Raw genomic sequence first — 72,089 nt, forward strand, 5'->3', positions numbered from 1 at the left:
CCTCCGTCGAGATTGTGGAGTTGAACCAAGGAGTTTGTACAGGCAAGGAGATCACCTACTTCATGAAGATCTACCCTAGTGAGGCAAGTCCTTTGTGGGCGATGGCCATGGTGGGATAGACAAGGTTGCTTCTTCGTGCACCCTTCGTGGGTGGAGCCCTCCGTGGACTCGCGCATCCGTTACCCTTCGTGGGTTGAAGTCTCCATCAACGTGGAAGTATGATAGCACCACCTATCGGAACCACACCAAAAATCTCCGTGTCTACATTGTGTTTGCTCCCTCCAAACTCCTCCCTTTACCTTCATATGCAAATGATTTACATTCCGCTGCTATACTCTTAGACTTGCATGTGTACGTCGATTGCTTGACTTGTGCTAAGTTGCTAAAATCTGCCAAGACTTAAAATTGGGAAAAGGATAGATTTTTATTTGGTCAATTAGTCTAATCACCACCCCCCCTCTAGACATACTTTCGATCCTACAGTCACATTACTTGCAAGGCTTATTATGATGAGCATTACCGAGAGGGCCCAGAGATACCTCTCCGATACTCGGAGTGACAAATCCTAATCTCGATCTATGCCAACCCAACAAACACCTTCGGAAACACATGTAGAGCATCTTTATAATCACCCAGTTACATTGTGACATTTGATAGCACACAAGGTTTTCCTCCGGTATTCGGGAGTTGCATAATCTCATAGTCAAAGGAATATGTATAAGTCATGAAGAAAGCAATAGCAATAAAACTTAACGATCATTATGCTAAGCTAACGGATGGGTCTTGTCTATCACATCATTCTCCTAATGATGTGATCCCGTTTATCAAATGACAACACATGTCTATGGTTAGGAAACCTAACCATCTTTGATTAACGAGCTAGTCTAGTAGAGACTTACTAGGGACACGGTGTTTTGTCTATGTATCCACACATGTATCAAGTTTCAGGTTAATACAATTCTAGCATGGATAATAAAAATTTATCATGATATAAGGAAATATAGAATAACAACTTTATTATTGCCTCTAGGGCATATTTCCTTGAGTCTCCCACTTGCACTAGAGACAATAATATAGTTCACATCGCCATGTGATTTAACACCAATAGTTCACATCACCATGTGGTTAACACCCATAGTTCACATCGCCATGTGACCAACACCCAAGTGGTTTACTATAGTCAGTAATCTAGTTCACATCGCCATGTGATTAACACCCAAAGAATACTAAGGTGTGATCATGTTTTGCTTGTGAGAGAAGTTTAGTCAACGGGTCTGACACATTCAGATCCGTATGTATTTTGCAAATTTCTATGTCTACAATGCTCTGCATGGAGCTACTCTAGCTAATTGCTCCCACTTTCAATATGTATCTAGATTGAGACTTAGAGTCATCTGGATCGGTGTAAAAGCTTGCATCGATGTAACTCTTTACGATGAACTCTTTATCACCTCCATAACCGAGAAATATTTCCTTAGTCCTCTTAGGTAACTAAGGATAACTTTGACCGCTGTCGAGTGATCCACTCCTGGATCACTATCGTACCTGTTGAGGATATAACTACTAGAGTCACCCGCCCAGGAGGGGCCGGGTTACGTCATAATGATCATCACGTGAAGCCCAGTATCAAGCTTGAGGATGGGGGTTCAGTAATGGGCTTAAGGCCCGGAGGCGGCTTAAGGCCTGTAGTGATAAACCGCCGTTATGGCATGACTTGTAGTGTAAGGCAAGAATAGATAAAGAGTCCGAGCCGGACATTGTTATAAGCCGGTCGGGACTCTTAGAGCCGCTGGGCGTTAACCTCTCTATATAAAGGGACGACCCGGCGGCTGTTCAGGACAAGCAACATCAGATCGATAACCAGGCAGGGCGGTTTTAGCTCCTGGTCGTCGAAACCTTAAGCAATACAACCTCAACTGGACGTAGGCTTTTACCTTCAACGTAAGGGGCCGAACCAGTATAATCTCTGTGTCCTTTGTCCCGTTTAACCCCTTTAAGCTTCCTAGCGGCGATGGCTCCACGACTAAGTCCTTGCTCGAGGACATCTGCCGTGACAATTCCACGACAGTTGGCGCCCACCGTGGGGCTAGCGCACGGTGGATTTGAGTTCTTGAAGGGCAGCTTCGAAGGGCTCAAGGGATACGCTGTGGGCCGGATGACCAAGAGTCGTCGCGGCAAGCTCTACATCGACGATGCAAGCTGGGGCCCCGACGCCGGCTCAATCGAGTACGGGTACCGGGTCCCCTTCGGCAGAATCCACGTTTTCATTGGCAAGATTGGCGAGCCAGGCCCTGAGCCGGACCTCTGCACCGACCCCATCGAGACGGCTCAGCGTGCAAGACCCGCCCGGACTCTGCCTGCCTTGAAGCGTGCTTTCGTGGGATGCGTCCATGGAGGACTATCTGAAGTATCTGGATCTGGCGATGAGACGGCCGCTCGCTCTGACGGCGGGTCATCCACAGATGAGACTGACTCGTTATATCAACTTCAAGATGGCAGGCTCAGGGGTTGTTCCGATGGTGACAGTATTCCGGACCCCTTTGAGCCGCCCAGCCGGGTTGGGATCTTCATGGCCGGCGCACAACCTGTTCAAAACCCCGCTGCTAGGGCAGGGGGGCCTGCGCACTCGCCGGCTCAGACGCTGCTGGATCTTACAGATAAGATGACAGCCCTGTTAACTGCTACGGTCGTCCCAGCGGATCAAGCCCAGCATGATGCGGAGGTGGCACAGTTAAAGCTGGATATAGAGAGAGCCAAGGAAGATCTAGCAGTGGAAGGGATCAGGATGGCTGCAGAGCGGGCGGCTCTCGACGCCCAGACTCAGCTGATTCAGGCGCAGTCTTTCCGGCTCACGATGGATCAGAACGCATCCAATGAGATCATGAGAAGGAGGCATCAGAAGGTTCAATCTCGACTCCCTCCGGTTTATGATCCTCGAAACCTTTTCAACACGCCGGGTGCAGGGCCCAGTAACCCGCCGGAGATCACGGCACCCGGGGCTGGAACGCCGGTTCAGCCACAAGTGATGGGGCCTCCCCGCGTGAACACCACCCCGCCTCAGTACGTGCCAATACCACCGGGTCATTATGCCAACCCGTTGGAAAACATGGTCGCCGCAGCGGCGCGACTGGCGGCTCTCCCAATCGAGGGCGACTCTCCAACAGCGGTCGAAACCCGCCGGGTCAGAGAACTTCTTCAGACGGCTCTGGCGCAACAGGAGGCATATTCTTATAGCCGGGACAGGATTCATTCAACCCCTCGTCCAGGCCGAAGCCCAAGTTATAGCAGACACATGGTCTCAGCGACCGACTCAAGTAACGTCCGGCGCCGTGACTTGCCAGCGGGCCACGGCCCGGCTCATAATGGAGCCTTTAATGCGGTAGACCAAGACAGAGCACGGCAAGAGGCGGAGCAGGCGCCTCAGTTAACGGCTTACCAGCCCCTCCCGGTTTATCCGACTGTTTCTATAGAGGCGGGTGTACCTGCAAGGACCGGGGGTGTCCCTTGTCTGGTGCCGGCTCTCCGTAATGAACGTCTGCCCAAGGATTTCAAAGGACCTAGGAAGGTACCTAACTATACGGCTGATTTACAGCCCGGAGCATGGATCGAGAGCTACGAGATGGCCATAGAGTTGCTAGAGGTCAGCAAAGCGTCAATGGCCAAATACTTCACCATGATGTTGGATGGAACTGCCCGCACTTGGTTGAAAGGACTGCCGCCTAATTCTATCGGGTCATGGGCAGAGCTAAAAGCCCGGTTCATCCAAAACTTCAAAGATACATGTAGGCAATCTATGTCAATTGTGGATTTGACTAACTGCAAGCAGCAGGAGGGCGAGTCTACAACCCATTGGGTTCGCCGGGTCAAAGAGATAATACATTCGTCTGATAAGATGGATGCCAGCTCTGCAGTTTTAATGTTGGAGCAAAATTGTCGTTTTGCACCCCTGAAGATGAAGCTCGGGCGGCTCAAGCGCGATTGCAATGATATGGGTACGCTGATGGCGGCTCTGGTCAAGTACGCCGACTCTGATAGTACCAAGGATCCCGCGTCGGATGCTGAAAGGACAGGGAAGGGAAAGAAGAACGGCAATGGCAAGGCCCTCAGCATAACCCGGCGAACCAGGGAGGTAACAAGCGTAAGGCTGATGGCAGTATGGAGTTTGTGGCCAACGCCAATTCACAAGGTAACAACCACCGACGTAAGGGGAGACCACCTCCCCGAGCCGGCGGGTCAGGTCCGACGCTTGAGCAGTTGTTGAATGAGCCTTGTCCAAGGCATGGCTCTAGGGAGAAGCCGGCCACTCATCTATGGAAGGACTGCGCAATCATGAAGGCCTTCAAAAATTCCAATGCTTTTAATGGCAACAATGGGCCGGGCGGTGGCTCAGGCGCCGGCGGTTTTCATGGCCCGGGCGGCGGCTCAAATCCCAATTCTCAGAATTTCCAAGGGGGTTTTAATCCGCAATCTGGCCAGAGTAATCAGCAGCAGCAGGGGGGTACCAGACCAATCCAAAGCAGCTCAATGGTGGACAGTATCATGTGTTCACTACCAGCCTGTGCAAGCGAGATCAGAAGCTTCATAAGAGGGTTGTAAATGCTGTTGAGCCGGCGGTTCCCCGCTATTTAAGATGGTTTGAGCAGCCTATCATATGGAGTAGGGAAGATCACCCTCCCCGGGTCGATAATCCGGGTCACCTGGCCTTGGTGGTGGCCCCTCAGGTTGGGGGATATAAATTCACTAAAGTGCTCATGGACGGAGGCAACAGCATCAACATCCTCTATTATGAGACCTTCCGTCGTATGGGATTAACTGATAAAAACCTCAGCCAGTCCAATACTATTTTCCATGGGGTGGTGCCCGGTAAGTCGGCGCATCCAGTCGGTAAGATCAAGCTGGAAGTAGCCTTTGGAGATGAGTACAACTACAGGGCGGAAAAATTAACCTTTGAGGTGGTTAAGATAAGAAGTCCGTATCATGCTTTATTTGGGCGGCCGGCTTACGCCAAGTTCATGGCACGGCCGTGTTACGTGTATTTGTAGCTCAAGATGTCGGGTCATAATGGGACCATTACGGTTCATGGCAGCCGAAAGATAGCCTTGGAGTGTGAGGAAGGTGACGCGGCTTACGTGGAATCTGTTTGTGCAACAGAGGAGTTGAAGTTTTACAAGGACAATGTTGACCCGGCAGATATGACGTCTTTGAAAAAGCAAACCACGGAGCATGAGCCGGTAATGAAATTTAAGTCAGCTGATGAGACTAAACTTGTTGACTTTGTTCCAGGTGACTCATCTCAGCAGTTCAGCATCAGTGCCAATCTGGATCCGAAATAGGAAGGCGCGCTCATCGAGTTCATCCGTTAGAACAGGGACATCTTTGCATGGAAACCTTCTGACATGCCGGGTGTACCTAGAGAACTCGCTGAGCACACTCTCAATATTGATCCGAAATTTAAGCCGGTCAGGCAATTCCTCTGGCGGTTTAATGAGGAGAGGCGGAAAGCCATTGGTGAGGAAGTAGCTCGGCTCTTGGCGGCCGTGTTTATCGTTGAAGTCTTTCATCCTGAATGGTTAGCTAACCCGGTGCTCGTGCTCAAGAATAACGGCACCTGGCGTATGTGCGTGGATTATACGAATTTAAACAAAGCTTGTCCGGCTGATCCTTTTGCTCTCCCTCGTATTGATCAAATTATTGATGCTACGGCGGGTTGTGAGAGTTTGAGTTTTTTGGATGCATATTCTGGTTACCACCAGATCAAAATGGCGGTTAAGGACCAAGAGAAGACGGTGTTCATTACTCCTTTTGGAGCCTTCTGCTATGTGTCTATGCCTTTTGGGCTCAAGAGTGCACAGGCAACTTACCAGCGTTGCGTGCAGAACTGTCTTCATAATCAGATTGGGCGCAACGTTCATGCCTATGTGGATGATATCGTGGTCAAATCCAGAAAGGAGGAGACCTTGATAGATGATTTGAGAGAGACCTTTGATAATCTTCGGGTCTACAAGATGATGCTTAACCCGGCTAAATGTGTCTTTGGTGTTCCTGCAGGCAAGCTCTTGGGTTTTCTGGTTTCTCACAAAGGCATTGAGGCTAACCCGGAGAAGATCAAGGCAATCACCTCTCTGGCTAAGCCGGCGTGCATAAATGACGTCCAGCGTCTGGCGGGTCGCATCGCTGCGTTGAGCCGGTTTATAAGCCGGTTGGGTGAAAAGGCCATGCCACTGTGTCAGATGATGAAGAAAACAGATGACTTTGTCTGGAATGATGCTGCTTTTGAGGATTTGAAAAAAACAACTAGCTGAGCCACCAGTCCTTGCTGCTCCTGTCGACAAGGAGCCTTTATTGCTGTATGTCGCCGCTAACACACGAGCCGTCAGTGTAGCTGTGGTGGTGGAGCGTAAGGAAGCAGGCAAGGAGCATCCGGTTCAGCGGCCAGTTTACTACGTAAGCGAAGTACTCATTGAGTCCAAACAACGGTATCCACATTGGAAGAAGCTTGTTTATGGGGTGTTCATGGCAAGCCGGAAGCTTAAGCATTATTTCCAGGGCCACCCTATCACTGTGGTCAGTTCTGCTCCCCTTGGAGATATCATTCAGAATAGGGAAGCCACATGAAGAGTTGCTAAGTGGGCTATAGAGCTTGGGCCTCATGGTCTAAAATATGTGCCACACACTGCTATCAAATCTCAAGCATTGGTGGATTTCATCAACGATTGGACAGAGCTGCAGGTGCCTGAGGAAAGGCCGGATAATACATACTGGACTATTCACTTTGACGGGTCCAGACAGTTGGAGGGCTCGGGGGCTGGAGTGGTGTTAGCTTCCCCTCGAGGTGACAAATTTTGTTATGTACTACGGTTGATGTTTCCCTGTACTAACAATGCAGCTGAGTACGAGGCCTTGCTCCATGGTCTTCGGATGGCTAAAGAGATGAGCTTAAGCAGGGTAAGGTGCTTCGGTGACTCAGATTTAGTGGCCCAGCAAGTATCAGGCAAGTGGGATTCCAAGGATCCCCTCATGGCGGCTTATCGCCGTGAAGTTGATGCCATTGCTGGACACTTTCAGGGTTACCAAGTAGAGCACATCGATCGCAGAAAGAACGAGGTGGCTGATGCGTTAAGCCGACTGGGCTCTCAGCGAAAGCCGGTGCCGCCTAATACTTTCTTGGATATTCTACATAATCCTTCTGTCAAATTGCCTACAGAAGAAGGCTTAGCTGTTCCTGACCCAGAAGCACAGCTAGTGGCAGCTCTCCATGTTATCCCAGATTGGACAGTGCCATACCTCGCTTACATGACCCGGGGAGAATTGCCTGAGGATGAAACTCTGGCCAGACAAATAACCCGGCGGTCTAAGTCAATGATAATTGTCAATGGCGAGTTGCATCATCGCAGTGTCACAGGAATTTTTCAGTGTTGTGTTTCCTCTGAGGAAGGTCAAGCAATTTTACGTGAGATTCACGAGGGGGATTGTGGCCATCATGCCGGCTCAAAATCCCTTGTGGCCAAGGCTTTTCGTCATGGTTTTTATTGGCTGACGGCTCATGCTGATGCAGAGGACTTGGTCAGTAAATGTGACGGTTGTCAGAAGTTTTCAAGACGGGCTCACGTGCCGGCTCAAGAGTTGAGAATGATTCCAATCACTTGGCCGTTTGCAGTCTGGGGGCTTGATATGGTTGGGCCTTTCAAACGGTCCAAGGATAAGAAGACCCACCTCTTGGTGGCGGTTGACAAGTTCACAAAGTGGGTTGAGGCAGAGCCCGTTAGTAAGTGTGACGCAGCCACGGCGGTTCAGTTCATGAAAAAGGTGATATTTCGCTTTGGTTTTCCACACAGCATTATAACTGACAATGGTACCAATCTGTCTAAAGGCGCCATGGAGGAGTTTTGTCAACGAGAGCATATTCGGCTTGATGTTTCATCAGTGGCTCACCCTCAATCCAATGGTCAAGCTGAGAGAGCCAATCAGGAAATCTTGAAGGGCATCAAGCCCCGGCTTTTGGTCCCTTTGCAACGGACGCCGGGTTGTTGGGTGGAGGAGTTACCTTCCGTGTTATGGAGCATCAATACTACTCCTAACAGGTCTACGGGTTACACGCCTTTCTTCATGGTTTATGGAGCGGAGGCGGTCCTCCCTAGCGACATCCGTCATGACTCGCCTCGAGTGGCGGCTTATGTTGAGGCGGATAATGAGCAGGCGCGTCAAGATGCTCTTGACTTGTTGGACGAACAGCGTGATGTAGCAGCAGCTCGCTCGGCGATTTACCAACAAGACCTGCGCCGCTATCACAGCCGCCGGGTTAAGTCCCGGGTCTTTCAGGAAGGTGATCTGGTGCTCCGGCTCATCCAGGATCAAACAGACGCACACAAGTTATCCCCGCCTTGGGAAGGGCCCTTTGTGGTCAGCAAGAACTTGCACAACGGGTCATACTACCTTATCGATGTTCGGGAGCACAAAGATTCACGTAAGTCGGAGGAAGAGACCCGTCGGCCGTGGAACATAGCTCAGCTTCGGCCTTATTACACTTGAGCCACCGGCTCTCATAATGTACATATTTCTATAGCCATGTATATATTGTGATAAATAATAAAGCAGGACCTCTGTCCTTTTTTCCTCCAAAGGTAAATGTATTATTGTTATTTCCATTACAACTTTACATGGTCACTTGGAGGTTGATCCGGCTTATGATCGTATTCGAATCTAGCCGTTAACAAAATGATCACTTGGGGGCTTCCTGTTCAAACATAGGTCGTATTCGAACCAAAGAGAACATAGCTGTCGATACCCACTTGATTGGCAAATTGCCGAGCTCATTGGGGAGTTTTTCTTGATCATATTTGAATCATAGCTCAACCCCCTTTGGGAACCGACGTGGATCGTATTTGAATCAGCGTCGTTAAACAACTCTCAAGGTCATTGGGGGCTTCCTGTTCAAACATAGGTCGTATTCGAACCAAAGAGAACATAGCTGTCGGTACCCTCTTGATCGGCAACGCCAAAGCCACTGGGGGCTATATGATCGCATTCGAATCTTAGCTTAACCCCTTTGGGACGGTTCTCTGGTCGTATTCGAATCAGAAGCCCCTAAGTTTTTGATCTTTTGGTTTGCAACAAGTTCTTTTGATCATATCAAAAGTGTGCAAGGGTGGTTCTTATTCCACCGGCTTAAACTTTGATTAATAATGTTGATAGCACACGATAAACATTATAGGTGCTGGTGAACCGGAGTTGAGTTCTCAACCTCATTATTTAGGTTACATAGACCGGAAGCGTACTTGAAGGCTTGCAGGTATGCTATTATGGTTGTCTCGAAGATATAATTGAGAGCCGGTTTTTTGTGACCTTGGTTCATATTCCGGGTTATATGTAAAATATATGACTCTCCATGCGGTAAGCCGCCTAGAGACTTGTGATTTGTTTTCTATGCAGGACAATTAAAGACAGCTCTTTAAGCTTAAGGAAAGCAAATGATCAAACATAACCCGGAGGAATATAAAAGAGCAGCTTCAACAGAGTTAAGCGCTGCACACGTGCACGATGTCACGACAAAATTAAGTGATTATCCTACTCTATTACAGGACTCCCCGAGTCCAAAAGGTGAGGCATTGTTTTTAAGGCATAACCATGAGCCGCCTAAGAAATTAAAGTGCCTGTTGGGTTGTAGCTTCCGGCTCATCCCTCTCCGCTCCTCCGGCTGTTTCCATGACCTGGAAGGTTGATGATTTCCAGTCAATGCCGTTCAAAGCTTCAAATTGAGCCTCATCATCAATTAACCCGGCCGGGTCAACTTCAGGGGCGAAGGTATGCTTACGCGTTGGAGGAATCAGGCTGACTGCCTCATAGCGTGGTGTTGGGATCCTCTAATTCTCCGTGTCATAGCCCGGTTGATACTTGGTAAGGTCTGTGTCATTCCCAATCAAGGTGGCCACTGGGTGCATGCTCTTCACGCAGGCGGCGAAGTCTTTCTGATTAAAGGGGGTGCCGTCTTCCTTCAGGCTGGGGTATCCAAGAGCGATATCGGCCGGGTCTAGCTCCGGTAGAAACGCCTTGGCCCGGCTCAGAGCAGCTATAGCTCCGGCTCTTGCAGAAGCCCGTCTCAGCTCTTGGAAGCGTTGAGGAAGTACGGCAAGCCGCCTGAGTACGTCTGCCAGGTGAGTGGGAACCTCATTTGACAGAGCCACAACGGCTAAGGCACGCTGTGACCCGGTGTAAAGTTGCTCTACTAAGGTATAAACCGCCTTCAGCTTGGTCAGCATGTTTTGATTGAGATTGGAACTTCTGGGACCTGCATGACAAAGTCAGGTGAGCTGACGGCAATGGTGAGGTTCATGAGAAATGAATGGTGTAAATTAGTTAGAAACTTACAGAGTAACTTACCGAAGATTGCAGAGACCATCTGAGACACATGGCGTTTTAAGCCGGAAAGTTCGGCGGTCCTTTCAGTAAGAGCGGCCTCCGCTTGTTCGGCCTGGCTAAGCAAGGCAGTCTTCTCATCCGCCCAGGCTTTTCTTTCTGCTTCAAATTTTTTCTTCAGTTTCTCTTGTGCAGAAACACTGAATTCAAATTTGGCATTGGCCTTTTGGGTCTCACTTTCCTGAGTCTTCAGGCGGTTCTTCAGATCAGAGATTTCCGATTCAAATTTCTTGCAGGCAGCCTGTACAGTTTCCGGGTTACAGTTTGGGTAATTATCATGCAACATTAAAGTCCCAAGCACTTTGCAAGCAAAGACATTTGGCACTTGGGGGCTAATGTATGCTGAGAAGCTCTATTTACAGTGCCGGTTCATGAAAATAAGTCCCAAGCACTTTGCAGGCAAAGATACTTGGCACTTGGGGGCTAATGTGTAAAGTTGCTCAACTACTTGGTTAAAGTAAGGAAAGAACCGGGTGAACTATGCTGTTTAAGCCGGCCCTTGAGTGGTACCAGGTAAGCCGGTTTTCTTGCAGTAGTTATTAAGCCGGTATTAAGTCTACAACATATTTTATCATAAGTCATAGACTTGGGGGCTGGCATGGTAAGGGTAACTATGGAGTAAGCAAGAGAATCATACCTCAGATTTTTGCTGGATTTGCTTCACCATGTCAATTTCCAGATCCCGGCTGTTGTGCACTTGATTAACATAGCCGGTGACAATATCTCCAATGCTCAAATTAGCATAGTCAGTGATGTCCAGCCTGGCCCTGCGGCGTTCCAGCAGTTCTTCCTTGGCAGAGCATCTAGCTAACACAGTGGGTCTCCCCGGCTCGACAAACTCTGTCCGGGTGATTACAACGTCTGGGTCATCGGCCGGTTGAGCTGGGCTGGGGATCTCCGGGTTATCAGAACCCTCCATGACTTGTTCTTCAGATGGAGCAGTGGTGGTTTCAGGAGCTGAGGAAGACGGCGGCTCATGAGCAGAAGCCTCGGGTTCAGTTAAGACCGGCTCTTCGACCGGCTTATTTTTCTTCGCCCTCTTGCTGGGCTTTACTTGTACACTGAAAGTTAGAGAGTTAGTGCAAAAACATGAGTAAGATAAGCACAAAGTAAGCTGATCATCATTACCTGAGGGCGGTCTTGAAGGCCGGCAAGCTAGACTGCATAGAGTCGCCGGAGGAAGGTGAAGTTCCCTGATAGTTTGAATCAGAAGAATTGAGTGGTTGACGAGTGACGCCCGCCAAAGGATGAAAAGGATATAAGTCGGAGATAACCTCGGTCCGGCGCTTCCTTGATGCTTCGGGTAAGCCGGAGGAGAGATCTGCATCCTTGCTGGTCCGGGTCTGCCTCCGACTCTCATGAATCTGTCGCTTCAAAAGAAATTGAGGATCTTGATAAGCTAAAGGATGTGAAAATCTTACTTTCCGGGTTACTCTTCGGATTTTCAGTCTTGGCAAGGGCTCCGAGTCGGAGGAAAGTATAGTTACCTCTTCAATCACCGGGTTACTCGCTCCGGTATCCTCCTGCTGATGATCAGTGTCAATAAGATGGTTAAAAAAGGATCCTAAAGAATCAAGGGCTACCTCTGACTCGGAGGTGTCTTCCAGGTGAAGCAGGTCCGAGGCGCTAGGCTTACTCCCCTTCTTGCGGGGAGCGGCTCTCCTGGCGGCTTTTTTAACCTTCCTGGCTTTCTTGGCAGCTTCATGATCATATTTGACCTTCCAGAATTTATCATTAGCCTGTAAAGTACAACAAAGATTAGTGAGCTAAGACAAAATCGTTAAAATGAAAGGAGAAGCATTCAGGTCAATGGTTTACCGCAGGAGCCGGGTTAGTCTTGCAGAAAGGGCTTAAGCCCACTCTCCCGCAATCTGCCAGGCTCTCGTTCAGAAGCGACTTGGTTGTATCATCAATAACGTCTTCGGGTAAGTCGTCTGGACTGTGCCGTAGAGGGTCATCTTTTCGGCCTGTGTACTCACACATCAAGCTGGGGCGGCGGCTTAAAGGAATCACCCGCCAGGCAACCCAGACCCGGACCAGGTCAATACCATTTAAGCCGTTCCCCAGTAGAGCTTTGATTTTGTTGATGGTGGGTGTAAGTGGTTGACGTTTAGCTTGAGATAACTTGTCTGGCAAGGGGTGATTTGATTCCAGACGCAGGGCGCGAAAGCCGGGCAGAGGGTTCTCGTCAGCTGGAGAAGTGTCCTGGCAGTAGAACCATGTCTGGTTCCAATCTTTTGGGTGGCTTGGCGGCTCAGCATAAGGAAAGAGGCAATCTCTCTGTCGTTGGATTGAAATTCCGCCAAGTTCCAAGCTAGGCCCGTTGGCACACTCATTCTGGTGGTTCGGATAAAACAGCTCCCTAAAGAGCAGTAGGCTGGGCTCTTCTCCAAGGTACACCTCACAGAACACTTGGAAGTTACAAATGTTCGACATGGAATTGGGTCCAATGTCTTGAGGTCGCAGATCGAAAAAGTGCAGAACATCTCTGAAGAATTTTGAGCCAGGAGGTGCAAAACCCCGGCTCATGTGATCAACAAATATAACAACCTCTCCGTCTTTTGGTTGAGGTCTCTCTTCGGACGGGTCAGGAGCATGATAGGACATGACCTCCTTCTTAGGCAGGTAACCCGTTTTCACGAAGTCATCTAAGGTGTTATCAGTAACGTTGGATCTCACCCAGTTGCACGTAATGGGCGCCTTGGGAGCCTTGGGCGGCATTGTGAAAGATGGAATCCTATGACAAAAGAAAATTTCCGGTTCAAATTTAAGCCGGAGGAAGATTTCGGTACAGTATTCAAGATGGCGGTTTATGAAGGGGCCTAATGATATATGGCTAATTGTGTCAGGTTATTTAAGCCGCTGTGGATATCATGAGAAGGTTAAGTTATTTAAGTATGTTATGAATGATCCGGAAATTTCACAAAACATGGCCTCTTTTAAGCCGGCGTTATGAGCCGCCATGGCTAACAGATGCAGTTTTCTGCCTAAGTGTTGCACAAACAAGTTCCACAGATCGCAGTTATTATTTTGGATCAAACGATTGTCCAGAAAAGAAAAATTTCTAGACCTAAAAACTGGTACAGAGAAGTTCATAAGTTCTAAATGAGGTCTTTTTGCAAGCAAAGGGATCTGCTAACATTGGAAATGGGTGAGAAACTACTACCGCAGGAATTCTGTGTCATTTTCGGATCAGAAGGGGACCATATTGGAAGAACTGTGAAGGAATCGCGATGAACTATGAAGAACACGGGGAAGAAACACGGAATCCTAATGCGAATCTACTGTACGGGGTAGCAAAGACTTACTGGTGCCGATGAGCAGCAGAGGTCGCCGCCGTTTCACTGGACCGGCTTAGGGTGATGCAGCGGCCGAGGCTGAGGAAGGCGCACGGCGGCGGTGGCGGCGGTGGCGGAGCTCGGGCTCTAGGGCATCAGAGGAGAAAGACGATGGATCAAGAAGAGTGACGAAGGCTTATGGGCCGGGCCTATTTATAAGGGACGGCTGATAAATGGGCGCGAGAAACGAGGAGGCTGAAGACATGATTATCCAGCCGCAGAAATGCCTCGATTCTCGGGACGGTCATTAAGATAAGATCCGTTGGGATATGATGGAATAAAAAATGAATTTAATGGAAGATGATGTCATGGCGGGTTACCAAGAATCCAGAAGATGACGTCATGGCGGGTTATAACCTTCGCACAAGCAGAAGCCGGAAGATTTTCTCTTAAAGGTATCGAAGATTGACATGAACCGGTTCAAATCAATCTGGGGCCTAATGTTGAGGATATAACTACTAGAGTCACCCGCCCAGGAGGGGCCGGGTTACGTCATAATGATCATCACGTGAAGCCCAGTATCAAGCTTGAGGATGGGGGTTCAGTAATGGGCTTAAGGCCCGGAGGCGGCTTAAGGCCTGTAGTGATAAACCGCCGTTATGGCATGACTTGTATTGTAAGGCAATAATAGATAAAGAGTCCGAGCCGGACACTGTTATAAGCCGGCCGGGACTCTGAGAGCCGCTAGGCGTTAACCTCTCTATATAAAGGGATGACCCGGCGGCTGTTCAGGACAAGCAACATCAGATCGATAACCAGGCAGGGCGGTTTTAGCTCCTGGTCGTCGAAACCTTAAGCAATACAACCTCAACTGGACGTAGGCTTTTACCTTCAACGTAAGGGGCCGAACCAGTATAATCTCCGTGTCCTTTGTCCCGTTTAACCCCTTTAAGCTTCCTAGCGGCAATGGCTCCACGACTAAGTCCTTGCTCGAGGACATCTGCCGTGACAATTCCACGACAGTACCCCCTTGCCAAACTCATGGCAAGGTACACAATAGGTCTGGTACACAACATAGCATACTTTATAGAACTATGACTGAGGCATTCGGAATGACTTTCATTCTCTTTCTATTTTCTGCCGTGGTCGGGTTTTGAGTCTTACTCAACTTCACACCTTGCAACACAGGCAAGAACTCCTTATTTGACTGTTCCATTTTAAACTACGTCAAAATCTTGTCAAGGTATGTATTTATTGAAAAAATCGTATTAAGCGTCTTGATCTATCTCTATAGATCTTGATCCTCAATATGTAAGCAGCTTCACCGAGGTCTTTCTTTGAAAAACTCCTTTCAAACATTCCTTTATGCTTTCTATAAAATTCTACATCATTTCCGATCAACAATATGTCATTCACATATACTTATCAGAAAGGCTGTAGTGCTCCCACTCACTTTCTTGTAAATACAGGCTTCACCGCAAGTCTGTATAAAACTATATGCTTTGATCAACTCATCAAAGCATATATTCCAACTCCGAGATGCTTGCACCAGTCCATAGATGGATCGCTGGAGCTTGCACATTTTGTTAGCACCTTTAGGATTGACAAAACCTTTTGGTTGCATCATATAAAACTCTTATTTAATAAATCCATTAAGAATGCAGTTTTGATATCCATTTGCCAGATTTCATAAAATGCGGCAATTGCTAACATGATTCAGACAGACTTAAGCATCGATACGAGTGAGAGAAATCTCATCGTAGTCAACACCTTGAACTTGTCAAAAAACTTTTGCGACAATTCGAGCTTTGTAGATAGTAACACTACCATCAGCGTCCGTCTTCCTCTTGAAGATCCATTTATTCTTAATGGCTTGCCGATCATCGGGCAAGTCAACCAAAGTCCATACTTTGTTCTCATACATGGATCCCATCTCAGATTTTGATACGTCTCCAACATATCTACTTTTTCTCATGCTTTTCCTCTTGTTTTGGACTCTAATTTGCATGATTTGAATGAAACTATCCCCGGACTGACGTTGTTTTCAGCAGAACTACCATGGTGTTGTTTTTGTGCAGAAATAAAAGTTCTCGGAATGGAACGAAACTCTGTGAGGATTTTTTATATCAATAATAAGAATTTCTGGAGCCAAGACCTGCCGAAGAGGGGCACCTGGGTGGGCACAACCCACCAGGGCGCGCCCCCCCTCCTAGCGCGCCCAGGTGGGTTGTACCAACCTGGTGGCCCTGCTGACGACCCCCAGATACTACAAAATCACATATTTCCAGAAAAAATCAGGGAGAAAGAATTATCGTGTTCCAGGAGATGGAGCCGCCGCCAAGCCCTGTTCTTCCTCGCGAGGGGAGATCTGGACTCCGTTTGGGGCTCCGGAGAGGGGGATCTTCGTTCTTTGTCATCACCAACCCATCTCCATCGCCAATTCCATGATGCTCCCCACCGGGAGTGAGTAATTCCTTCATAGGCTCGCTGGTCAGTGAGGAGTTGGATGAGATTCATCATGTAATCAAGTTAGTTTTGTTAGGGCTTGTTCCCTAGTATCCACTATGTTCTTAGACTGATGTTGCTATGACTTTGCTATGCTTAATGCTTGTCACTTTGGGCCCGGGTGCCATAAACTCAGATCTGAACCGTTTATGAATTCATCATTATATCTATGTTTTAGATCCGATCTTGCAAGTTATAGTCACCTACTATGTGTTATGATCCGACAACCCTGGAGTGACAACAACCGGGCCCACTCCCGGTGATGACCGTAGTTTGAGGAGTTCATGTATTCACTATGTGTTAATGCTTTGTTCCAGTTCTCTATTAAAAGGAGGCCTTAATATCCCTTAGTTTCCAATATGGACCCCGTTGCCACGGGAGGGTAGGACAAAAGATGTCATGCAAGTTCTTTTAATAAAGCACGTATGACTATTTACGGAACACATGCCTACATTATATCGATGAACTCGAGCTAGTGCCGTATCGCCCTAGGTTATAACTGTCACATGATGAATATCATCCAACAAGTCACCGATCCAATGCCTACGAATTTATCCTATATTGTTTTTGCTAAGTTACTACTGCTATCATCACTGTTATTGTTACCGTTGCTGCTGTCACTATTATCAAAACTATCAAACTACTTTGCTACTGATCACTTTGCTGCAGATAATTAATCTCCAGGTGTGGTTGAATTGAAAACTCAGCTGCTAATACCTTCAAATATTCTTTGGCTCCCCTTGTGTCGAACCTATACATTTCGGTTGAATACTCTACCCTCGAAAACTGCTGCGGTCCCCTATACTTGTGGGTTATCAAGACCTTTTTCTGGCACCGTTGCCGGGGGGCATAGCAATATTTGTTGAGTCACTTGGGATTATTATCAATTTATCACTATGAAGAATCTGAAGGATCCAAAGACTAAGATATTTCCCTCAAAGACGAGGGGAGGTAAGGAACTTCCATCCAGTTCTGCTTTAGATTCACCTTTAGTTTTGAGTAAACTTGCAACACCACCACATGCTATGAATTCTAATATATCGCAAGTTATTGATGATGCTACTTCTACTATGAATGATGCTTATGATGATGCTAGTACCTTGCTTGATAATGACGATGTGCCACTTGGTGATTTTCTTGATGCACAAATTGCTAGAGTTATACAACATGATGTTGTTGAATCTGATGATGAGCTTGAAACTGAAACTCATGAAACACCTTCTAGAACTAGCCTTCCTAGATATGAATTGCCTAAGGTACCGGAAGGTTATGTTATGAATGAGGAGACAACTAGAGATATCCGTTCTTGTAAGGATAGAGATGATCTAGAGAAATTACTATGCAAGTATAAAGAAAAATCTCTGAATGCTAGAATGAAATGTGATCCTAAGTTTGCTACTTCACCTATCTTTATTGATGATAAGGATTATGAATTCTCTGTCGACCCAGAGTTAATTACTTTGGTTGAATCTGATCCTTTCCATGGTTATGAAACTGAAACTGTTGTGGCACATCTTACTAAGTTGAATGATATAGCCACCCTTTTTACTCATAATGAGAAAACTCGCTATTACTTTATTCTCAAATTATTTCCTTTCTCATTAAAGGGTGATGCTAAAGCTTGCTACAATACTCTTGCTCTTGGTTATGTGCGTAGTCCCGAGGATATGATTTATTACTTCTCTGGAAAATATTTCCCTGCTCATAAGAAACAAGCTGCCTTGCAGGAAATATTTAACTTTGTGCAAACTAAAGAAGAGAGTCTCCCACAAGCTTGGGGGAGGATTTGCCTGTTACTTAATGCTTTGCCTGACCATCCTCTTAAGAAAAATGAAATACTTGATATCTTCTATAATGGACTAACCAATGCTTCTAGGGACTTCCTAGATAGTTGTGCCGGTTGTGTTTTCAGGGAACGAACTATTGCTCAAGCTGAAGAATTATTGAATAACATATTAAAAATTATGATGATTGGACTCTTCCTGAACCACCGTCTAAACCCACTCCGAAGAAGAGGGGTATATTATATCTTAGTCCTGAAGATATGCAAGAGGCAAAGAAATCTATGATGGAAAAAGGTATTAAAGCCGAGGATGTTAAAATTTTACCTCCTATTGAAGAAATACATGGGTTGAATACACCACCAATGCCTAAGGTGGTGGAGGTAAATTCTCTTATGAAGTTCAACGAAAATGATAACCGTCACAATATGCATCATAGTCAATGCCTTTATGAGTTTGAAAACTATATTAGAAAACAAGATCACTTCAATGCAAATGTTATGAAACAATTGAAATATAATTCTGATATGATTGCTCGCTCGAGTGAACTGTTATTTAGAACCTCAAATGATGTTAGAGGTTTTGGAAAACATGCGTCTATTGTTCAAACTCAGCTAGAACAAGTTGCTAAATCACAAAGAGAATTACTTGATGAAATGAATCATAATATGCATGACTTTGCTGTTAGGGTTGCAACTAGTATAGAGGAGGTAAAATGACTCAGGAACCACTTTATCCTGAGGGACACCCAAAAATAATTGAACAAGATTCACAAAGAAATAACACTAGTGCACCTAGTCCTTCTAAAAATAAAAGGTAGAAGAAAAATGATAGGACTTTGCACACTTCTAGTGAACCTAAAATAGAAAAACCACCTGATAATGAAAATGAAACTTCTATCTCTGATGCTGAAACTCAATCTGGTAATGAACACTCACCTAGTGATAATGAAAAAGATAATGATGAGGTTCATGAAGACACTCAACCAAATAATGAAAAAGAACCAGATAATGATGTTGAGATAGAACCACCTATTGATCTTGATAACCCACAACCTAAGAATAAAAGATATGATAAAAGAGACTTTGTGGCTAGGAAACACGATAAAGAAAGAGAACCTTGGGTTCAAAAACCTATGCCTTTTGCACCCAAGACAACTAAAAATAAAGATGATGAAGAATTTGAACGCTTCGCTGAAATACTGAGGCCAGTCTTTTTGCGTACTCGCTTGACTGATATCTTGAAAATGCCTCCTTATGCAAAGTATATGAAAGACATCATCACAAATAAGAGAAAAATACTAGAAGCTGAAATCTCCACTATGCTTGCTAATTATACTTTTAAAGATGGAGTACCTAAAAAACTTGGAGATCCGGGAATACCAACTATACCTTGCTCTATCAAAAAGAATTATGTGAAAACTGCTTTGTGTGATTTAGGAGCTAGTGTTAGTGTTATGCCTTTCTCTTTATATAAAAGACTTGACTTGAATAAACCCACACCTACTGAAATATCTTTACAAATGGCTGACAAGTCAACTGCCATACCTACCGGTATCTGTGAGGATGTGCCCGTTGTTGTTGCCAATGTTACTATTTTGACTGACTTTGTTATACTTGAGATGCCCGAGGATGACAACATGTCGATTATCCTTGGTAGACCCTTCTTGAATACAGCAGGGGCTGTTATTGATTGCAATAAAAGCAAGGTCACTTTTCATATTAATGGTAATGAGCATACGGTGCACTTTCCGAAGAAACAATTCCAAGTGAATGGTATTAATGTTATTGAAAAATCTCCGACAATCACTATTGGAAGTTTTCAAATACCTCTACCTACTGTCAAAAAGAAATATGAAATGCTTATTGTTGGGGACATCCATATCCCCATTGAGGTAACTTAGTGATTTACAAAAGTTCTTCGTTTTCATGCTAATCGAAAGTGGTTGTTAATAAGACCCGATCAACCTTATTGATGAATCATTTTTGAGAGGTATGAAGTTGATGAATTTAGTAAGCACTACCTCCTTCTGTCTTACTTTCTGTTTTCTGTTTTTACTAGTTAAATAAAATAAAATGCCATGCTTTGTCTGTTTTCTGAATTTCCGGTGCAATAAAAAATGACCCAACAATAAAAGTTCTCAGAATGCCCTGAAAACTGAAAATGATTTTTTTCTGAATATTTATGAATTTTTGGTGCAAATAATACCAGAGGGAGGTGCACCAGGTGGGCACAACCCACCTGGGCGCGTCAGCACCCCCAGGCGCGCCGTGGTGGGTTGTGGTTCCCACGTGGGCCCCCTCACTTACCTCTTTAGCCCACGTCATCACTTACCTCCAGAAAAAATGTCCATTGCTCTCTCTCCCGTGTTCTTGAGCTGAAACCCGCAGATTTCGATCTCTTTGCTCGAAGCTCCGTTTTCGAAACTGTTTCGGGGGATTGTTGCTTGGTATGTGACTCCACCATTTGTCCAATTAGTTTTTGTTTTAATGGTTTATACGTTGAATAATTAGCTACTCTTGGTTCTGCTATAGATGTGCTTGCATGTTGAATCCCTAGTGTTCTAGGTAGTTTGAATGCTTGCTATGGCCTCTATGTATCCCTATGAGTAGTTGCTATCAATTTTATAAAGTTTTGTTGACAAATTTTTGTCACCCCAAAATTTTTATTTTCAGAAAATTGTACGCGGACATGAATATCTTCAGGAAGTTTGGCTCTAAGAAGAACCCCAAAGGTGTTATTGGGGAGTCTTCTAACAGCGATCTCCACCCTCGGAGGTTGGCAGAGGTACGGCCGTGCGAATGGCCGCACACCCCGTTCCTGGAAGAGGCTGGAATTCTTCAGGAGTTCACGCAATACATTGCCAATGCCGGTCTCACCAACTTCATCGCTGATGAGTGTGACCAGCACCAAATCCTCACAAACATCTTTGTTCAGAGCTTTACTTTCTTGCCTAGAAATAATCCTCCTGAAGTGAGCTTTGATTTATATGCTGAAAACCATCAGATACCACTTACTGAGTTTTGTGACATATGCATGATCCCTTCTGATGGGAGCTTGGCTGAGCCTAGGCCGGCTGGGTTTGAGGATTTTTATCGTACTCTGACAGTGGGGGATGAGAGAGGGGTGTCAGCCACCACGGCTGTTAGCTTACACTTTCCAGCTGTACATTATTTTGCTTTATTTGTTGCTAAGTGCCTGCTTGCTAGAAAGAAAGTAGGTGCGCTCAGCGCACCAGACTTTGCTGTTTTACGCCGGGCACTGGAGGGTGATAACACTTATAGCTTGGGAGCTATTGTGGCTCGTCGCCTGCATCTTAATAAGTCCTAGGGGAAATACATGGTGGGATTTTTGCTACTCGTTTGGCGGCCCACTTTAATGTTGGGATACACCCTCATGATTACCCTCTGACCAAGGTTTACCTAGACCGTGCAGCCATGGAACACCATCACTTTCTTGCACATGATCGTCCTGATATTGCCATTCCTTATAACCTGGTCTTTAGCGTTAAAACTCGTGATGTTATTCCATTGCCTGCACCTGATTTGCTTGATCCTTTTGCCAGGGGCGGATACCGGATTATGCCTGCAGGCATCATCGCCTACCGGAACGCTCAGGCTGCTGCGGAGGCAGCACAGGAGGAGCCTCAGCAATGGGATGAGTGGATGCCTTCTCCTCAGGATCCCTACTACCCTCCAGGCTACTGATTTATTACCAAGTTAGGCCAAAAGCCTAAGCTTGGGGGAGTACGTGTTTCTCACCGACATTACATTCATGTCTACATATCATTCTATTTGTCGGTGTTCACACTTTTTCATTGTATCATCCATGCTTAGATTTATTTTCTTGCTTTCTTCTTGTGTCTTTGAAAAACTTTAGAAAAACCAAAAAAATTAGTTGTAGTAATTTACTTTCTATGCATGCTTAGTAGTAGCACTAAAAAGAAAATCCAAAAAGATTTCCTTGTTCTTCTTTTGCTTCTTTGGAGCTTTCCCGTGTAAATAGTTTTTCTCGTTTTTTCTTTTCCCTTTTATTTCCTTGTTCAAGAAAACCAAAAACTCCAAAAATATTTCAGTGTGTTTCCCTGAATTTATTTTCCTTTTATTCGAGTTGTACCGAGGAGAAGACCACGATTAAAATGTTGAGTGGCTCTCATATGAACTGTTGATCTAATAAAGAGCACATTTTACCTTGTATTCTCCTATTGAATTAAATGTTTGCAGATTCCAGCTTAGTCCAGGCACTCTTGCATTATTATTATTTTCATATCGTTCGATCGTGCAAGTGAAAGGCAATAATGACGACATTCGATGAACTAGCCGTGGCAGAGAGAAACTGGTCGCTTCTCAATCTAAATTGCTAGTATTCGCCTGTACTAAGGGGGAATTCTGCTTGTACATCAAAAACCTTGAACCCAAAGTTATTCCAGATGAGTCCACCATACCTACCTATATGCGGTATTACCTTGCCGTCCTAAGTAAATTTGCACGTGCCACCTCTAAAAACTTCTAAAAATTATCCTTTTTATGTGCCTGGATTGTTCATGGAACGACCGGAGGTGGTCGATATCTTCCATGCTAAGCGGGTTATTCTCAGGTCGAGTGTTTATTCACTCGCCATTGCACGAGAAAATGGGCGGTAATAGGGATGCCCAGTCCCAAACTGCAAACATGAAAAAGAGTTCATCTCTTAAATAATCAAACAAAAACTCCCAATGGAGTCAAAACCTTTACTTTTATCGCTTGGGAACCGCCACTAGCATGCTTAGCATGGAAGATGTTGATAACTGATGGTCGTGAAGTGAATAAGAAGGGTGCATGTCTCAAAATATCATTTATCTCTGTTTTAAAAACTGAGCTCTGGCACCTCTGCAAATCACTGCTTCCCTCTGTGAAGGGACTTTCTATTTACTTTTATGTTGTGTCATCACCTTCTAAAACAAGCGCCAGAAACTGAGTACAACACAAATTTCATGATTTATGCATTATGTATAGCTAATGTTGGGTGCATCATGACTGGATCTTTTCTACCATGAATTACAATGTTTAGTCGCTGCTTGAACTTTGGAGGTGCTCTGCATCTATGTTTTGCGGTCTTAGAAAGGGCTAGCGAGATACCACTATTGTCATATTATATCATGGTTGTTTTCACAATGTGTTGCCGTTTGAGATATCTTATTATTGCTTGCTAGCTGATTATGTCATTGATATGAGTCAATATAATCTTTAAGTGTTATTGTCGACATGGTTAGTTATAATGCTAGCTGAAAACCTGGGTGCTGTTTAAGCTTATTTATGCAAACAAGAGCAAAAGAGTTCATAATTTTTTTTCTTTCTCACTTTCAGTTTATCAACTGAATTGCTTGAGGACAAGCAAAGGTTTAAGCTTGGGGGAGTTGATACGTCTCCAATGTATCTACTTTTTCTCACGCTTTTCCTCTTGTTTTTGACTCTAATTTGCATGATTTGAATGAAACTAACCCTGGACTAACGTTGTTTTCAGTAGAACTACCATGGTGTTGTTTTTCTGCACAAATAAAAGTTCTCGGAATGGAACGAAACTTTGTGAGGATTTTTTATATCAATAATAAGAATTTCTAGAGCCAAGACCTGCCGGAGAGGGGCACATGGGTGGGCACAACCCACCAGGGCGCGCCCCCTCTCCTGGCGCGCCCAGGTGGGTTGTACCCACCTGGTGGCCCCGCTGACGACCCCCGTGATACTATAAAATCACATATTTCCAGAAAAAATCAAGGAGAAAGAATTATTGCGTTCCACGAGACGGAGCCGCCGCCAAGCCCTGTTCTTCCTCGGGAGGGCGGATCTGGAGTCCGTTTGGGGCTCCGGAGAGGGGGGTCTTCGTTCTTCGTCATCACCAACCCATCTCCATCGCCAATTCCATGATGCTGCCCACCGGGAGTGAGTAATTCCTTTGTAGGTCGCTGGTCGGTGAGGAGTTGGATGAGATTCATCATGTAATCGAGTTAGTTTTGTTAGGGTTTGTTCCCTAGTATCCACTATGTTCTTACATTGATGTTGCTATGACTTTGCTATGCTTAATGCTTGTCACTTTGGGACCGGGTGCCATGAACTCAGATCTGAACCATTTATGAATTCATCATTATATCCATGTTCTAGATCCGATCTTGCAAGTTATAGTCACCTACTACGTGTTATGATCCAGCAACCCCGGAGTGACAACAACCAGGCCCACTCCCGGTGATGACCGTAGTTTGAGGAGTTCATGTATTCACTATGTGTTAATGCTTTGTTCCAGTTTTGTATTAAAAGGAGGCCTTAATATCCCTTAGTTTCCAATATGGACCCCGCTGCCACGGGAGGGTAGGACAAAAGATGCCATGCAAGTTCTTTTAATAAAGCACATATGACTATTTACGGAATACATGCCTACATTATATCGATGAACTAGAGCTAGTGCTGTATCGCCCTAGGTTATAACTGTCACATGATGAATATCATCCAACAAGTCACCAATCCAATGCCTACGGATTTATCCTATATTGTTTTTGCTAAGTTACTACTGCTATCATCACTGTTACTGTTACCGTTGCTGCTGTCACTATTATCAAAACTATCAAACTACTTTGCTACTGATCACTTTGCTGCTGATAATTAATCTCTATGTGTGGTTGAATTGAAAACTCAACTGCTGATACCTTCAAATATTCTTTGGCTCCCCTTGTGTCGAATCTATAAATTTTGGTTGAATACTCTACCCTCGAAAACTGTTGTGATCCCCTATACTTGTGGGTTATCAGACTTCATGGCCTCAAGCCATTTATTGGAATCCGGGCTCATCATAGCTTCTTCATAGTTCGTAGGTTCACCGTGGTCTACTAACATGACTTACAGAACAGGATTACCGTACCACTCTGGTGCAGAACGTGCTCTGGTTGACCTACGAGGTCCAGTAGTAACTTGATCTGAAGTTTCATGATCATTATCATTAGCTTCCTCTCTAGTTGGTGTAGGCATCACGAGAACGGATTTATCTGATGAGCTACTTTCCAATTTGAGAGAAGGTACAATTACCTCTTCAAGTTCTACTTTCCTCCCACTCACTTCTTTCGAGAGAAACTCCTTCCCTAGAAAGGATCCATTCTTAGCAACAAAGATCTTGCCTTCGGATCTGTGATAGAAGGTGTACCCAACAGTTTCTTTTGGGTATCCTATGAAGACACACTTCTCCGATTTGGGTTCGAGCTTATCAGGTTGAAGCTTTTTCACATAAGCATCGCAACCCCAAACTTTAAGAAACGACAGCTTAGGTTTCTTTCCAAACCATAGTTCATACGGTGTCGTCTCAACGGATTTAGATGGTGCCCTATTTAACGTGAATGTAGCTGTCTCTATTGCATAACCCCAAAACGACAGCGGTAAATTGGTAAGAGACATCATAGATCGCACCATATCTAATGAAGTACGGTTACGACGTTCAAACACACCATTACTCGGTGGTGTTCCAGGTGGCGTGAGTTGTGAAACTATTCCACATTGTTTTAAATGAAGGCCAAACTCGTAACTCAAATATTCGCCTCCGCGATCAGATCGTAGAAACTTTATTTTCTTGTTATGATGATTCTCCACTTCACTCTGAAATTCTTTGAACTTTTCAAATGTTTCAGACTTGTGTTTCATTAAGTAGATATACCCATATCTGCTCAAATCATCTGTGAAGGTTAGAAAACAACGATACCCGCCGCGAGCCTCAACACTTATCGGACCGCATACATCGGTATGTATTATTTCCAATAAGTCAGTGGCTCGCTCCATTTTTCCGGAGAACAGAGTCTTAGTCATCTTGCCCATGAGGCATGGTTCGCAAGCATCAAATGATTCATAATCAAGTGATTCCAAAAATCCATCCGCATGGAGTTTCTTCATGCGCTTTACACCAATATGACCTAAACAGCAGTGCCACAAATATGTTGCACTATCATTATCAACTTTGCATCTTTTGACATCAATATTATGAATATGTGTATCACTACGATTGAGATTCAAAAAACCATTTACATTAGGTGTATGACCATAGAAGGTTTTATTCATGTAAATAGAACAACAATTATTCTCCGACTTAAATGAATAACCGTATTGCAATAAACACGACCCAATCATATTCATGCTCAACGTAAACACCAAATAACATGTATTTAGGTTCAACACTAATCCCGAAGGTAGAGGGAGTGTGCAATGGTGATCTTATCAACCTTGGAATCACTTCCAACACACATCGTCACTTCGCCCTTAACTAGTCTCTGTTCATTCTGTAACTCCTGTTTCGAGTTACTAATTTGAGCAACTAAACTAGTATCAAATACCCAGGGGCTACTACGAACACTAGTTAAGTACACAATAATCTGTATATCAAATATACCTTTGTTCACTTTGCCATCCTTCTTATCCGCCAAATGTTTGGGGCAGTTCCACTTCCAGTGACCATTTCCTTTGCAGTATAAGCACTCAGTTTCATGCTTGGGCCCAGCTTTGGGCTTCTTCACGGGAGTGGCAACTTGCTTGCCATTCTTCTTGAAGTTCCCTTTTCTTTCCCTTGCCCTTTTACTTGAAACTAGTGGTCTTCTCAACCATCAACACTTGATGCTCTTTCTTCATTTCTACCTTCGCCGATTTCAGCATCGCGAAGAGCTCGAGAATCATTTTCTTCATCCCCTTGCATATTATAGTTCATCACGAAGTTCTAGTAGCTTGGTGATAGTGACTAGAGAACTCTGTCAATCACTATCTTATCTGGAAGATTAACTCCCACTTGATTCAAGCGATTGTACTACCCAGACATTTTGAGTACATTCTCACTAGCTGAGCCATTCTCCTCCATCTTGTAGGCAAAGTACTTGTCAGAGGTCTCATACCTCTTGACATGGGCATGAGTCTGAAATACCAATTTTAACTCTTGGAACATCTCATATGCTCTGTGGCGTTCAAAACATTTTTGAAGTCCCGGTTCTAAGTTGTAAAGCATGGTGCACTAAACTATCAAGTAGTCATCATACTGAGCTTGTCAAACATTCATAACATCTGCATCGGCTCCTGCAATAGGTCTGACACCTAGCGGTGCATCAAGGACATAATTCTTCTGTGCAGCAACGAGGATAATCCTCAGATCACGAACCCAGTCCGCATCATTGCTACTATCACCTTTCAACTTAGTTTTCTCTAGGAACATATTAAAAATAAAACAGGGGAGCTATACGCGAGCTATTGATCTACAACATAGATACGCAAAAACTATTTGGACTAAGTTCATGATAAATTAAGTTCAATTAATCATATTACTTAAGAACTCCCACTTAGATAGACATCCCTCAAGTCATCTAAATGATCACGTGATCCAAATCAACTAAACCACATGTCCGATCATCACGTGAGATGGAGTAGTCATCAATGGTGAACATCTCTATGTTGATCATATCTACTATATGATTCACGTTCGAACTTTCGATCTCCAGTGTTCCGAAGCCATGTCTGTACATGCTAGGCTCATCAAGTTTAACCCGTGTATTCTGCATGTGCAAAACTGTCTTGCACCCATTGTATGTGAACGTAGAGCCTATCACACCCGATCATCATGTGGTGTCTCGGCACGGCAAACTGTCGCAACGGTACATACTCAGGGAGAACACTTATACCTTGAAATTTTTAGTGAGGGATCATCTTATAATGCTACCGCCGTACTAAGCAAAATAAGATGCATAGAAGATAAACATCACATGCAATCAAAATATGTGACATGATATGGCCATCATCATCTTGTGGCTTTGATCTCCATCTCCAAAGCACCGTCATGATTCCCATAGTCACCGGCTTGACACCTTGATCTCCATCGTTGTGGCACCCCAGCTCAGAGAAACCGGAACGCCTCGTATTCCAGCCCAGAGATCAAGAAGAAGTCTTTTGGAATATGGCACTGCTTAGCATAGAACAAATCAGCTCTTTATTACATTCTAGATGGATACAAGGGATTACATTGGCACGGCGACACTATGCCTGCCATGGTTGCTCTATGCAAGCAGCAGAACAACACAAAGCAGCGGAATAACTCCTGGCAGCGAAACAGCGATGGCAGTGATGAACTCCACTCTGCAGGGACTCTGGCTGGAATGCTTATCCTAGCTCGCAAACAAGGAATCCACGACAAACAAGCAATCAAATCCGGCATGACCTGCAAACTGGCATGACACGCCAGGTCAGTACATTGAATGTACTTGCAAGCTCACAGCAATCAAGACAAACAACAGCATGGCATTTACAGGTTAATCAAGGATTAACATGATACTATCAGATCAATCATAGCATGTAGAACATGATACATATAGAACAATACGAGCATGACATGAATATATGAACATGATGATACTAACATGCAGCATGATGAAACTATCATGCACCAACTTACTCTGCTTGGTTACCTCGTAACCATCACATGCATCACTTACCACCGTGGACATCACATGATCATCTCAGGATCCAACCAAGCTTGGTATAAAAATACCGTAGTAATCATTAATGACCACAAGGAGCTTGACCTTTACCCATGATTTTTGCATAACACCACAAATATCCAACAACTCGGTATCCTCGATACCACGGTGATCATCTCACGATCACAATCAACCTCTTCCTCATCATCGAACCAGGGTTATTATTAACCACATTATTATTATTATTACTGTTGACCCATAGTGTGACCAACTACGAACTAGGCCCTTATCCGCGGGCGCGGCTATCGATAGATTTAACAAACACTCTGCAGAGGTTCGCACACTGTACCCACACCACGGAACCCATGGCCACGCACTCCCATTCGGGTGGACCAATTGCGTTCCAAAAAAATCATCCTACTACCATGACACTCTCCCGGCCACTTCGACCAACTCCCCTTTGGGCTAAGTCATGGGTGGCCCCATGCCTACCAAAGGCATCAACGGCCACCGTCCTGGCAAAACATAAACGGTCCCAAATGGGGACAAAAGCGCGCAAACAACTCGGGCACACAAGGCTTATGTTGTCCTACCTGGCCAAGGTAGCGCCTGCACATAACCTTCCCTCGTTGGAGGCACCGGCGAGAGGCATGACAATAGACCCAGTTAGGACCTCCCCATAAAAGGCAAATGTGGTTGCACTGGTCAGCTCGATATGGTGGCACCATGACTCAGCCAAAAGTTGTTCAAGTTCAATTAAGTCTGGTTAAACTTGAATGCAATAAGCTGAGTCATATGAAAATATACATGATGCAACTATAGTGCATGAGCACGATATCAACATAAGCATGGATGCAACATAAACCTTAAGCATAACAACAGTGAATCATTTATCCAGATGAGCATGGCATACTAACGAGCATGAATATCACAAGCATAACACTACTCATAAGCATAGCATAACCATTAGAATCAACAATGAATACCATGCAAGAACATAACTGCAATACTACCACGTACTCATGTAACCAGCTAGATGCAAAGGAATATGCACACCCACGGTACTCGGTAACAGACGATTGTCATGCACCAAAGCACAACCAACACCAACAGGTACTACTACCAAGCATGACATATGAAATTAATACCAACAAGAAAAATGATAACCAGATGCATCGAAACATAGCACGAAGGTGAACATGAAAGTATAAGCAGTACCGAAACAACGATAACAGTTACAGATAGACAAACAGACAGTTATTAAATGTTCAAGTTAAAAACCATGGCTACTGCATGGCCCTCATGCAAATGGTGGTTGTGGCTTGCCTGGGGGTGAAGAATACACCAGAGTGAAGTGCGGAACGATCGCGGAAGGAATCGCCGGAAAGGTTTCTCTCTCGAAGGGGGCTGATTAGGGGCAAGGGAAAAATGGTCATTTCCAGTATGTCAAACCATAGTGAAAATGATTGGAACAGAACGGGCTTGACGAGACGAAGACGTGGGCATTGGATTCACCTCAATCGGAGTCTCGAGCAAAAAGTTATAGCCCGACGAAGTTCAGGGACCAATTTGTAAAAATAACTCTACAAACAGGCCCCTAGCTGGAAAATCAGAAAGCGCAATGCTCAGAATACGTTTTCAGAATAGGGAAAGCGCATTTTTGGATAAAGCAGAGGCGGAATACGCCTACTCCGCGGGAAAACGTACTTTCAGAAGTACGCTTCCACTTACCCACGTGGGAAGTGGCGGGGCCGCGCTCCTGTGTCACTTACAGGTGGGGCCCGCCATTGACTCTCTCTCCTCCCTCGTTCCTTCTTCTTCCTCCCATGCTCGAGAGAGATAGAGGCGAGGCCGGCCACCTCGACGGCGAGTCTCGGCGACTCCGGCTATTTCCCGCGGAGCTCGGCACACCGACGTGCTCGGGAAGAATTGACACATCTGATGGCGTAGGGCACGACCACCGAGGAGCACCGAGGCGAAGGCAGTTTTGAGGATGGCGGACAACAGCGTCGGGCATTGGTGGACTTGGCGCTCCAGGCCACCCGAGGAGAAGTAGGAGCTGTGGGGAGGCTCGGGATGCTCCGTGCGGTCTACTGGAGGTGGAAGGAAGGAGAGGGAGGCTCGGACTCAAGCTAATTTAGGAGGGAGTTCGCGGCGGCCATGGCGGCAGAGAGAGGCGGGGAGACGCTCTGGAGCTCGGGGCGAGGCTAGGAGGTCTGGAGAGGAGTGGTGAGGCTGCTGGTGAGGTCGGGGCACCTCGGGGAGGGTTTAAATAGCCGCGGCAAGGCGGTTGGCTCGGGTGCCGCCGTGAGGGCTCAGCCAAAGCTCTAGCGACGAGCAGCAGTCACGGGAGGGCGCGGGAAGGCGACGAGGGATAAGCGGACGAGGCGCAGAGGTCATGGAGACGAGCTATGCTCGAGGACACGAGGAGGAAGAAGCCACGACGCGAACAGAGATGGTCGGCTACAGGTTTCCCGTGGGCGCGCAACGACGGGCGCCAGCGAGGAGGTTTCCGGACGGGGAGAGAGGTCTAGGAGGACGGCGACGACGAGGGTGAGCTGGTAGACATGCCCGTTCTCCCTGGGATGACGAGCAGGAGAGGGGCCCAAGCAAAACGACGCTCTGGACACGCCCAGAGCATGCCAAAACGGTGGTCACCGCGCAGGATGGCATCAAGAAGGCTCTAGAGGCTGCCGTGATATGTCTGGTGATTAGTCCCTGCATCACTGAGCCTGAGAGAAGTGATGGATCAAATAAATGAGCTCTGGATCAATGGGATTACTCCTCTGAAGATTGATGTATCAAACTGAATCAGGTTACAGTGATCAACAGCGAAGAGCTTGGAGCCAAATGAGTTGTCTAGTGTGTTGATGATAGGAAGGACAAGAATACTGTGAAGTTTGGAGGGATTTAGACCACTAATTAATATAGTTGCTTTACAACTAATTAATCTGGTCCTGAATCAAAAACAGAAAGAAGCACTCACTAGGAGTGATGAATTAAGCTGAACATGGACATGGCAGGTGATTTGATCATATGAGAGTGCTATAAAAATTTCATGCCATTTGGCCAAGCCAACATGGTACTTCCTTCATACAGCACCTCTCTGGACAGAAACTTGGGAAAAATCCTGAGGGAAAATGGCTAGAGGAAATGATCCCAAATTTTGTGGAGATAGGTTATATGGGTAGGAGAAGGTCTAGGAAAATTTTCAGCCATAATGGAGCAATATAAAATATACTTGCTTCACTAACTAAAAATTTGGACAGAAACAAAGAATTGATGCTCAGATCACATGGATGCATTGCATGAGCTCAAATCTTGAGGAGGGCTTTGATCTGATGCTATGAAGGACCATGCAAAATTTCAACTCAATTGGGTTAACCTAGCTAGCACTTCCTTCACAAACAATTCCCTCAGACAGGAACTTTGAAAAATTGCTCAGGAATATTTACTAGACCAATTAATTTGAACTTTGGCATGAGGCAATTATTTAGACATGAAAAGATGTACAAAAAGTTTGGGGCCAATTGGACAAAGGTAAATGGCACTTGCTTCACAATCTGCCATTCAGGACAGAATAGGAAATGAATTAATTGAGCATGATGAGGAACATGGAAAATGAAATATTTTTCCATATTTGAGGAATATATGACCCAAACAATTTATGAGAATTATTTGGGAATTTTAGGGGTGATGGAAATATAGGTTGTTTCACAACCTAGGACAAAAAGGATTATTCCTTTTAATAGAAAAAGGAATATTCCAAGGAAAAGAATATTGAGGTTGGTCCAAGATGGAAATTGCAAGGTTTTGGGAAGGATATGAGGATGACAAGCCACTCTGGAAAGAAAGAAGAGGTCATCTTCTTCAATTTCCAGACCACATAGCCAAGGAAAAAGAAAACTCAAGCAAAAATCTCATAAAATCAAAAGAAAAAGAAAGGGCCAAAAGTCAGGCTGTGACAAACCTTCCCCCCCTTAAAGAAATCTCGTACTCGAGATTTGGTTGCTCAGGGAACAAGTGTGAATATATCTGACCTTAAAGAAGGTATCCTTTTTCCTTTATTGATTGTTCCCACTAACTTTGTCATCTGACTTGACTGGCTGGCTCTGGGTGAAGGAAATATGCCCTAGAGGCAATAATAAAGTTGTTATTTATATTTCCTTATATCATGATAAATGTTTATTATTCATGCTAGAATTGTATTAACCGGAAACTTAGTACATGTGTGAATACATAGACAAACAGAGTGTCACTAGTATGCCTCTACTTGACTAGCTCGTTAATCAAAGATGGTTATGTTTCCTGGCCATACATTAGTTGTCATTTGATTAACGGGATCACATCATTAGGAGAATGATGTGATTGACTTGACCCATTCCGTTAGCTTAGCACTTGATCGTTTAATATGTTGCTATTGCTTTATTCATGACTTATACATGTTCCTATGACTATGAGATTATGCAACTCCCGTTTACCGGAGGAACACTTTATGTGCTACCAAACATCACAACATAACTGGGTGATTATAAAGGTGCTCTACAGGTGTCTCCGAAAGTACTTGTTGGGTTGGCGTATTTCGAGATTAGGATTTGTCACTCCGATTGTCGGAGAGGTATCTCTGGGCCCACTCGGTAATGCACATCACTATAGGCCTTGCAAGCATTGTAACTAATGAGTTAGTTGCGAGATGATGTATTACGGAACGAGTAAAGAGACTTGCCGGTAACGAGATTGAACTAGGTATTGAGATACCGACGATCGAATCTCGCGCAAGTAACATACCGATGACAAAGGGAACAACGTATGTTGTTATGCGGTTTGACTGATAAAGATCTTCATAGAATATGTAGGAGCCAATATGAGCATCCAGGTTCCGCTATTGGTTATTGGCCGGAGACGTGTCTCGGTCATGTCTACATAGTTCTCGAACCGGTAGGATCCGCACGCTTAAAGTTTCGGTGATGATTGTATTATGAGTTTTTGTGTTTTGATGTACCGAAGGTTGATCGGAGTCCCGGATGTGATCACAGACGTGATGAGGAGTCTCGAAATGGTCGAGACGTAAAGATCGATATATTGGACGACTATGTTCGGACACAGGAATGGTTTCGGGGAGTTTCAGACATATACCGGAGTACCGGGGGGTTACCGGAACCCCCGGGGGAGTTTAATGGGCCAAGATGGGCCTTAGTGGAGAAGAGGAGGGGCGGCTAGGGCTGGCCGCGCGGCCCCTCCCCCTCTAGTCCGAATTGGACAAGGAGGGGGGGCGGCGCCCCCTTTCCTTCCCCCTCTCTCCTTCCCTTCCTTTCCCCCTCCTACTCCAATTAGGAAAAGAGGGAGTCCTACTCCCGGTGGGAGTAGGACTCCTCCCTGGCGCGCCCTCCCCTGGCCGGCCACCTCCTCCCCCTGGTCCTTTATATACGGGGGCAGGGGGCACCTCTAGACACAACAATTGATCTCTTGATCTCTTAGCCGTGTGCGGTGCCCCCCTCCACCATATTCCACCTCGATCATATCGTAACGGTGCTTAGGCGAAGCCCTGCGCCGGTAGCATCATCATCACCGTCACCACGCCGTCGTGCTAACGGAACTCTCCCGTGAAGCTCTGCTGGATCGGAGTTCGCGGGACATCATCGAGCTGAATGTGTGATAAACTCGGAGGTGCCGTACGTTCGGTACTTGGATCGGTCGGATCGTGAAGACGTACGACTACATCAACCGCGTTGTGCTAGCGCTTCCTCTTTCAGTCTACGAGGGTACGTGGACAACACTCTCCCCTCTCATTGCTATGCATCACCATGATCTTGTGTGTGCGTAGGAATTTTTTTGAAATTACTACGTTCCCCAACAGTGGTATCAGAGCCAGGTTTTATGCGTACACTACAAAAAAAAAGACACATCCGTGACATTTTGGGCCGAACGAAAATCTTTTCTGTCATACATATGACACTTCTATGACGATAATTGTGACAAAACCCGGTATCATCATAGATGTGGTGGGCTCCTACTTCTATGACAAAAATTCATGACAGAAAATGGGCTTTTCGTCCTAGGCGGGCCGGAGACACAGCTGCATGCCATTCTTTGGGCTGTCCATGACGGAAAAAAACCGTGGTAGAAGCGAGGGCGAGGAAAATATCGGGGTGTCCCCGGTTACGGTGGGTGGTCGGGGGCCGAGCGATGCGCGTTTCTCTCGTACGTACGCGCGTGTGAGCGAGGCGTTGGGCTCTAACTGAACCCGAGCGAGGCGTTTGGCTCTAACTGAACCCGAGTGATTGCACTGCAGGCTACGTGTTACTGAACCCGGGCGATCGATCGATGGCTGTTAACTGAACCCGATCGAGCGATTCCTTCGTTACTGCTGCTAACTGAAGCCGATCGATGCTGCCACTGGATGAACAGTGAGCATTGCTGGGGGGTTTGGATGAACAGTTCCCGGTGGGGGTGGATGAACAGGACCCCGTGGCGTTGCCTCTAGATGAACAGGACCTCGATCGTTCGAGCCGGTTGGGGCTGGCTGAACAGGACCCCGTGGAGGGCAGGATGAACAGGACCACCCCGTGGAGGGCAGGATGAACAGTAGACGGTGGAGGGCTAGATGAACAGGAGCCCGTGGAGGGGTGGTTGAACAGGAGCCCGTGGAGAGGGCTGGTTGAACAGTAGCCGGTGGAGTAGCGCGTGGTGGAGGCTGGATGAACAGGAGCCCGTGGATGAACAGTCGCTGGTGGAGCCTGGAGGAGGTCGACGGTGGATGAATAGTAGCCCGTGGAGGCTGGAGGGGGTCGGCAGTGGAGATGAACACTATCCCGTGGAGTCCCGTTTTGCGGTACGCCACACCCCTCCCGCTGAACAGGACCCCCGTTTCGACCGTAGCGCTCCAACACAAGTCTGTTTCCTCCGTTTTGCGGTACGCCACACCCCTCCCGATCAACAGGACCCCCGTTTCGATCGTAGGAGGTCCATTTCCTTTGTTTTGCGGTACGCCGGACCCCTCCCGATGAATAGGATCCCGTTTCGAATGTGGCCGGTCGAGCACAAGGCCGTTTCCTCCGTTCTGCGGTACGCCAGGCCTCGTTTCCATCGACTGTTCCATCCAAGCCCTCCCAGTGAACACGACGACGCATTCCGTTCCGACCCAGCCGGTTGGCTCCCCATGAACACGACGACGACGTTGTTTCTCTGTTCCGACCCAGCCTTGTACACGAGCCCTGGCCGTACGTATGCGCGAGTAGGCGTTCGAGACCCTGCCCGTATGTACGTACGTGGCCGTATTTTCTTTCTTGCACCCTGGCCGCTGTACGTACGTGTACATGCTACGTGCGCGCCTCTACTACGACACGTGCACGCCTCTACAACGACCAGAATGACAACACTACGTACGCTTCGACCAGGTGGGTCCCGACTGTCAGGCACTTCCTTGCCTGCGAAGATGTAGGTGGTGGGTCCCAGCAGTCAGGGGGCGAATCATTTTTTTTGCCCGGACGCACTTCCTTGCGTGCGAAGATGTAGCTGGTGGGTCCCAGCAGTCAGGGGGAAACGTTTTTTTGCGAAATACGGTGGCCCGTCCGGTGGGTCCCCGCTGTCAGGTGGAGGAATAATTATTTTGCGCGTAATAAGGAGGCACTTCCTTGCTGCGGCCATGGACCCAACTGTCAGCCTCTCCACGTACAGTCCACGTCCGATGGAAGCCGTTCCTTGACCACGTTGACCACGCCGCGCCGAGAGCACCAGGGCGGTGGACGAAGGCGAGGCCTAGGAAGGGGACGACGCGGAGCCGGGGACGACGCGGAGCCGGGGAAGACGCGGCAGTGGATGACCACGCGTAGAGGAGTATGAGGGTTCACTGGTTCGCTGTGGTGTGAGGCTTCCGTCGCCGCAGAATAACAGGGGCTGTGGGTAGAGGGATGGCCTGGCCAGCGGTGGGAGTAGTAGGGGCGGTGAGGCCTCCGCCGCATCGCAGCCGGCCACGGGAGGCAGGAGCACGAGGCACGACCGGCGCTGGTTTGGGCGGCTGGAGCAAGAAGACCAGAGGTTGAAGAAGCACTACGGTCGTTGGACGAACATCGTATGGTCACTAGAGCTAGAATCGTGCATATTGACTAACTTGACAAAGCCCTCCGTCCCCGTCAATTTAGTAGGCCCACAAGTCAGCCTGCCACTGTACTGGGTCCCAGCTAGCTGAGGGAGTATTCATTTTTTTGTGCGTAATAAGGAGGCATTTCCTTGCGTGCGAAGATATAGCTGGTGGGTCCAAGCTGTCAGCGGCGGTAACGTTTTTTCGCGAAATACAGAGGCCCTTTCGGTGGGTCCCAGATGTCAGGTGGAGGAATCATTATTTTGCCCGTAATAAGGAGGCATTTCCTTGCGTGCGGCCGTGGACCCAACTGTCAGCCTCTCCACGTACATTCCACTTCAGATGCATGTCGGTAGTTGACCACGTTGACCAGGCCGCGCCGAGAGCACCAGGGCGGTGGACGACGGTGAGGCCTAGGAAGGGAACGGCATGGAGGCAGGGAAGACTCGGCAGTTGTTCCCACACGGAGGGGATTACGACTGTACGAGGGTTTACTGGTTCGTCTGCCGTCGCCGGAGAATAACAGCAGGTGTGGGTAAGTAGAGGGATGGCTAGGCCAGCGATGGGAGTACGGTGGGGCGGTGAGGCCTGCGCGGCAGCACAGCGGGCCGCGGGGAGGAGGGAGCAGGCAGTCCCGCCGGCGCTTGTTTGAGCGGCTGGAGCAGGAAGTGTAGAGATTGAAGAAGCACGACGGCCGTTGGATGGAAATCCAACAGTCACTGCTTGTGCGTCAACCTTTTTTTAGGAAAGCCTCAAATCTATGAAAAACAGCATACGGCCCATCTGCCATTATTTCTAATAATTTACAGCCCATTTGCTAATTATTAAGGTTTTTTTGGAGCCCATATTCTTTTTGTTAGCATTACAGCCCATATTGTGGCCACGGTTAAAAAATTATACGAAATTTTGCATATTTCGATGCGGTCTGAATTGTTTTTAATCCCGAAATTTCGAGTCACATTCAAACTGATTTTATAAATAAATGTATATCAATATAAAATCCAACAAATTATCCATGCATAAAAATCAATGCAATTTAAAATCTCGAAATGAAAAAAAGAAATTTGAAACTAATTGCCGGTTTGATGTGTTTTAAAAATGTACAACCCATTTCTCATTACTGATAGGCCATTTTCTCGGCCAGCCGAATGAAGCTCTCCTCGTCTTGAAAGATTTGCAGCCCAACAGGCCTGACAAAGCGACTTACTTGGCAAATCACAAAAAAACTGGGTTGTGGCCGTGGACCCAGCTGCGGCCGTGGACCCAGCTGTCAGCCTCTCCACGTACAGTACTCTTCTGATGGAAGTCGGTCGTTGACCACATTGACCACGCCGCGCCGAGAGCACCAAGGCGGTGGATGACGGCGAGGCCTAGGAAGGGGACAACGCGGAGCCGGGGAAGACGTGGCAGTGGATGCCCACGCGGAGAGGAGTACGAGGGTTCACTGGTTCGGCTGCGGCGTGAGGCTGTCGTCGCTGCAGAATAACAGGGGATGTGGGTGAGTAGAGGGATGCCCTGGCCAGCGGTGGGAGTAGTAGGGGGCGGTGAGGCCTCCGCGGCATCACAGCCAGCCACGGGTGGCAGGAGCACGCGGCACGACCGGCGCTGCTTTGGGCGGCTGGAGCAAGAAGACCAGAAGTTGAAGAAGCACTATGGCCGTTGGATGGACATCGTACGGTCACTGGAGCTAGAATCGTTCATATTGACTAAGTTGACAAAGCCCTCCATCCCCGTCAACTTAGTAGGCACAAGTCAGCCACCCACTATGGTGGGTCCCAGCTAGCAGGGGGTATTCATTTTTTTGTGCGTAATAAGGAGAAACTTCCTTGTGTGCGAAGATATAGCTGGTGGGTCCGACCTGTCAGCGGGGGGAACGTTTTTTCGCGAAATACAGAAGCCCTTCCCACGTACAGTCCACGTACAGTGCGTAATAAGGAGGAACTTTCCTTGCGTGCGACCATGGACCTCGTGGGTCCCAGCCGTCAGGCTCTCCACGTACAGTCCTCTTTCGATGAATCTCGTATGTTCACTACAAGAAATATGTCAACTTGCGACCATCACTATTGGTCACCGAAAGGTCATTATTTTTCATTTGCGACCTTTTTGTGACAAAAACAGAAGGTCAAAAACTGGCAGTCGTAAATTGAAATTAACGACCTTCTCTATGAGAAGGTCGTGGAATTCCACGACCAAAACAAAAGGTCGTTGATTCTATGACCTTCTGTTTTGGTCGCTAGCTCTCTGCCCAGGCCATGTCGGATCCAACGTGGCAATCTGACGTGGCAAAATTGCGACCAATTGAAAAGGTTGTTGGTAAGATTCAGCCTGGTCCAGTTCGACGCTTTACATGGGCCGAGCCCAACAATTCAGCCTATTTGTGTTTTTTTCTAATATTAATTTTGGTCAGGTAGATGGGCCAAGCCCAATATTGCAACATTTTTTTTCGTTGGGCCATGGCCATTTTGTCTAAACAATTTCATTTTCCTTTTTTAAATGGGTCCACTAGTCGAATGGGTCCCAGTGCATGTAATAGTTTAACTCATGTTTACTAGCAGTAACCTTCACAAGACAGCCTCAAACGAACCATCAAGTCAACTCATGTTTACAGCTAATAGCAGCAAGTGTATGTATTAGTAACAGTAAGCTTCACAAGAGATAATCCATGCCAATGACAACCTCAAACAAACCATCAAGTCAACTCATCATACATCACATTTACCGCTAACAGCAGCAATACATCATACATCATAGAGAACGGTTCACACAAACTAACAAACTAAACTAGAGACACATCATAAGCTCACAAGCATGGCTGCCGCAGCAATTTGTTTCGCCAGTAAAGACAACGACTTTCTTCCTCGACCAGACAGCGGCTTAGCTCACATCCTCTATCTCCTAACAGGAGGATCACCACCACGTCCACCAGAAGCCTGCATGAATGTTTTGGCAAGTCCAAGTGTGTTAGTGACTATACATACGGCTGTATCTGTATATTAATAAATAACAACAGCAGAGCAGGTGTACATCAAAGACATGGACTAGAAGACAAACTGACTGTTAGTACCATCTACTTCCAGTTCAAATTAAGCAGATTTCTATGATAGGTCGATCTAAATGTAGCACATCCATACATATACTTAAGTTGTTAAACAGAACAATAAATCATGGACTCGAGCACATTCATACATATACTTAAGTTGTTAAACAGAATCATAGAATGCCATCACGTAATCCAGAAAAATTGAACACATATATGCATGCTTGTCCAAGTTTAATTCCAGAGAATTAAAGTGCTTCCGATAGTAACCAAATTGTTTTAATACTCAGCCATCCAGTACCACACAGGAAGCAAATCCTAAAATAAAAATGCACTTCTGAACAGAGCGACACACTACAAGAACTTACCAATAGGGTTGAACAATGGATGACATACAGTACAAGAAAAAGAGTAGGAGAATGGATTCTGATAGAATGTTGCATCTTCCAAATGAAGACAATTTGCTTTTGGAGCTAGCTAGCACTTGGAAGAATCTGGAATCAGCCGAGATTAAGAATCTGGAATCAGCCGAGATTAAGAATCTGTAATGCAAAAACCATAACCATTGAAGATTTAAAGAATCTATGAAGTGAGTTCACTCTCTTTCTAGATATTTTGATAGTTTTGAGTCAACACACATATTGAAGTAAGCGGCCATATCATTTATATATGCTGGCCAAACACTACCCTTGAGCAACATCTCAATTAAGCACAAGTAACAAAGTAGAGGAGATGGATCAATCATAGCAAGGGTTTAGGATAATGCCCTCAAACTTGTATATGTCAAGTATTTAGAAACAAAACAGTGTCACATTTATGGAAATAGAGGGACTAAAAAGATATACGAGCATAAGGTCTTCAATAAGTAGACTCGAAGGCAAATGACATCACAGAGAAGATAAAAGCACAAGGTGACTGCAGTGACTAGGCTACAAGTTAATACAATTAACACAAGTTAATACAAGCCTGATGTACTACTCAGGCTAAGAAGAAGCAGGTGCAGTAGTAGTTTTAGCACACTAGTACATGTGTTAAAATGGAAGCATCGCTGGTGGGTTATATTAATGAATAATCCAAGTGTTGCAAGAGCCAACAAAATTTAAAAAAAAATCTCGGAAGCATGCTTGGAACCCACACGTTACATATCTATGCATATATCCCCATACAACAACAGAACCAATACAGCAACTAAGCCTATAAATTTTTTGCTCCCAGCCAGCATCATGAATTTTCTCAGCTAGTACTAACTACCAAGCTGGTCACTGCCTCAGCCATACTACAGTAAGACGTCCTTATATACTACTCCATACAATACTGGAGTAGAAAATAAAGAAGCAGTTTTCAGCTGACAGTACGCCACGGCGCAGCCAAATAAACAGCGGCAGCATACCAAAATTCGCAACTAGAGGAAGAGAAAGGGGCACAGGGGAGGGAGGGAGGGCAGATGGGGATGGGGGGATTACCCAGCCCTGGATCTCCTCCCGGACGATGTAGAAGGGGTCCTGCGCGGAGCTCATGGCGGACGCCGGAGGTTGGTGAGGTCGGCGAGGGGCAGCTGCTGCCTCCGAGGACGCAGCCGCAGCAGCAGCATCTTGTCGCCTCCTCCGGCTCCGGCTCCGGCGATTGCCGCGGTCCGGCCAGCTCGACGAAGCGCCGTGCATTGAAGCACGCACGCGCGCGCCGGCGAGCAAGCCAGGTGTAGTGCTTCGTCGACGCCACATCCAGTAGTGGTTCAGCGAGATGTCATGGACCTGCAAAAACAATTAAAGAGAGCAAATAATAAGGTAACATCGCCAATAAATTGCAACTTTTGAAAGCAACTATAGTTATTCAGAAAACATGGTTGCTGCAACTTTAAGCCAAGCAGTACAAATTCATGTCAAATATACATGTGTAAGATACTAGAAGCATTTCATTGCATATCTATGTGTGCTGCTATAATTTTACGCCAAGAAGTGGACTAGTACATCAATTACACTAAGCCTCAACCCACTGTTTAAAAAACGTATTTTATCATCATTCTTCAATAGCTTGAATTTCAGAACTGCCACTGTTTGTATTTTAATGAAGAACACCCCAAGCAAATAACAACAGATTGTCTGCACCTGTGGCCAAAGGAAATACTCAGTTTGTTGGGCTAATTTGATTTGTACTGCTACTTGTTGAAAACTGGAGTAGTAATTATAATCTGTAAAAGGGAAGAGCAAGTTTTGATAAGAAAATGTCGGTTGCACGACCAAGTAGTAATAATTGATTTAAGTAGGGTAACATAGAGATCCACAACTCTAGACAGAAAGTCTGAATCTAGTCTAGGCATGCATGCACATGGTTACACGTGGGATTGACGTGGCATGCACATGTGGTGGTAGCCATAGTGCTGCACAATTTGCCGTGTTTAGAGAGAAACAAGGAAACTTGATCTGCACTCATTGACCAACCTGTCGATCAGAGCAAAGGCAGCCGTCCTAATATATCGATCCATTGATAAGTAGAGTATCAATGCCACCAGTTCACAGTGGAAGAAGTTGTCCATGCCACCAGTTCTGAAAAAGGAGAACAATGTTTCCAACGTTCATCGTCAAAAGAGTAAATGTTTCGACGAAAAGAAGGATGACCATAAATTAGGCACTTGCCTGCAGATGCCGCATCCATCGTAGTGATACTGCTTCTTTGAGATCTGTAACAGGGTAACATAGCTGTCAAACATCGAAAATGAAAATGCTTCATAGAGTAACTATTCCTTTGCTTAGGCATGTGAACAATCTTACATCATCGTCAAAGAAGTTGCATTTTTCACAGAAGTATTTTTCACAGAATGTGAAAATGCTTCATAGAGTAACTATTCCTCTATCTATTTTTCAGAAAATTCTCCTTGAATCTAGTCATAGTGATGACAAGAGGTCCAAGACTTGCACAACAGTACTAAAATAAAAAACACAGCACTGAACATTTACTGAAGCAATATGAATGAATCAACAGCAACTCTAGTACATACTTCAGATCTGAAGAGTATCTTAAATTGAACACAATTGGCATTGGAATTATCACACACTGGTGCCCAGTACTTTTCACACCAAAAAATCACAGGCGGCATCCGCCTGGATCAGGGCTCTACATCGAAGTTAAACGCTGGATCTGGCGAACTCGAATCATCATCTTTCACATGCCAAACACCACGGGGGAGACAAGCCGCTGGGTCAATCCTAGCAACACGCAGGGGCAGATCTAGATGGTAAATCAGGCAGCAGGAATAGAACCTAGGCCGTGGGTAAAGAGTTACTGCTTGCCAGTGTCACACGCATCATACATGGCATGGATGTAGTTAGGAGCCCGCATTTGCAGTTGCGGTGGCGTGACTCGTAACAAAAAGGGGAATGATACATGGCTCCTGCCTCCCAAAACGCGCAGGCATACTCAACAGAGAGTATTCCCTGCCACGAGCAGCAAGAAAAGCGGAGTTTTGGCGAGATCCAGTGAGGTGCAGGGATGCTCGTTGGGTACCTGGATGTATGGGGTGAGGAGGGAGAGCTGCATCACCCAGCCAAACTGCACGCCGGCGGCGACCATGCAGACCAGCACCACCCGGTACTTGGGCGCGCCCTTCCTGCCGCTGCCCTGCTCCTCCTTGGGCCGGTCAGCGTCACCGCCGCTGCTGGTGCTGTTGAGGCGGACGAGCTTCGTATCGGCGTCCCAAATGTGCTGGCCGTGATCCGGACGGGATCCCGATGGGATCTACAAGAGGCCGCCGCCGCCCCTCCCCCGCCGCGGGGCCGGGTGCGGGTCACCTCCCATGAAAGGAGATGGAGACGGAGCCGGCGCGGACACGGATGGGACTCTGACGTGCGGCGGAGGTGGTTGCCGAGGCAGGCACGAAGATGGGGTGGGTCGCGGGGATTCGTGGCATGGTGGAGACGCCCATGAGGAGGGGAGGAGGGGAGGAGGAGAGGGCGAGGGAAGGAGGGCGCCGCCGCCGGCGACGGGAAGGTAGTGTTAGAGAGGGGTGGTGGCGTCGATCTGGATCGGGGAGAGAGAGAGGGAGGCTGCGGGAGGAAGGGAGGAGAGGTGAGTGATCTGGGTAGGGTTTGGTGCGGCGGGTTTCTTCTGATGGATGGATGGTTGGATTGCTAGCAGATGGATGGATGTTGCCATGTCATCGATCCGTGTGACAGATGGTTCCATCAATCAGAATCTAGCATATGTGATTGTGTTTTTTTCTCTTGTTTTTTTTATACTTTCCCTCTTATTTCGGATAAACACTCAACATATTAGCTTCACTAGAACATAAAGGCGCGCGTTGCAGCGCCCATGCATTTTATTGGGAGAACAGTACATATATATGAAAAAATCTCGACATCATAGAAAGGGAGAGAAAAAACATTTAGTCCTATACTTCAATATAGAAGATTGGGCATTATTGAAACTTTAGGTATAAGCTGCAAAATTGACACGGGTAACAATGCCATCTAAGTCAGCACTGGAATGTCATTGTGCAATTTTTTTTTGTCTATGCATAACATTTGCTGACGCATTCATGGTAAAAAATCATTTGCCATGGCATTTGAATAAGTGGTGGATTATATCTGTGTGGTACGCGTCATCGTCCATTGTAGCCTTGCAATCATAGATCCTGCGTAGTAGAGAAATAAAAGTAACAAGGAATAATGCAGTCGAACCATAGCTAGCCAAAGCTGTAGCGCTCCTTTTTGCACCATTAATCATGAAGATATACCCCGAAAAAAATATCACGGAGATATGGCTGCAGCGCCAAGGATCGGGAGCCCGATCGCACTCAAGGAAAAAGAAGTTACCACGTGGCCTTAGGGCCCACGACAGCCCGGTGCATCCGAAGGCGTCAAAATAAACCTGCGGAGCAGCAGCCCTTTTGACGTTTGGTTCGACTTTGGCCGGCTTGGGCGAGCGAACGAGGCGCAAACGAATGTTGTAGGAGGATGGATTGATCTGATGCGTTCATAAAATGAATCGGACGGTTTAGGATCCTTAATCACTGTGAAGGCTCCTAGCTAGTTGAGTTATACTGTTTAGTGATGGTGTATGTTTAAATGACCCAGTATTGTGCACATATGTGTATCTTAGGATTTCAAACAATGATGATTTTGTGGTCTTCATTTGCATTGCACACAAAAATCATTTTCCATTTTTTGAGTGCTCAAAATGGGTATTTTTATGAAGGACCTATCATATATTTGTTGCAAAATTAGATCGCGTCATTTTTCGAAAATACTAGGACATATTTAATGCACAATTGACAAAATGGTCGGGTGTCCGAAGCTTTTATCCACCTCTCGTGAAAAAGACAATTTCTGTCGATTCAGTTGGAAACGGGTCAAATTTGAACTGCAACTGCCTCATAGTTTGCTCCTTATTTTTTGAAAAAATTATTTTTAGATACTTAAGTATCTATTTAATCAGAGAAACACAAAAAAATCCAAGATTTAACCACTAGCTAGGAACGGTCATTCCCGTTGTTTTGACCGCAGTTTGAAACGTGCATACAAAATTAAAAAAATTGAAAAATTGGAAAACCTTCGCATTTGTGTCATTATATGTGACCAAGTTACCTGGAAAAATAATAAACTTGTAATATGACAATTATTTTAGAAAAAGTGTTCTCATAAATGAGCTATCATGTGTGAAGATTCATGGCTTTCAACCCAAATGCTCAATCTTATGGCCACACTCATGACATAGTTTGTTTAAATGGTCTCATATTGTGCACAAGGGTGCGTATTGTAATGACAAACAATGTTGCCTATGGAAGTTTACATTTTCTTTGGACGGAGAATTCATTTTCCATTTTTCGAGTGCCCAAAATGAGTTTTTTTGTGAAGGACCTACCATATATTTGTTGCAAAATTGTAGCAAATCAATTTTATAAAATACTAGGCCATATTTAATGCACAATTGACCAAATGGTTGGGTGTCAAAAGCTTTGATCCACCTTTGGTGAAAAAGACAAATTTCTGCCGATTGAGTAGGAAGCGGGTCAAATTTGAACTGCAGCTGCCTCATAGTTTGCTATTTATTTTTTGCAAAAATCATTTTTAGGTACATAAGTATCTATTTAGTCATAGAAATATCAAAAGTTTTCCAAGATTCAACCACTAGCTAGGATCGGTCAAGCCCGCCGTTTTGACCGCATTTTCAAACGTGCATAAAAAAATCAAAAAAATCAAAAAATTGGAAAACCTTCGCATTGTGTCATTATATGTGACCAAGTTTCTAGAAAAAATAATAAACTTGTAATACGGCAATTATTTTAAAAAAGTGTTCTCAGAAATGAGCTATCATGCGTGAAGATTCATGACTTCCAAGCCAAATGATCAATCTTATGGCCACATTCGTGGCATAGTTTGTTCAAATGATCTCATATTGTGCACAAGGGTGCATCTTGGAATTCCAAACAATGTTGCCTAAGGGAGTTTTCATTTTCTTTGCATGGAAAATTCATTTTCCAATTTTCGAGAGCCCGAAATGAGGTTTTTGTGAAGGAACTACCAAATAATTGTTGCAAAAACGGACCAAATCAATTTTATAAAATACTAGGCCATGTTTAATGCACAATTGACAAAATGGTTGGGTGTAAAAAAATTTATCCACCTCTGGTGAAAAAGACAAATTTTCGTCGATTCAGTAGGAAGCGGGTCAAATTTGAACTGCAGCTGCCTTATAGTTTGCTCTTTATTTTTTCCAAAAATAATTTGTAGGTACATAAGTATCTATTTAAGCATAAATACATGGTTTGGTGGTGATACGTTGAGGTTTGGACGGTGGCCCAGGGCCCCAACTCCAAAGCGCGTAGACTCGCATGCCCGCCGCGTGGTCATCGCGTCACCGTGGCGTTGCCATGCGTTCTGGGAAGCCTAGGCATGTCTAGTAGGTTTGGCACTCCCCAGGTAGATGCTTGGAAGAAAATAACAACAGAAGAATCTCACGAGGAGACCGAACAATGCTCAAACATGAATTAGCACCCAAGTGTTTGATTAGTGGTACGGGAAATGCACATGGCCAATGGGCCTGAGTTTTGGCTGAGGATGGTCATCTACTAAGGACACTATCTTGGAAAATTTGCAGCTCAAATGGAGGATCCTAGGTGTCACTTGCTTTGCAACGTACCACACTGGACAAAAATATGAATGTTGAAGCCACACTCACATGTATTGTTAGATGGGGCTCAAATTTTGTGGAGAGCAATGATTTGGGAAATAGAAGATGTGGCAAAAATTTAGCTCATTAGGATAGCCTAGCTAGTACTTCCTTCACAACAGTTTGAGTTGAACAAAAACTTTGGAAATTTGCCGAGGAAGATTTACCAGGCAAATGGAGTTGAATATTGTCATGAGGCAATGATTTGGATAGTAAAGAATGCCCAATTTTTTTGGGAATCTTGGGAATGACAGAAATATAGGTTGCTTCACAACCTAGGGCAAAAATTGACACATGGACATGACACATAGACAAAAATGATGAGGTGGCGCCTAGTCATAGCAATCCACCACAACTTACAAGGTTATGACCATCTATATTGGCCGTGATCAGCTATAAATAAGGCAGCGGATCAATGTTGTCTGCTTTATGACCATTTCGTGTAAGGAAATTACGACCTTTATGGCCAAAATGGTATATATAGTTGAGGGTTTGGAGCCCCCCGAGCAGCTTTTGACCAATTGGTCTCAAATGGTCGTAGATCTATGACCAATTCTTCCAGGGTCACTGACAGAAGGTCACTAGTTGACATATTTCTTGTAGTGGTTGACCACGCCGCGCCGAGCGCACCGAGGCGGTGGACAACGGCGAGGCCCCAGACTGGAACGACCCGGAGATGGGGAAGACGCGGCAGTGGAGTTGCAGACGGAGAGGAGTGGGAAACTTGGCTGGTTCGGGTGCGGGGTGGGCCTACACTCGGTAGAGAATAACAGGAGGTGCGGAGTGGAGGGATGGCCTGGCGGTCGGCGGGGTAGCGTTTCGCTGAGGAGCGCAAAACAACGCCGCTGGACGCCGGAGGCTGGAGCAGGCGGTCCCGGCAGTGCTGGGGGAAGAAGACGAGAGATTGAAGAAGAATGCCGGCCGTTGGATGTAAATCCAACGCCTTCTTAGGCTTCGACCTACTGGCCCACATGTCAGCCAGTCCATTTGTTTTTTTAGTCCATTTGGTGGGCTGGGTGAAACAATGATGTAGCATCTATGCAGCCCGTTTATATGTATGGTAGAATTTAAAGCCCATTTGCATTTTTCTCGAAATCCGCAGACTTGCTGGGCTGGGTGAAAATATCATGTTGGGCTAGACGGAGAAATGTTATAAAAACATAAACACATGATTGCACGTCTATTACTGCATTGGTCAGTAAAATCTTTGCAAGCTTATGTACGCAATCACTAGGAGTTAACTTGCCAAGTTATATATAAACAATTATTATTATTATTTTGTAAGAACTTTCAACTTACGAAATAAAATATGATTTAAATTTGATGAGTTAATAGTACGTGGGGTATTATTATTTTTTAGGCTAGACGTGGGACAATTGAGTTGGTTCTAGGGAAAAGTACTGGGAGAAAACTCAGTTTACATCGAAAAAGAAAGTGGGAGAAAATTCAGATATAGGATTAATGAAAACGAAAAATAGAACTGGGCTGTATAGGAAGAGGACGAAAGATTGAACAAAATAAAGAAATACAAATGGATAGGTGGTTGGTCCCATATGTCTGTGTACGAGACCTGCTGGGTCCACCTGAGGAGGGGAATATGTTGGGAGGAAGGAGATTCAAAGCATGGCAGCCGAGTGAACTAGTTTTTTTAACGGACAAGTGAACTACTTACATACATAAGCAAATAGCCACTAAAAAAGCAAACAGGTTAATGGGTTCTTAAAAGAAAAATTCCGAACAAAACAGATAATTACGACACTTAGGCTAATGCATGAAACACTCAGATGATAAAGGTGCTTATAAACAGATAAAGTACAACATATAGACCTTCCTGGCACGCTTGATCATGACGCTGCGGTTGTCCGTGTACTCGTCGGTTACGGGAAGCAAACACGCCCTCATGTCCAAGATCTGCCTGTACATGTCGTAGCATGCGTATGCGTCCTTGGCCTCGTAGGTTATGTAGGCTAGATTCAGAGGTACCTCTCACGTGTTCAGGTCCTTGGTATCGTTGTCTTCTTTCATGTTGGCGTATCAGGGGTCGATGATGGTCTCGGCGAGGTCAACCACGGAGTCCTTCTCCTGCCCGTTGCTGATGATCTTGTATTGCTTCTGGATGTCGACAAGCTTGTTGCACCAGATGGCCGAATCGTCGCGTTCTTCCTTCTCTCCACCGTAGCGAAGGTGAAGTCGGCACTGCCGATGAAATAGGCGAATGCTCCAGAACCTCTGATGGCCCTACAAAAGTGGTAGATGAGAACCTCGTCCCGCACACATAGCTGGGCGACGGCGATCCGCTGGTCCCTGTCAGGAGAAGAATGGATGGGCACAAGGTCTAGTCCTGCAACCTTGTGCTTTCTCGTCGTGTAGGTACTGCTTGAACTCGGCGAGGCAGAGCTTCACCGAGTCTAGATCGTTGGTGTACATCACATTCAACTTGGTGCAGCCATAGGACTGAACGGCGAACTCAAAGGGGAACTCCTTGCTGAAGTCCATATCCAGCAGGCTCACCCCTCGGATCGCCATTGGAGTCTCTTCAAGTGAACGAGTGTGTAGGCAACGACAGCAGTTCATTTTTCAGCTATTGGGGAACTGGATTCAACAGTAAACTGAGTGTGTACAGGCGACAACAGTTACTACCCCTCCCTCGTCCGCTGCACGCCCGGCAGAAGATGCACCCTCGGCGCATTCAAATGCCTCCATTAAGAAACCTACTCCGGCCACATGTCGGTTCACGAGCGGGTCTGTATTGGTCATGTAATAACAGGAGTTAGTGGCCACTTTACTTAAATTTAATTAGCTTTAATAGAAATTTATACTTAAAACAAGCAATGCATTGGCTCGTTCTATCAGTGCCACAGGATCAACATGCACAACAATTAGAATTATTATTCTCAGGACGCACACGATCAGCACATTTGTCGCACTTTCACAAAGATAATACTACCAAGTTTGAACTGTTTGTTATGGTTGTTGTCCTCTGCATCATCATGCCGCGTTTCCAGCTTGCAAGATTCAGAAGCAACAAATAAGATCCAAATAATAAGTACAACAAAGATGCCTACACATCTCATTGATTCCCAGCTTGCAAGATTCAGAACCAACAAATAAGATCCAAATAATAAGTACACCAAAGATGCCTACACATCTCATTGATTCCCAGCTTGCAAGATTCAGAACCAACAAATAAGATCCAAATAATAAGTACAACAAAGATGCCTACACATCTCATTGATTCCCAGCTTGCAAGATTCAGAACCAACAAATAGGATTCAAATAATAAGTACAACAAAGATGCCTACACATCTCATTGATTCCCAGCTTGCAAGATTCAGAACCAACCCATTAGAGCCTTTTGATAAAGTGAATATCGGGATTAAATCCATCTTGGCTAGCCATGTCATACAATCGAAGAATTTGGCGAATGCTCTTAACCGTCACAACATCTGTAGTTGAGTATTCCTGTTTGCACACCATAAACCAGGAGAGCATGATTTCACTTTAATAGTGGCCTCCTTTACTCAACCTGCAGCTCCACTAGGATGAGGCCTGCCTGGAGTTCCATGATTCAATTCATGCGCCTTTTTCTGCAGTTCACCTGAAATGAAGCAAAGATTGCATCATTCAGCTAGCAAGAAGTACTTGCTCTCGTGAGCTGGCAGGTTCTTCTTTAGTAGTTGCACTAAAATTGAGGAACATTAAGGTTGGCTGTCCGGCTCATGTAAGGTGCAACTATAATTTTCTTATCCTTTTGTGTAGTTCCACTAAAATAAAGTGCCATTGTGGTGACAGTGACGGCTCATCTTGCAAAGTCTAATAAAATGTTGCATGAGATTACCAGCAGAACTTGATGGAGATTTTGGAAACTCCAATCACCATTTTGTGCAGTTCCACCAAAATTGAGAGATGTTGCCCACGTGACATTTTAGTTGAACTGCACAAGACACTCATTCCAAAAAAAGTGTTTTGTGCAGTTCACCAAAAGGTCACAATAGCAACAAGGTGAAATGGATATCCCTATCTGCACAAAAAGATAGAAAGTAAACAGTTGCTGGTCAATAAGAATATACGAAACATATACGAAATGAAAAGAAGCATCTTAATTATGTTCATGGCAATCACGCAAGGACAGTAGAAATTTTAAAACGTCAGCAATGCTTCATGTTACCAGAAGCATTACGATCAACAATGAGATTCCTCAAATATGGGATTACTTTAATGGTGGCATTGCTTGTTTACCAGATACAGTAAATCAACAGCAGCTAAAGAGTTGGTTTAAGGGCATGGGACCATGGGGACACCAGGACACTGAGCAGCGTAAAGGAGCAACTTACTTATCATACTGGGGAAAACAGCAGGAGTGCCATTTGTAACACAGTTTAATTGCATCTTATCACTGGAGGCATTAGATTAACAATAACACTGGTTAGACATGTCCCTAAGGTAACAGTGTGATCGCTTCATTTTACATGCGCCCTTACATTAACAACAGCAAAAGGTTGGTATAAGGACATGCGACAGTGGACGCATCAGCACAATGTACCTACAAGGAGGCATAAAGTGGTGATGCAGAGTTTGTTCATGCTATGTGAGGGCAGCAAATCTAATCCTGGAGACCTTTTACTATGTGAGGGCAGCAAACCTAATCCTGGAGACCTTGTACTATGTGAGGGCAGCAAATCTAATCCTGGAGACCTTTTACTATGTGAGGGCAGCAAATCTAATCCTGGAGACCTTTTACTATGTGAGGGCAGCAAATCTAATCCTGAGACCTTTTACTATGTGAGGGCAGCAATTCTAATCCTGGAGACCTTTTACTATGTGAGGGCAACTAATCTAATCCTGGACATACTCTGTTGACTTGTCCACCAGCCGCCACTTTCTACCCTTTTTTCAACCAATAATAGATCTGTTCCTTATCCAGTTTGTACTGCGTTTTCCCATTATTTCCCTTTCAACCAAGAGACCGGTTGGGTATCCGGTCTCTACTACTTTCACCATATTATTTCCTTTTTGAATCAAGTCCTAGATTCATGCTACAACTTTCCCCCTTTCTTCGTTGTTTGAACAAAGCCCTAGATTTGAATGCATGAAGTAGCTTTACCTCTAATAATACTAAAAATTTAGGTGGCTTTGGAAGAGCTGATGGGAGTAGAAAAAGATGCACATGCAGACACGTGGGGAGCTGGGGCAGTAGAGCAAGGCCGCTTTTGAATAACTTATACCTGAGGGTCATCGGGATGTCGGCGGTGGCAGGTCGGATCTGCGGACAATACGGCAGGGAGGAAGAAGGGTCGGAGGACCTCCCGAGCCGGCGCTGTGTCGGAGAGAACGGCACGGGCAGAGGATCGGGCCCATCCGGCAGCTGTGGGTTTCCTCCCTCGCCGGCGATGACCGCGTGAATGATGCACCTAGTCCTCTACACACACTAGTCGAAGGGATCCGGCCGGATCTGTGACCAGCGGTGAGCAGAGAGAAAATGTCGCTACCGCTGTCTTGTTTATATCTGGAGAGGATGAGAGAATGAAGAGAGCAACCCTAGTAAAGCAAGCGCTCAGGCCCCTGCATACATATATAGTGGAGTGATTATCTTTTTCTCTCCACAACAAGCGTTTCAATTTGTGTACGTGGCATTAAAGAAAAGAAACTCTCTATTTAAGGTGACTACCTGTACGACTCCTACTTACTACTACTAGTAGTAGTATTGTTCACTTGTGCTCCCCGGCCCTCCATTCATTGAACAACCCCACGGGTGAATAAACATACAGTACTAGTATTTATATAGAACGAACAAGCTCGAACTATTTTCGCGTAGTTAAAAGTTGAGGGCGGGGCTTTTCCCGGGCAGTACGCGCGGCAGTTTTCGCGTAGGCAGTTTGACAGAGAGGCGAGGAGGGTGAGGGAGTAGCGGATTCAACTTACTTACTGCTGGAAAGGTCGGGCTGTGCGATTTGAACTCAACTAACCCAAAAATATCCAAACAGGAGGGTTAGTTTGGGTTAGTTTGAACTCAACTAACCCAAAAATATCCAAACAGGAGGGTTAGTTTGGGTTACTGTTTGGATCCACGTGTTAGAGTTAGTTTGGGTTAGTTTGAACTCAACTAACCCAAAAAAATCTAACCCACCCAAGAGGTGCTTATTTGGGTTAGTTCTTCTCGGGACACTAAAAAACACATTTTTCTCTCGCTCTCCCCGCAGCAGATCCCTCCCCACTTCCTCGAAGCTTCTCGTCCTCTCCCTCCCTCCCTCCCTCTCGCACCGCCCATGAAGGCACCTCGCCGTATCCGCGCTCCATCTAACCCTGTCATCCAAACACCTCTTTCGCTAGAGTTACTTCAGGGTTAGTTCAGGATTAGAATCTAACTCTAACCTTTAACTGAGTTAGAGTATCCAAACAGGGCCTTTGAGAGAGACGAGGAGGGAGAAGCGATACGGGCTGCTGGATTACTAGAGATAGGTGTCGCACGGAAGCCAAGAAATATGGTGATAGCGTGGGTTAGCCATGTACTAGTATGATGTAACTACACTGGGCTGCCGTGTTTCGTACTCTTCCAGTCCACTGTGGAGATGATTGGTTGATTTTATATCGCTGAATAATATAAAATATTATGAGTGCAGACGCTCCACCCCGAGGTTCCTTGCTCCTTCTCGGTCGTCGGGAATCTATGTTCTTCCACTCTATTTTTTTACGTGAGCTTTGTTCATCCTTTTGCCAACACGCGACACATCTAGCATCAAGGTGCACGTGTCATGCAAGGATCGTTCCATCTATATGAAGAACACGTGGGACTGGAACTACGAGACAGACATGTACCCAGGAGTGGACGTGCGAACCTGTGTAACGTAGCGCAGTAAGTGAAGTAGAAAGGCACAAATAGTATGAACATGCGTGGCATATAGGCATTTGTCTCTTACTACCACTAAATGTTGTACGTGCAATGCCCGGTGATGTTATGGAGTACGTGACTAAGTACTCTACTACTACTATATTAATTGGAGGCACATATTAGGTTTTATATTTGTTTACGTGTATGCCCCGAGACCTTCCAACTAGACGTGTCTTTCTCTCTGGGTCGCACTTTGTATCGTTCATACCACTAGTACAGTAGTACTACTACGTGTGGTCTCCGACCCAGAAGTGGAGACGCTCTACCACGCTGTTCATGTCCCACTCCTTTCGCTGACGTGTGCGACATCCAGCACGTGCCGTGTGTTTGGCACTCCTTCGTCGTAAGAGTTGAAACGCTAGCATTCATTAGAAATAAAAAATAAATATAAATCACCAGTGATACTATACCACGCGGTTTCCTTGCTCCTCGATATCGGAAAGAATACTTCCGCTCACCGACATGTGGGACGTCGACCATCCTGGTCCACTTGCCATGCCCGCAGAACTCCAAGGGAGACTCACCCCGGTCGTCGCGCCGCAGTAATTACTAATGAGCCGTCAAATCACAGGCCCAACCTTAGACTAGCCACAATGGGTAGTAACATAGACTAGTAACATGCACATGTTACTAGTCTATGTTACTACCTCTATAGTGGGGAGCAACATATGTGTGGTAACATGCAACACTTCATTTATTGGGCTATAGACTCTTTTTGCCTTGATGATGTTACTCATACTACTAGTAACTAGCTATGTTACCACTTTCCTCCATTTCTTCATTTATTACTTGCCACATCCTCTATTTTATCTAGATATGTGTGATGTTACTACCTATGTTACTCCCACTATGGGTAGTCTTACCCACTGTGAAGTTGCTCGGACGAAGGAACCATCATGACTTTGAATTCCGCTTCTTGAAGAAAACTACTATACCAGTAGTACTACTAGCTACAGTAGTTACTCCAGCAGAGGCCTCCTTTGGTTCATAGGATAGGAATCTTATAGGAATATGAAAATCATAGGAAGTGAGATGACATGAAATCTCAATTCCTATAGAGAAAGATATGCCATTTGATGCATAGGATAGGAATTTTTCCATTGAGTCTAGGCTAACGTACTGGTAATTTGCTCTAAAAACTACAGTAGTAACTAGTAGTACTGTTACATGCTCGTAATTAATTAAACAAATGTACGGGCGGCACAGACACACACACTAACTACTAGTACTACTACTTCTCACATGCTGGCCAGACGCCGTCGTTCTCCTTCCCGGCTTTGTCGGCGACACCCCACCATGCTTGGATCTCCGCCGACCTCTCCGCAGCACCGCGTGCGTCCTCTTCTTTCTTGCGGCGGCGGGCCTCTCTTTTCTTGAGTGCTTTCTGAATTTTCTGCTCCCTCTATGCGGCTTTGGCCGCCTCTTGCTCTACCGCCCATTCGGCCTTGGCAGCTTCAAATTCCGCCCACATAGGTGTGAGGTCGCGAGCGGCGATGAACTCGGCACGGCGGGATGCCACCGCTTGCCTACCATTCTCTGTGCGGTCGTGGGCGGCGAGGAACTCGGCGCAGCAGGATGCCATCGCTTCCTTACCGGTTAGTGTGTGGCGCGGTGGCATGAACGACGCTTAGTGACAGCTCTGGGGTGGAGTGGCCGGACAACCGTAAAGTGCATTGGTTTGTCAAGAGCTTAAGGACAAAAGACGAAGGAAATTTGGATTCCCCTTCAATCCTGGTCATTTATTACCGAGTAAAATGCATTGGCGGTCATTGAACTTGTCTTGATAGCTCACTTTGATCATTGTATACGAGATATGGTGATTATACGGTCACTGGCTCAGCGTATAGCTCCGTATTTGTCTGGTTGACCAGTCAAACAGTCCGCATGCGCCTCATCAGCTCGTGTTCTTTATCTATCTATCTATGCGGGCCTACCTGTCAGTGGAGAAAGAAATAAAAACCAAAATTATGCGTATGTGACATTACTGTTTAGACGTTTGCTGGAGGCCTCCGCAAACACCGAGCATGTATTCACCTGGATCAACACCAACGGTCATACTCGTGACTCGGCGCCTTGCTCATGTATATCGTCCATCACAACGACAACCTATAAAACAGCCTAGCTAGAGAGGGTACTATGGTGCGGAGTATGTACTATCGTGAGCAACCGATCATAGTGCCACTGCACACGAGTGTGTGTCTGATCGATTCGTCCATTATTCGTAAGTTATGTATGGTTGTGTGGTGTCTAATGGTGGTCGTCGAATGCTAGCTGGCAACAAGAGCGGTTGCATGGATGCCTGGTTGTCAATACATGCCGCATACGCTTCAAAGGCTCGTCATCCATGAGTTCACATTTTACCACCACGCCAGCGTCTGACCGCCCTGGCCTACCGAAACCCCTTCCATCGCTAGCGCGCGCTTCCCGCCTGAAATGATCACCGTCTCTCCAGAACGTCAATGCCGCATTCACCGGCCTTAATTGCATGTGTAGTTGGTGTGTCACTGACATGCGGGCCTGATGCCCGTTGGGCCCACATGTTAGTGAGACAAAGCACCTGCGGTTAAGTCACTGAAGCAGCGTCCGCATTCACGCCCGACGCGACCTCTCACTGGCGCCGGCATTGCAGTAGCGCGACGGTCGAGAGAGCGCCACCCGCGCGGCATCCCGGTGCAAGTGATTGCTCCGCGTTACACCATGGCTACCGACGAACCTACTCCGGTGCCAGCCGTCCATCCGTCTGCCGCGGCTCATTGCCATTCGCCCACTATATTAACTTGAGCCCCAGCTCCCAGCCATAGCCAAAGACCCACACTCATTCTCCTCTGGTCCCTTCCTTCTGTTGGCACCACTCCAACCATGGCCTCCGGGCACTCCAAAGCTCTCTTGGACGTACTGTCGTAGGAGCAGACGAAGGACATCGGTGGCTCCGCTCCGGGCGCGCTCCAAAGCTCTCTTGGACGTACTCTCGCAGGAGCAGACGAAGGAGATTGCCGGCTCCCCCCCCGGCCGCCCTCCGCCGCCACGACCATGAAGCCGGCGCGCGTGCGCGGGTGCAGCCGGCAGCGAGGAAGAGTAGTACATGATAGGTCACCACCGCTCTGGTCCCAGGAAGGCCACTGCTCCTCCACTCAGTCGACGCCAAGCTTGGTGGAATAAAAATCGGCGGCCGATTAGCCGCTTGACGGCGATGTGGAGGCGGAAATACATAACCTTGTGCTCCGGAGGAGGAGGTTATCGAGGCGGATAAGGAGGAGGCAAAGGCAATGGCCGGCTTTCTCGGGTTCAGGGCCGGACATGGTGGTCGGGGCCCGGCGATCGTTTAGATTAGGTTTACAGTAGGTTTTAGTACGGTTTGTGCGAAATATGTAATGAATTTCGTCCAGTTTATAGGAAAAGTTCTCGAAATGTAATGAATTTCATTCGGTCAATTTGAAATTTGCTTTGTTTGCACGAATTTCATCCGGTTAGTTCATATAGTTGTCGAAAGGTATGCGGGCAGCATTGGATGGCATCCACCAGTGTCCTCGGACAGATGCCGATGTAAATTTGAGGGCCAGCGCTGGAGATGCCCTAACTATCATGCTATAATCGCTAACAGTGCTCCATTAGATCCGCCGTGTTTCGCACTCCTCCCACGTAAGAGTGTAGACTCTTGCTTACATAAAAATGGAGCAAGTGGACGGCACTGTAGCACATCATATCACTCAAACTAGCCCGCCTAACACGCGGGAAAGCACTGCCCTCGTCATTTTGTTCTGGATTTATATCAATCGATCACACAAAAATGTTACGCTTTGCAAGTTCAAAAGGAAAAGGCGGCACACTTACAACTCGTACGCGTCGCGTTCACGTCGCACCCCCGACAGTCCGGCTCGCACGCCGCTCACTAGAGGGGACACGCGTTGTCTTGCATTTTCACTGACATGTGGGACTGCAATTGAATAAACCGTCGATAGCCGAAATCTAATCGCTCGGCGGGCGTCGGCTGAGAGGAGAGAGACGGGGGAGGGAGAAGAGATCGCCCGCCCGCCGTGCACGGACTCCAAGAAATATGTGGTGATAATGTGAGGTGGGCCATGCGGGAGTCCGCACCGCTTCCAAGCCCGCTTCTTACCGCCCTGGCCCACCAGAACCCCTCCCCCACCCCACCACCTCCCCGCGCGCGCTCCCCCTCAGAGGCCAGCTGCCCGCATTCATAGCAAGTACTACCAGTAAAATTCTGGGCTATAAAGGGCATGTACAATGGTTGATAAGATAGTCTTATCATAAGTCTTGCATGTAATTTAGAGATGACAAAAAAACATGTGTACAATGGATCATCACTTAGCCTTATCTTCAATAACTAGTTATTCCTAAAAACATGGTGAAACATATTGTGCTAAGAGATCATCTCTTGTCTTCTCGACAAGCCCGCTTATGTGGAGGAGAGAGAGGCATTGACAAAGTCAAGGAGTGGGATCTGCAGGAGCTCGTCTCTACACGTGCTCCTAGGTATAAAAAACTAATTCTAAAAAAAGAGGCATAAAAAACAATTGTGTCTAAAAAAAGAAAGGTAAAAAACATTTGAGAGGAAATAGATAGAGAGAAAGTGAGAAAAAGTTGTAACCTTATAGTCAACACTATGGTAGTATTACATGAGGAAGGAGGGAGTGGTGCACATGCCAAGTTCACTGGGCTGCCGTGTTTCACACTCCTCCGTCGTAACAGTGGAGACAATAGGTTTCATCAAAAATAAACAATGAATACTCGTTGCTCGTCCACTATATCGGAAAGAATACTTTCATTCGCCGACATGTGGGACGTCGACCATCCTGGTCCACCTGCCATGCACAAAATTATCCTGGTCCACCCCGGTCGTAGCGCAGGCTCAACCTTTCCCACTGTAAGTTAGTCGGACGAAGGAACCATCATGACTTCGTTGAATTCCGCTTCTTCAAGAAAACTTACTCTACCCGCAGTACTGCTACCACACGCGAAGACTGGACGGCACTGTACCACGTCATATCACTAAAACCCACTAGGCCAAACTAGCCCGCCTAGGATCTGTACTCCCTCCGTTTCAAAGTTAGTAGTACAAAGTTGACTCATCTATTTTGAAACGGAGGGACGTCTCTGTACTGCTATGATTTTGTGTTGTACGTCTCTGTACTTTTGCTACGATTTTCCTAACCTATGAACCAAATGAGGCCTGAATGTATCCGTGTCGACTATTGTCTGATCGATCGCTAAGCCTACAATTTTAGGAGCTTGGGCTATTGGCCGATCGACGACGGATCAGTATAAGCGTACCACGAGCTCATCAGCCCCAACATTTCTCTTCGGTGAGTGTTTTGCAAGTACTATAGCTCGCACAGTAGCTATCCTACTAACACCAAGAATCATCAAATAAGCCCTGCTGATATGATAAATAGTTCAAACTTACATCTAAGCATGCCATATATTACATCAAAAGCTGGTGAGGATACATCTGTTTCCATAACTCGGAGAGGGTTCCCATGATTCACTATCAAACAAAAGTACTAGCAAGTATCGCCCACACAAGACAGTGCACTAGCCCTAAGATGGTTTGATAACACGCATCGTTCTGGTAATTAAACACAGGGCAATGCAAACTACCCTGAAGGATTAGCACGACCAACTATTTCTTGTCATCGGTCTCTCGGGCAATGACCACAGCACGGACAGCGGCATGGGAATCGATCTCTGGGGCGATGTCCACAGGAATGACCGCGACATCGGAATCGATCTCTGGGGCGATGTCCACAAGATGGACATCGGCATCGGAATCGATCTCCAGGTGATGCCAACAGGACGGACAGCGACATCGAAAATGATCTCTGGGGCGTTGTCCACAGGACGGCCCGCGACATCGGAATCATCAAGGACGTCCACCGGCACCTGCACAACCCTAACATATTAGCAAGCACATTGCAAATAATCAAAAACCACAACTTTCATTTTTTTACCTTGTGCAGCTCACCGGGGGATCCCATCCCACCGGGGGCCATCTCCTCGTCCTCGATGGGGGCCATCACCTTGCCAGGGGAATACTGCTTCTCAACGGCGACTATCTCCTCAAACTCGGCCTTGAGCCGCGCAAAGGTGGCCATCAGAGTTTCTGGGGTAGGCACGGTGGGGCCCTTGCTGTTCTTCCAACTTTCTTTGAGGAGTTCGTCCGCCAACGTCGTCAACTCTTTGGCCAGTGCTTGTTTCTTGGAGTTCTTCGTCTCCATGGGTTGGCCCGCCAACATGGTCAACTCGTTGGTCGGTGCTCGCTTCCTGGAGATCGCTGTCTCCAGTGGGTTGGCCACCGACAACTCTTTGCCTAGTGCTCCAGGATCCATCAATGAACTGACAAACAAAAAGCAATCGAAAGGAACCACAATCGCAATGAAAATGGGAAAAGAATAGGCTGTGAGAATCGGCCGGTGCTTCGCAAAAAGAAGATTCTTGGAATGAAAATATAGCAGCATCACTGATTCGCCCACCTTTCCTTCGTCGGTACAGAAGAAAAATGGCAGAAGTGAGTAGCCTGGAGTGAGGTTTTCTTCAAGAAAGGGGAGAAAGGGCTTCAACGAGCGTTCCAGTGAAATGATGGTTGCTTCGTCCAGTCCAACTTCGAGGCCACTTTACCACTGCTGGTAAAGGTGTGGGTTTTGTGATATGACGGGTCATGACGGCCACACCGGGGTGACCGGTGAGTTTCGACTGTAGCACCTCGCTGTGATTTGGTGGATGGCACGCGGGCCCGGATGCTTTGATGTCCCGCATGTAGATAGAGCGGCTAGTCATATAGGAGTGGTCAATATTGTGCACCGCGACCAAGGCGGAGAGGAAAACGAGAAAACTACGTAATTAATGCATGAGTTTAATTAGGGTAGTTTTGTAAAGTACGAGATACATTCCTCCAATCGCAAAATGCCTTGGTTGATGAGATTTGAGATTTGAGCCCTATAAACCGGAAGGGATTGAGATTTGAGATACTGCACGCGGTGTAGTCTAGTCACTTGTTGGAATCTCTAAGTATACCGCATGATTCTTTGCTTCTTCTTACTACTACGTACTACTTCGCCGACATGTGGGACAGCCAGCAGCATCCGGGTCGACGTAATACGTGTCATGCACCAGATTAGAGTGCGGAACGGAAGGGGGCATCACCCCGGTCGATGGCCAGCCTCGACGCGGAGCAGTCGGTGCACCGGGAAGCGGCGCTCTCTCGGCCGTCGCGCCGCTTCAAAGCCGGCGCCAGTGAGAGGTCGCCTCCGCTCTGGCCGGGCATTAATGCGGCACTGACGCTCCAGGGCGACGCTGACCGTTTCACGCGGGAAGCGCGCGCTGGCAAGGGAGTATAGGTTTTGAACCGTTTCATGTGTAGTACTGGTAGTTTGCAAAACTACTCAATTATTGCACTCAGTTTCCTAAGAAATTGTGGTAAAAAACGTTACTCCACAGCCCGCTTCCCTTCTCCTTCCTCTTCCACCGCCCGCGCACGTCCGCGGGAAGCGACCGGTCAACCCTTATATAGGAGTGCTAGCACAAAAAGATGCATGCATGACCACTAAAATTTCCAGATTAAACAGCCGCTCCGGCGGGAGTATGGCGTATGTTGTTACCTTCGGCCGGGCCATGGCTACCGGGCGACGGCGACCAGAGAAGAGGCGGCGGGAGGGGAATGAATGCAGCTACTGTTTGGGTTCGCCGTCCGGCTTAAATAAATGCGCAGCATCACGTGTACCCGCGGGTGCACAAATTGTAACATACGTGTCTGCTTAAGTGGGCGTCACGTAACTGGTGTGTGTGTGTGTGTGAGATTCTGAGAGACAGAGTGCGTGTGTGCGACTCTACTCTTCGGACATGTACTCAACCTTTTGCATCGGGATATAAGTATAATGGTATTTACTTTAGCTAGTGATTTACGTGGCCATGTTAACGTGGTTGTGTAAAAAAATGTCACTTCCTGCTCGTGATTTGCGTTATATAATTACAAGCAAGATGCTCGTGCATTGCACGGAACATCAATATGCATTTTTTTACAAAACACATGTTGTGATTTACCCATGCAGGAGTAATCCCATGTGTAAAAACTAATGATATTTCGAGAATTTTATCGGAAAACTGGTATCTCGAGTATGTCATCGAAAAAATGAAAGATGAGAGATAAGGTGAGGAGGAGTGGAGCGTGGTGGTGACTGGTGGTCGGAATGGGCAGAGGCATGCAGATGGACGGTGCCGGCAGGCGGCAGCGGCCACCATGCTTGATTATTCCGGAGACTTTCTTTTTTAATTGCTCAGCAATGAGATGTGGGAGATAAGGATGTGGATAGAGGTGCGGCTATCTTTTGTAAAATTATCATAGTTTGCTTTCTATCCGTCAGATATAGATCAGACGGTCTATATTACAAGATGGCAGGCACACCATCATTGCCAACTCAGTTTTTTATAAGGGTACAAATGATAAGTTTGCTAACTACTAAAGTAAAGTGGAATTTTTCCATGTTATACAAGTAAATTAAGGTGATTCTTTATCATACGGGTAAGGGTGGATGAAGGGTGGTAGGAACAAATGCTCCGCCTAGAGCATGTGTGTGTGAGATGGAGTCTCAGTGTGTGTGTGTGTGGGGGGGGGAGAGAGAGAGAGAGATGGAGTCTTAGTGTGTGTGTGTGTGCGCGTGTGTGTGTGATGGAGTCTTACTGTGTGTGTGTGCGTGTGTGTGTGGGTGTGTGTGTGTGTGTGTGTTTGTTTGTGTGTGTGTGTGTCGCGGGGTCTTCGGTGGCGGATGTAATTTAAGTGTGCATGGCTTCATCATAGAGAGGTGATGTGTATGGCAGAGGCCACCAACGATGGGGTGCGAGAGAGAAAATGCCCGTAGTGAGGGAAGAGAAGGTGTGTGCGTGTGAGAGTAGTCGACATCGAGAGAACGTGTTTGTTCGAGAGACACCAAGGAAGACTACTATATATCGATGGTGCATGTAGGCGAGAATTAAACGAAGGGATGGTCTTATTGGTTTCGGGGATATAGCGGAAGAGTGAGAGGGGGGGGGTAGCTACAAGGAGATTGTTAAGTGTGAGTGTGTGTTTTACCCATCCAGGCAGAAGTTATGTGCACACAAGAAGAGAACGATTCGATGTGGCGTTAGGGTTGAGGGTAACTAACTACGTATGGAGACATAGAGACATTCAACGTGCATGTGTGTGATACGTCTCCAACGTATCTATAATTTTTGATTGTTCCATGCTACATTATATTCTGTTTTGGACATTATTTGGCTTTATTATACACTTTTGTATTATTTTTGGGACTAACCTATTAACCGGAGGCCCAGCCCAAAATTGTTGTTTTTTTGCCTATTTCAGTGTTTCGCAGAAAAAGAATATCAAACGGAGTCCAAACGGAATGAAACCTTCGGGAATGTGATTTTTGGAACGAACGTGATCCAGAGGACTTGGACCCTACGTCAAGAAAGCTACCAGGAAGGCATGAGGTAGGAGGCGCGCCCTCCACCCTCGTGGGGCCCACGTTGCTCCACCGACGTACTTCTTCCTCCTATATATACCTACGTACCCCCAAACTACCAGATACGGAGCCAAAAACCTAATTCCACCGCCGCAACCTTCTGTACCCATGAGATCCCGTCTTGGGGCCTTTTCCGGAGCTCCGCCGAGGGGGTATCGATCATGGAGGGCTTCTACATCAACACCATAGCCTCTCCGATGATGTGTGAGTAGTTTACCTCAGACCTTCGGGTCCATAGTTATTAGCTAGATGGCTTCTTCTCTCTCTTTGGATCTCAATACAATGTTCTCCCGCTCTCTTGTGGAGATCTATTCGATGTAATCTTCTTTTGCGGTGTGTTTGTTGAGACCGATGAATTGTGGGTTTATGATCAAGTTTATCTATGAACAATATTTGAATCTTCTCAGAATTCTTTTATGTATGATTGGTTATCTTTGGTCTCTTCGAATTATCAGTTTGGTTTGGCCTACTAGATTGATATTTCTTGCAATGGGAGAAGTGCTTAGCTTTGGGTTCAATCTTGCGGTGTCCTTTCCTAGTGATAGTAGCGGCAGCAAGGCACGTATTGTATTGTTGCCATCGAGGATAACAAGATGGGGTTTATATCATATTGCATGAGTTTATCCCTCTACATCATGTCATCTTACTTAAAGCGTTACTCTGTTCTTTTGAACTTAATACTCTAGATGCATGTTGGATAGCGGTCGATGTGTGGAGTAATAGTAGTAGATGCAGGCAGGAGTCGGTCTACTTGTGTCAGACGTGATGCCTATATACATGATCATACCTAGATATTCTCATAACTATGCTCAGTTCTGTCAATTGCTCAACAGTAATTTGTTTACCCACCGTAATACTTATGCTCTCGAGAGAAGCCACTAGTGAAACCTATGGCCCCCGGGTCTATTTTCCATCATATTAATCTTCCAACACTTAGCTATTTTTATTGCCTTTTATTTTACTTTGCATCTTTATCATAAAAATACCAAAAATATTATCTTATCATATCTATCAGATCTCACTTTCGTAAGTGACCGTGAAGGGATTGACAACCCCTTTATTGCGTTGGTTGCGAGGATTTTATTTGTTTGTGTAGGTGCGAGGGACTCGTGCGTGGCCTCCTACTGGATTGATACCTTGGTTCTCAAAAGCTGAGGGAAATACTTACGCTGCTTTACTGCATCACCCTTTCCTCTTCAAGGTAAAACCAACGCAGTGCTCAAGAGGTAGCAGTGTGAGAGGTATACATGTATACGTGGGATGTGTGTGTGTGTGTGTGCGCGCGCATGATCAAGATAAAATAAAGAAGACATAAGTCATAAGCTAAGATCAACGACATGGGAGAGACGGATCGGTATGACAATATGCATGCATGCGAGAATGCAGGGAAGAAGGCCCGACAATTGAGCATGTGTTTTTGTCTTTAAGAGATAGTGGCGTGGGCTGGAGCATGCATCTATGGCGAGCAGAGGGAGTGAGGCACAACGATTGTGCAAAAGAGATCAACCTATAAATGAAAGAAGGTTGATGGAGAAATAGATAAGTAGAAAGATAAATATGCTAGCTAGTGTGCGTTAGAGATAGGAGTCGAGTGCATCAGAAGGCTGAGTTATGGGTGTGGGTGTGAGAGATATGAAGAAAGGGTGCATGTGACTCACATACAAACAAATATCGGAGAGAAATGAGATCCCGAGAGACGGAGTTTTGTGTCTGCGAGAGAGAAAGATATTTCAAAACGAGAGTGATAGCTAGAGAAAAATATGAGGGAACGCAAGATATCTCTAGGGAGAGACAGTGTGTGTGAGCGACATGCAAGAGAACAGTGGAGAAATATGAGACCCTGGGAGACAGAGTTTGTGTTTGTGTGTGAGAAAGAGGTATTTAAGAGGAAGAGTCATAGGTTATCATACCTAAGGAGCGAAAGACATCTCTGTATTAGGGGTGTGCGAGTTGCACACAGGGGAATAGTAGAGAGAAATGAGACCCCGGAAGACAAAGTTTTGTGTTTGTGTGAGAGAAAGAGATTCCACATGGAGAATCATAGTTAGAGACACATAGTAGGGAGCGAGATATACTTAGAGAGAGATAGAGTGATGAAGGTTGAGGGAGAGAGTACCGTCAGTGTGTTACGAAGATAAAAGATCATTGTCGACATACAAGTAGCACGAGAGATACCCGAGAGACGATGAACGCATATAGGTCTAGAGAGATAGTCCTATATAAGCATGAGTGAAAGTTATATGAGACGAATATCTGGATTAAATGGGATTCAAATATTTAAACTGGAGACCACGACATCGATAATATCATAACGCAAATTGGTGTATCAAACATGCATATTCATTTGAATTTCGGGACACGTGTAATGTTATATAGTTTATTAATATTGGTGATCCATAGATTCTTTAATTAGAAACAATGCATGGTTTATATGCAATTAATGTCTAAACGGGATACACTATATGTTGCGTGTGTGAAACACATTATACATGTTTGAGAAGTAAAAAAAACCCGCATGAAACACACATTAATTGGAGACAGTTAGCGAGGAATGTATACATTGGATTTCAACATAAAATGGTTTCAAATATTTGAAAATCCAAATTGATGGATACAACCTTATGAATCTGAGATCATGCCATTTGTAAACCATATTTATGTATAAAGGGTGTTGTGCTTTTGAAAGTATATATAAAAAATGATAGAATTTTATTCCAATCGAAAATGGACCCCGCCCGAAAAAAATAGAATACAAACGGGATTCGAATTGAGTTTGCACGGTAAACATGCACTCTGCAAAATTTGAACGAAGCGGGGAAAGTCGCAGTAACCGTCCGAAACCAAAATCTGCGAGATGGAAATTACTACTGCCTATCCCTGCCACGCAAAGCCTATCTGCTCGATTTCTATAGGTACCGATAGGGGTAGGTTTGTAATTTCACTCGAACGTGACATAACCGCCTCTCACCCGGATTCATACAAGGTGGGCGCCAAAACACAGTGTGTCCTCGGCCGAAATCGACTCCCTCCCCGATTCATACACGGTGGGCGCCAAAAACAAACTCTCGTCGGCAAATATTCGGTGTATGCGAGATTACCGTCCTATCCCCAACCGACTAATATTGCTGTGATGTAGGAAATTTGAAATGGGGGCTAAGTTTGTAAATTTCCTCGCATTTCAGACAAGCGCGCCCTGGAGACATGGTTCCCCCCTTCCTCTCCACCTCCATTTCCCCATTCGTACTCCGTGGGCGCCAAAACGCCCTCTCCACCCCAGCATCCTCCGTCCGCCATCCCATCCACCGCCGTCCTCCTCCACCATGCCGGAGCTGATACCCCGACGTCGTCGTCCATTACAAGAGATCGACCTCTCTCATCCACGGCTTCGGACCGGGATCCTTGCATCCCGTCCTCTCGCTTCATCCCCGCTGCCGTCCACCTTGCCGGCGCCGCTCCTACGACCGTCTCGTCCACCACGCCCCGCCACCACCGTCTACCCTCCTAGATCTGCTTCCACGCCGCCGACAGCCATCGCTACCGCAACACCGTCAAATTCTCAGCAGATGCATACACGGCGCCGCACCAGAGGCGGTACTCTTTCGTATCTGCTCAACTTATTTATCGCAGCAAGAAAATAGATCGCCACTGCTTTACTCTGATTTCTTGTCCATCACTTACTTGCTAGTTGAGAGCAAACATTGGTTGCGAAGTTGCCTTTGTCCGGTTTGCACCTTCAGATCCGCCATGGCACGCTCAACACTATACTCCCCATGCTTATGGTTTTCCCCTTTTATATTCCACACTAGTTAAATCACAGTAGACTAAATTTCAAAATTGGGTCAGTCGATTTTTCAGAGCTCACCGGAGCTCACCGATGCGAATGAAGGGGCTTGGATGGGGACTTTGGTTGGGGGGGTGGGGCGGTGGTGGGGCCTCGCCAAACGAAGAAAACTCGACGCGGGTGGGGGCGGGGGTGGCAGAGGAACACAGGCGGTGGGGGCCGATGGTCCGGCGGGCGGCCCGTGCGGTGTTCTGTATGGGAAGAATCAGAGACGAGGAAGAAGAAGGGTTAGGAGACGTAGGATCTTCATCCAACCGCCTGAAATGGTCGACTGACCCAAATGCAGACATGCCTTTATATTCAGTACCATCATCGTACCTGTTAGCACTGCTCCTGAATCCATCAAGCTAAACAACGTGCCACTCATAATTCCAAACTTGTTGCTCAAGTACGAATCTGATATGATGCTGATATTACTAAAATAGATAACATTTAATTGGTCAGCTAATGTTCCTACTTTACTTTCAAAAAAGCACATGCACCACATATAGAGAGACAGCAGGGAGTTGCTTTCTTAATGTGCTTTGGTTCATCATGTGTGGGCACTGCGCAACGAACATTTTATTATCCAAAATCTGCTTGCTCTTCTTTACCATGTTCCTCTTCCGTTCTTCTTTAATAAGTACTCTCTCCGTTCCTAAATACAAGTCTTTGTATAGATTCCACCATGGACTACATATGGAGCAAAATGAGTGAATCTACACTCTAAAATGTATCTGGATACATTTGTATGTGATCCATAGTGGAAACCTCTACCAAGACTTATATTTTGGAACAGAGGGAGTATGATAGTAGTACAGTATATTCCTTGTAGTGAAGATGAGCAGGAACATTTGTAGTGTAGAGGTCTATACGGTCGGTTGGTATGGACACTTTGAACTCGTCAGGCCTCTTTGATTCGTAGGATTTTGTAAACATGGGAATAGGATTTGTAGTGGCCTGCCCACTTGAATCCTATAAGAATAGCAAGAAAATGCGGGGAGCTGTGTTGCCTTTGAGAGTTACACTGATATTAACAGTACCGCACCTTCAGTTGAATAGAGCTGGTATCCGAAGCCTTTCTAGCCGTACCGGCAATACTAGCACATATATTCCAGCAAGTTCCACTTTGCTGATTTTACTCTGATGCTTATGGTTTTCCTGTTATATCTACACTATGATCTGTGTAGCTGCTTTGTGTCGCACTAGCAGCAGTCCACTCTTGAAGCTAAACACCGCAATGACTTCCAAAATTGGCACCAAGGCATTGAGTGCCATTCTGGATGCAATGAAACTCATATGCTCCCCACATGTTGACTCTTGTTCAGAATATGATCCTAATGACTCTTGTTCAAAATTGCCACATATAGAGAGACAACATGGAATTGCATTTCTTTGGGCGCTGTGATTCATCATGAGTGGGCAACCAACATTGTATGCAATTAAGTGGAACCTCAAGAATATGCTTCCTCTTCTGTTCTTGTTATTCTGTATTTAGTACGTACAGTATGTTCCTTGTCAGGAAGGGGAGCAGGGACATCTGCAGTCAACAGCTGATAGAGCTGGCATGTACTTGATCGATAGGCTTTCAATTACTAGCGGAAATACAACACCGTATTTTCAAGCCAGTTCCACTTTCCCGATTTATATATCGTGGTTATGGTGTACCCCTTTATGTTCACTATGATCTGCCTAGTTGCTGTGTGCTCTTGTTATCATGGTTTGGCAATAAACTCTCTATACAGTATATTTTAAACCTATCATCTGCCAACTATCCTTACTTCTGGAGCCTATTTTTTTGTGTACTTGTGCCAGATTATATACATGCACACACCATATTATAGCACACATGAGCTCTCTCATCAGAATCCATTGATAGCACACAAGTGTTTACAGGGGCGCCCCTATATTAGAATATCCTCTACATTACAAAGATAATCTCACAACTATTTATGTTTTCATGGTTCTCAGATATTATACGTAATTACAACGAATATCAGAATCCGCGCATCAGAAGAATATTGTGGAACACTGCAATGACTTACAAAATTGGCACCAAGGCATTGAGTGCCATTCTGGATGCAATGAAACTCATACGCTGCCCACCTGTAGATTCTTGTTCAGAATATGATCCTAATGACTATTCTAACCTCGAGGAGTCAAAGGCAGATGGCCTGTCATGTTCACCCATCAAGGTGCCTGCTCTAATTTGGCAAGGTTCTATTGATTGCGCGTATCTTGCATATGTTGTCTTGCATTTCTTCTACTTTTTTGCACCGCCATTTGCTTAGTTTACTCATCATATATGTTGAGATGCCATGCCCATCCATTATCAATACATATTCCATCTGTCATCATACCATGTTTTTCCACTCAAATGATGTTCTTGTGCATCAGACATCAAAAAGGAAGAGGGTGATTGCCGAACCTAAAGGAGCACCAGCAAAGTCCTTGAAAAACGTGGTTGTGCCGGAGAAATCAGACAGCACCCCACTTATATTGGCTGTACAACCAGTGACACAAAACGTAGGACCGACTCCAGCAGACTGTACCCATACTTCACTGGCCACACCACTGGCCCCACCACACAGGACCTGCACTCCAGCAAAAGGTATGCCGATTTCAGTTGCCATAGCACCAGCCGTACCATAGAAAAATCCCACTCCAGCAAAAAGTACAGCAAGTCCACCGGCCGAAGACCTATCCCAACTGCAGAGACGGCCAATTCCTGCAGATTGGAACCCCATTCCAGTTATTCCTAGTTTAAAAGACAACGCTTTCAATGTTGTTAGGGACTACGTGCATATATTCCCATCATTGGAAGATTATAGTGAAGACAAACACCATCTAAGTGCTATTATTCATGGTGATTATTTTGCTGTTTTCTGCTAATTGAACACATCAATGATTTACATTACATTGTTGTAAGTAGGCGAGGGTCAATCTGGATAGTCATGACGAGCAAAGCTTGCTTGAGCTTTTCAAGGAAGCATTGCAGCAGTATTGGTGTTACCTGAGGAAATCACACTTTGATGGCAAGTCTATAAACGAATTTCTGGTGAAGTCTCCTGTGCTAAATTTAGAAGACATTGAATGGAAAAACCTTGTTATGCACTGGTCTCGTTCCGAGGATGAGGTACTGTCTATGATATCGCATGACAATTTGAACTTCTACTTTTTCGCATGTGCCTTACAGATCTTTTTTTGCAGGAAATCTGCTCGAAAAAGAATTCCGGTTTGAAAAGAACGACAGGATATCGCAAATATGATGCCCGCCGCTTTGCTCTTGTTAGTACCTGTTGTCCTGTATCACTGTACTTGCATACATATTTGGTTCATTATGTGACAGCAGTATGCATGATAGCTTGCTTATCAATTGTTCGCTCCAAATTATCTGATCTGTATGAATGGTTACATTAGTGTAGAATATATCCAATGCCAATGAATTTTTTTAGCTCTGCATTGTTCTTGTAAGTACCTACTATCCTTTATCAGTGTACTTATATTGACAGGTAGTTGTTCATGCACCATCACTCTGCAGCTTATTTTCCTTTGCCCTCCATTTTCTACACATAAGATCTATATTTACTCTTACCATAAGGTTGGATAACACCGATGGTACTGAAGAAGTTTAGCTCTGCATTGCTCTTGGCTGTACCTTTTGCCTGTATCGATGTACTTACATTTATAGCTACTTGGTTATGTAGCATCACTCTTCATCTTATCTTAAATATTCTCCATTTTTTCTTATATTGTCACATCTATATTTACTCTTAACAAAATGTAGAATAAAGGCAATGCTTATGAAGAAGATTCTGTGGAAAACTTCTTGAATTGCCCCCCCATCAGCATGGACAAGGGCTTTATAGAGCCTGCCTTCACCAATAATGTAAGTTTGTCCTTCTCAAGCCTTCAAACTTTGTTGTGTATATTTGGTTAGGCATGACTGCAACAGCTGTTTATTTTTGGTGTTTGCATCAAATTGCATGTTTAAAGTTTATTATGTACTCCAGTTCATAAACAAAAGTTTGTCCTTCTCAATTTAAGTTTTCAGTTGTACAACCAAGTTCCTTCTTCATACCATGTAAATTAAACTATATAGAGCAAGTGATCTTATTTTGCCAATCTGAAATGGGATAAATTGACAGCACACTAACCATTGATACTTATGAGTTCTTGATCTGTAATCCAGTGGTGTCGTGAAGCTGCCAACTCCTTCACAATGTCATTTCCTGCCATGTCTTGACCTCAACAATACCATATTGTGTTAATGCTATTTTAAACTGTGTCACTTTATTCGTCAGTAAGAAATGTGATGAATTGTCAGCACTGATACTTGTATGTGCAAAACCTGTCATCTGTCTGCTTGTTTATCTTTTAGAGTGTGGAGGATATAAGTGTCAAACCAGTGCAGTCTCACCAGCTTGCTCAGCTGCTTGCGCTGCAGCTCCCGAGCAGGGCTAACCTTTCTTGAACTCTATTGAAGGGCTGTCGGTTTTGTATATTATTTTGTCGGCGTGTTTAGTTGCACTGGTGGCGATCTTTGATGCCTAGTGCATGTAATCTGCTGTCTGCTTGTGCTTTATTATCATAGTGGCGAACTTTGATGCCCAGTGGATGTCATATGCCGTAATTTCTTTATTGTATAGTCTAGGTTTTTTTCTTATTCACGATGCTGCAGTTATTTTACTGTATATATATATATATATCCTATCTTCGCAGTAAACCGACCAAATCGTAAAATTACGGTACATAATCGGGCCGTCATGCAAATCACCATGTATGATCCGCATCATGGGCCCCATCATCTTGGTCCGTTAACAGGCCTAAATGTAAACTGGCCCACTAGTAGATTCGGGCCTTTAATAGGCCGAGTAAACCGCCGGCCCTATTTTCCCAAGAAAACTCAATGGGCCTTTAGGAGGCTGAAAAGTAGGTTGGGCATGCAATGTGCCGAACATCTCACGGGCCGGCAGCAGGCCGAAATAGACCCCGACCCATGAATGTGCCAATCAAATCATGGGCTTATAACAGGCCAAAATTGTCTCGGTCCTTGTTTGGCCCAATCAGATTATCGGCTGCGAGCAGGCCGGATGAAAACCGTGCCGTAGTTAGGCCCAACTATATGACGGGCTTTTAACAGGC

The 72,089-nt window shown here is 45.8% G+C and overlaps 1 long non-coding RNA gene across 2 annotated transcripts; it reads right to left on the reverse strand.

The window, feature by feature from the left end:
- Positions 1-39,128: 39,128 nt before the first annotated feature.
- LOC123180376 (uncharacterized) lies at positions 39,129-43,657 on the reverse strand. Of its 2 annotated transcripts, XR_006490917.1 has the most exons (6): positions 43,055-43,657; positions 42,187-42,230; positions 41,992-42,096; positions 41,017-41,304; positions 39,922-40,047; positions 39,129-39,446 (listed from the first exon to the last, which is right to left on the reverse strand). It is a non-coding gene; the product is annotated as an uncharacterized lncRNA (long non-coding RNA). The 2 variants fall into 2 exon arrangements; XR_006490916.1 differs by having other exon boundaries at positions 39,129-41,304.
- Between the last annotated feature and the right edge of the window lie 28,432 nt (positions 43,658-72,089).

The sequence above is a fragment of the Triticum aestivum genome, chromosome 1D, assembly GCF_018294505.1.
Source record: "Triticum aestivum cultivar Chinese Spring chromosome 1D, IWGSC CS RefSeq v2.1, whole genome shotgun sequence".
In the NCBI taxonomy this organism is placed as follows: Eukaryota; Viridiplantae; Streptophyta; class Magnoliopsida; order Poales; family Poaceae; genus Triticum; species Triticum aestivum.